Source organism: Melitaea cinxia, chromosome 21 (genome assembly GCF_905220565.1).
Source record: "Melitaea cinxia chromosome 21, ilMelCinx1.1, whole genome shotgun sequence".
Classification (NCBI taxonomy): Eukaryota; Metazoa; Arthropoda; class Insecta; order Lepidoptera; family Nymphalidae; genus Melitaea; species Melitaea cinxia.
In genome coordinates this window covers 12,690,261-12,762,349 of record NC_059414.1, presented here as the reverse complement: position 1 = coordinate 12,762,349, position 72,089 = coordinate 12,690,261, and the positions used below count along the sequence as shown (strand labels likewise).

The 72,089-nt window shown below is 36.4% G+C and overlaps 3 protein-coding genes across 3 annotated transcripts; all 3 read left to right on the top strand.

The window, feature by feature from the left end:
• The first annotated feature begins 17,136 nt into the window (after positions 1 to 17,136).
• LOC123663959 (acyl-CoA synthetase short-chain family member 3, mitochondrial) lies at positions 17,137 to 32,548 on the top strand. Its single transcript, XM_045598596.1, has 12 exons — positions 17,137 to 17,140; positions 22,677 to 22,827; positions 24,484 to 24,628; positions 25,552 to 25,696; positions 27,318 to 27,414; positions 27,763 to 27,962; positions 28,408 to 28,639; positions 28,778 to 28,937; positions 30,022 to 30,169; positions 30,408 to 30,553; positions 30,836 to 31,067; positions 31,698 to 32,548. The coding sequence occupies exons 1-12, from the start codon at positions 17,137 to 17,139 to the stop codon at positions 31,973 to 31,975; spliced, it is 1,938 nt and encodes a 645-aa protein (XP_045454552.1). The 3' UTR covers positions 31,976 to 32,548.
• Positions 32,549 to 33,703: 1,155 nt separating this feature from the next.
• LOC123664031 (src substrate cortactin) lies at positions 33,704 to 51,315 on the top strand. Its single transcript, XM_045598659.1, has 12 exons — positions 33,704 to 33,937; positions 35,112 to 35,251; positions 37,891 to 37,977; positions 39,170 to 39,279; positions 39,758 to 39,912; positions 41,115 to 41,280; positions 42,279 to 42,400; positions 42,617 to 42,790; positions 43,410 to 43,478; positions 43,649 to 43,921; positions 45,333 to 45,512; positions 51,137 to 51,315. The coding sequence occupies exons 2-12, from the start codon at positions 35,112 to 35,114 to the stop codon at positions 51,218 to 51,220; spliced, it is 1,560 nt and encodes a 519-aa protein (XP_045454615.1). The 5' UTR covers positions 33,704 to 33,937; the 3' UTR covers positions 51,221 to 51,315.
• Positions 51,316 to 58,957: 7,642 nt separating this feature from the next.
• LOC123663958 (chymotrypsinogen A-like) lies at positions 58,958 to 59,899 on the top strand. Its single transcript, XM_045598595.1, has one exon. The coding sequence runs from the start codon at positions 58,958 to 58,960 to the stop codon at positions 59,897 to 59,899; it is 942 nt and encodes a 313-aa protein (XP_045454551.1).
• Positions 59,900 to 72,089: the final 12,190 nt, after the last annotated feature.

Sequence of the window (72,089 nt, the reverse complement as noted above, 5' to 3'; positions counted from 1 at the left end):
GAAAATTGGACCCGCGTAATCGACACCGCATTTGAAAAATGGGTAAGTGGGACTAATACGTTCAGTAGGTAAGTTACCCATTTGAGGAGTAAGAGTTTTACCTCTTAGCCGTGTACAAATAACACATTCGTGCGTTATCTTACGCGCAAGATTCCTACCTCCTATTGGCCACCACTCTTCACGAATGTTATACAACAAAGCTTGAGGACCTGCATGTAATAATTTTATGTGTTCATAACGGAACAACAATTTGGTGAAGTGATGATTACTGCTTAATGAAATAGGGTGCCTTTTGTTATATGAGAACGTATTTGAATACGTCAATCGACCTCCAACGCGTAAAATACTGTCTTTATCAATAAAAATGTTAAGTTTACTCAGATTATGTTTAGACTGAAGTTTATGATTATTAAGTAGTAAATTATACTCATTTGGAAATGATTCTATTTGCGATATTTTGACTAATAATTTTTCCGACTCTCTTAACTCATTCACACTTATAACCTCGCCTCGCCCTTTATTTTTACTTTTATTGCGAACATTATGTATGAAACGCAACACGTACGACACGGCGCGTACTAAGCGCATTCGATTTGAAAATCTTTCAAAATCAATAAATTGATTGGATTGATTATTATCAGTGGTTACGAACGTCAGCTGACACCCTTTTGTTTCGGGCAAATCGTCAGCTGTTAGGGGAAGTGGCTGATATATGTTTGTAGTGTCAATATTTACATCGTGAAGAAACTCGGGCCCTGTCCACCATAGATTTGAGTTCACCAATTCTTCTAACGCCATACCACGTGACACTAGATCAGCCGGATTATGTTTCCCGCTGACATGACGCCATGGCAGTTCTCCTGTTAGTTCGTGTATCTCGGCCACTCTGTTTTGGACAAATGTTTGTAATAAATTAGGCGACATACGCAACCAACCTATTACTATCGTTGAATCCGTCCAAAAGTTAATAGAATCGAACCTACGATGAATAGATGAAACTACCTTATCGTATAGTCTCGCTCCTAATAGCGCGCCACACAGTTCTAAGCGCGGTATGCTTACCGAATTTAAAGGTGCTACCTTGCCCTTCGCGCAGAGCAATCGTACAGAAACATTCAAGTCGTCACTAACCGTGCGAACATAAATACAAGTGCCATAAGCTAATTGTGAAGCGTCTGTAAATATGTGCAATTCCGTGAGAGTATGCTTATGGTTTTCTCCTAGTACATAACGCGGCACACGGATAGTATTGAGAACATTAGCGAGGGACAATATAAACCGGTTCCACGTACGAGTGACGTCATCGGGCACTACATCGTTCCAGTCAATTTTAAGTAGCCATAGACGCTGTAATAAAATCTTCGCTTGCGTAATGCTGGGGCTAATTAGCCCGAGAGGATCGAATATTTGAAAAATATGAGATAAAATAATACGTTTAGTTATACATTTAGAATTATTATCATTAAAATCAATTTGTGTATTAAAATGAAGTTCGTCTGTCGTATTAAACCAGCCTATACCTAATGTTTTATTACTACTGTTATTGTTAAAAGATAATTCATTTAATGCGTTATAATTATTTGATGCGTGGAGATTTTCTTGTGAAAAATTAAAGGTCCACTTTCGAAGTGGAAAACAACCTGACATCAATGTTTTGGCAGTTTCATTGCATAAATACAATAATTTCGTCAGGTCGTCATCGCCAGTAATAAGATCGTCAACGAAAAAATCTTCTTTTATTATTCTCTGGACGTCAGGATCAGCACTTTCGGTGCCCAGCTGTTTTAAACAACGTATACTTAAAAAAGGAGCAGATGCTGTACCATAAGTGACGGTGTTTAGACGGTAAATACCGAGCGGCTGCGAAGGATCGTCTCGCCAGAGAATAAGCTGTAGATGACGCTGCTGCTCCTCAACCAGCACCTGCCGGTACATCTTCTCAACGTCAGCGCAGGCCACATACCGGTGTTGCCTGAAGCGTAAAAGGATAGCTAGTAAGTCACCTTGTATGGGCTCTCCTACACGCTGGATGTCGTTGAGAGATAAGCCTGAGCTGGAAGTGGCGCTGGCGTCAAATACTACACGCAACTTCGTAGTTACACTATGTTCACGCAAAACCCCATGATGAGGCATGAAATAGTGTGGGTTGCTATAAGATGTGATCTTAGTCATATGTCCCATATTTTCATATTCATGCATAAAATCGCTATAAAGTTTTTTGTACGTTTCTGAACGTTGTAATCGTCTTTCCAGCATCAAAAAGCGTCGTTCTGCTTGAGGAAACGTGTCTCCCAAGACCTCAGGTGACCGTTTAAACGGAATACAAACGCAGAACCTACCGTCACTGTTTCGCGTAGTGGTTGTGTCGAAATGATTCTCGCACGCTTGCTCCTCATCAGTCCGTGCGCCCTGATGCTTGGGTAGCTCTTCCAGTTCCCAGAACTGTCGTAACAATGTGTCTAATGTGCTTGAGTAGTTGCACTGGATATGGCCAAATTGGTTGCGTGAATTGTAATGTATGGGACCTGATATTACCCAGCCGAATAATGTATTATGTAAATAAGGTCCATTATGTAGCCTTATTTTACCGTTAGTAAGCAAGTCCCAAAATATGTCTGCGCCGATCAGAATGTCTATATTTTGAGACTGTAAAAACTGTGGATCCGCCAATTGAATGTTGTCTGGAATACAGAAATGTTTGTGTGAGAAATTATCAATAACTGGGACCTTACACGTAATTTCTGGTAGTACAAAACATTGAATGGTTGTAGTGTAGGTATTTATGCGCGATTTTATTGTCAGCTCGCATCTTTCACTACATTGCGTAACTGAATTACCTACACCTCTAATCTCGTGAGCGGACTGTATTAATTTTGCGTTTATTAAATCACAAAATGATTTTGTAACAAAACAGCGCTGACTACCACTGTCCAATAAAGCGCGTGCGGTGTATATACGATTGTTGCTTGCCACTTCGATGACTGCAGTCGACAGCAATACAGGAAGCAATGCATGTGAATGAGACGCAAGTGATTTTGTTTGTGGATCATTCGTATCGATAGGCTCGATCCCCATGTGTGCGTGATTTATAGAAAAGGATTGAGCGGCGAGTAGTGTCGCGCTGCAACGGCTCGGGTCTGTAGCTCTCAACTCATCAGTTTGCATTGACGACTGCATCGTTACGGAGGTTGAATGTAAATTGTCAGTATGAATAAGTGTATTATGTTTCTTATTACATCTTTTGCAGTGGCCGAATTTACACTGATCCACAGTATGCCCTGAACGCAAGCAATTTTTGCAAAGGTTATTATCGCGTATTAGTTTTAATTTAGTGTTTAAATTAGCTTCTATGAACTTAGTACAAGAATAAAGCGGGTGTGTAAGTTTGCACATTACACAAGGCCTGTAAAACTTATTAGTTGGTTGATCTTGTCCGTTATTGGTAGAAACGTTACAATGTGACCTGTGATGGTGATAATTAATATTTTGTTTTTTAACTTCAGTCGGATCTTTGCTATGTGATGCTTGCAAAGTTTCTAACATATCAGCTCGACTATTTAGAAATTGTATTAGGTGGTTTAGCGATAACTTTATATGACTATCGCTAGCGTAAAGATTGCCTTTGTGTTGTTCCCACTCGCGTTCAGTGATTTTATCTAGTTTAGACACCAAAATGTATATAATTAACGTATCCCAAGTGTCAGCCGGTTCGCCTAATAACTTCAAAGCTCTTAAATTCTTTAACGTGCAATCAATTAATGTTCTTATTAAAATATGTGATTCTTTTGCAAACGATTGAATATTGAAAATGGATTTAATATGATTTTGAATTAACAACCTATTATTGTTGTATCGATTTTGTAAAAGCTCCCATGCGATTATATAATTATCAGATGTTAATTCTAACGTATTTATTATTAGCAATGCGCTGTCTAACAAAGACGTTTTTAAATAATAAAATTTTTGTACTTCACTAAGTTCGTTTGAATTGTGAACAAGTGAAATAAACGTGTCTCTAAATTCGAGCCAATTTTCATACGAACCATCAAATTTAGGCATAGTTATAGTCGGTAATCTTATGGATTGTAAGGCGTTAGGATTATTGCTATGACCTTGTGAGCTAGTGAAAGTGACATTTGAACTTATCAACGACTCGGCAAGAGCCCGGGCACTGTAAAAACTATTTTCAAATTGTTCCCGATGCAGTAGTTGTTCCTCAAGATTGGACTCGGGAACAGTTTCCTCGATTTTACTTTGAATATCGTTGAATTCACGAAATAAGGATGTAGCCCCCTCGGTGCGCAACTTTAATTCGGTACTTAAATTTGTAGGCTGTTCAGATCGACAACTGGATAAATAAGTGGAGAACTTTGTAAGTCTCGCTTTGAGAATACCACGCTTTTTGGCAAGGTCACGAATTAAAACCACGACATTTTCATCATCGATGCCCTTATATGGAGATTTATCGCGCTTATTAATGCTATCCATACTCATTTTAGCAGTCCAAAGAAGGAAAGGATACTCACGTTTGTGCAAAATAAGATTATACCACCACAGCCTATGCTTGCTCCGGCACACAGCTGACTCCTGAGGTGACACACGGGAAATCCTTAGCGTTTAATATGATTACTCCGATGTCCTGGCCTCTTAATGCGTATTTGGTTGGTAGGTACAGTCCTGAAATCTGCATACACGCCTTCCAGATTGCGAACGTTCTCCGCCGATTCTTTTAAATCCGTCTCGAAGACCAAAATTATGTAGGGAATATAGCGTATTATCCCATACATGGATTTGCGAAATATTATAAAGAAAACTTGTAATCGTTTTGTCTTAGCGTTTTATTCCTCGTTCGTTAGTTAGTTAGTAGTTACAAAAATGTGAATGGTATTTTTAATTTAATTTATACAATCTGATTGGTTAGTGTTAAAATTTTATTCCGTCTTAAATAACGAGTAAAGCGCCACCGTCTGCCTCCTTAACTTGTCGGCAGATGGCACCGCGGATGCCCGAACAAACTTTTTTCGGATTTTATCGCGGTTTATTATTAACTTTTGATTCCCGACGTTTCGGATACTTTACAGCAACCATGTTCATGGTCATGGTTGCATGTTTTTAGAATAAAAAAGGACATGGGTTCAAGCCGCCAAAAACGATAAGTCAATTTTTACCATCTGTCAAGTGTCATATACCCTTACAAGATGCAGGAGTATACAAGCTTGATTGTGACTGTGGTCTCTCTTATATAGGACAAACAAAACGATCAATCAAAACTCGCGTTAAAGAACATATAGCTGACTTGAAACATCGTCGCTATACTAAGTCCGCAATCTGTGAACACAGTCTAGACACAGCTAGCCATTATATTAGACTAGCTGTGCCCGCGGCTTCGCCCGCGTTGAAATCAGTTTGTCACAAAGTTTTCCCGGCAAACCTCCAGTGTAACTCTTATCAAAATCGGCTTAGTCGTTCCGTAAACCTTCCTCTTGCCAATGGTGGAGCCCTCTCTTCAATGGTGAAAGCGCATGAAAATCCGTTCAGTGGATTTTGAGGGAATGGATCACATACACTTTTGGGGACTTTGTTTTATAATACATTAACTGTTGCCCGTGACTACGTCCGCGTGGTTATGAAGATATGCATTACTATTAAGATGCTTAACGCAAATCATTTTTTTATTTCAGTAACTTGAAATGCTTATCACTCTGAGTAACTTTTTCAAAGCCACAATTTAGTATAATTTAATAGTTATTTTTATATAATCTCTCTATACACCACATGTTTAGTTTTATTTTCAGCCTGCAGTATAAATAACCTATCAGGCGAACTTATAGCTGCTGTATATGTTTCATACAAACTGTCAACCCCAATTAAACCCCCTTAATGGTGGAATATCGCAAAATCCGTTTTTAGCCGACGTTTACTAACTATAATCTACCTCCCTGCCAAATTTCATGGATGGAATATCCAGCGATTTTCGAGTTCTCGTGATGAGTGAGTGAGTCAGTGACCTTTCTGTTTTATACATATAGATTACGATGTATTATTTGGACACTTCCTCACCATCTATAGAGCATACATTTTAAATTTCAACTCTCGTACTTTAAAAACATAGGACTTTCATACAAACTTCAAACCCCCGTTTTATCCCTTTAGGAGTCGAGTTTCGTAAAATCCGTTCTCAGTGGATGTGTACGCCCTATAAGAAACCTATTTGACAAATTTCAAGCTTGTAGGTGTTATAGTTTCGGAGATTTCGTGATGAGTGAGTCAACCTACCATCCCCCGTTTTAACCCCAAAAGGGAGTTGATTTCTAAAAATACATTATTTGGGCACTTTCTAACCATCTATAGAGCATACATTTTAAATTTTAAGTCTCTTACTTCAAAAACATAGGACTTTCAAAGAAACTTCCAACCCCCATTTTATCCCCTTAAGGGTCAAGTTTCATAAAATCCGTTTTGAGCAAATATCTGCGCCCTATAAAAAACGTACCTGTTAAATTTCAAGTTTGAAGCTGTTATAGTTTCGGAGATTTTGTGATGAGTAAGTCAACATAACATACCCCGTTTTAACCCCAAAAGGGAGTTGATTTCTAAATATACATTATTTAGACACCTTCTCACTATCTATAGAGCATACGTTTTATATTTCAAGTCTCTTACTTCAAAAACACGGGACTTTCATACAAACTTCCAACCCCCGTTTTACCCCCTTAAGGATCGAGTTTCGTAAAATCCGTTCTTAGCGGATGTCTATGTTCTATAAGGAACCTACCTGCCAAATTCCAAGTTTGTAGGTGTAATAGTTTCGGAGATTTCGTGATGAGTGAGTCAACCTACCATCCCCCGTTTTAACCCAAAAAGGGAGTTGATTTCTAAATATACATTATTTGAACACCTTCTCATCATTTATAGAGCGTACATTTTAAATATCAAGCATCTTACTTCAAAAACATAGAACTTTCAAACAAACTTCCAACCCCCGTTTTACCCCCTTAGGGGTCGAGTTTCGTAAAATCCGTTCTTAGCGGATGTCTACGCTCTATAAGGAACCTATCTGCCAAATTCCAAGTTTGTAGGTGTTACAGTTTCGGAGATTTCGTGATGAATGACCTTTCGCTTTTATATATATTAAAGATTCGATAAACCACAGATCCTCGTAAAAGAACACCGATTCCAACCAAGGATGATCCGTGAGGCTATTGAAATTAAAAAACATCCAAATTTCAATAGAGAAGATGGCTGGCAATTACCACCTGCTTGGGACCCCATTATTAATATAATTAAATCAAAAACCAAGCATAATTTACCACAGATTAAAGACTCAATTAGCACATTCTGCGTAGATACGAGTAGGACTAAATAAAATATTGATGTATGTCGAGTAGTTTCGAATAACTTTGTAACGTTAGGACGTCTGACACCTCAGTCCTCCCGTGACCATGGTTGCTGTAAAGTATCCGAAACGTCGGGAATGAAAAGTTAATAATAAACCGCGATAAAATCCGAAAAAAGTTATTTCATTAAAAAATGTTTTGTTTTATTACTATATTGTCTATTAAATATATATGTAATAATAATATGTAATGATAGTTGAGTATTATATGAAGAAACTTCAATCGATAATAAAGGTTACACCAGTCAGTCAGTCAGTTCAGCCTATTGCAGTCCACTGCTGGACATAGACTTCCCCGAATCCGCGCCAGACATCCCAGTTTTCCGCATTTCTCATCCAGCCTACACCGGCAATCTTACGTAGATCGTCGGTCCAACGGGCCGGAGGACGACCCACACTGCGTTTGCCAAGACGCGGTCTCCACTCCAGGACCCGTCTGCTCCAACGGCCATCGGTCCTGCGACACATATGATCAGCCAAGTGGCACTTTAACTTGCTAATTATGTGGACTATGTCGGTTACTTTTGTTCTCTCGCAGATAGTCTCATTTATAATCTTATCTTTGAGAGAAACCCCAAGCATAGCCCGTTCCATTGCACGTTGAGCGACTTTAAACTTGTGGACCAGTCCCTTCGTCAGTGTCCACGTCTCAGCTCCGAATGTTAACACAGGCAGGATGCGTTGAATATTACATACAATTAAATATTTTAAAAAATTTATACATTCTGTGCCTGCAATTTCGTCCGGGTTTTGGGTATTTACATGTTCAACGTGATTCCTTAAATGGGCATAATTTTTGACGTGACAACGGCTAATAAATCGATGAACGGCGGCTGCATGCACGAAAAGGGATGACTCATTGTCCCGTTATGCTCATTGTATCCTTGCGCCGCATCTATCTCTCTTCCACTCGATTGGCCTATGCGTCCGAGGAGATGATTTGCTATAACGTTGTCACGTTAAACTATCGTCCGTAAATCAATTTTACAGAAAACCAATTATTTGTTTTATTTATGAACCGATTGACTTGAAACAAACACAAAATGTTAAGTGAAGCTTACCATAATATATTAGTGAAAACCACATTCAAATCAGATAAGCCGTTTTTGAGATTAGCGTGCACAAACGCGCAGATAAACATACAAACAGACAAAAATTGTAACAATCATTGTTTTGGGTGCTATTTGCGTTGATAAAGATCCCAGTAATATTTTTTCTCATAATACGTCTTCCATGTACAGACAGCGTTCCGCTACATTCTTATTAAGTATAATGTTTTGTTGAGTGGACGTGTTTTATTTTATTTAGTGTTGCGCTAAAACACTTGCACTGTGCATCAGTCACTTATTTTCATAGTTGTAAAATAATCGTAGTTGTTTGATGTGATTTTGTACTTGGTTTTTAGTGTTTTTATAATATTAAAGTTAAAAAATTATATCGGGACAATTGTTAGTAAATTATTTTCTCGTTTTGTACTTTTGCAAAGTACAAAACGAGACGTACAAACGAGTTTTGTAAGTTTTGACAAATGTTACTATAGAGGTTGGACTTTGGAAAATAATATAAGCTATATTCGTTAAAAAATGAACCCAGAAGATGACGAAAAACTTTTTAAAAGTTTGTACAGATTACCTATTATTTTTGCTTGGTGATAATTTTTTTTTTAAATAATTTGTAAACGTGAAGCGATTAAGTGTTTTCAAGAGAAATATAAAATAAGTTAAATAATAATAATAATTTAAATTTACTTCTGCTGATAAAGATTCATCATTACAGCCTATACAGTCCACTCCTGGACATAGGCCTCCACAAGTTTACGTCAAAAATAACGTGAACTCATGTGTTTTGCCCATAGTCACCACGCTGGGCAGGCGGGTTGGTGACCGCAGTACTGGCTTTGTCGCACCAAAGACGCTGCTGCCCGTCTTCGGCCTGTTTATTTCAAAGCCAGCAGTTGGATGGTTATCCCGCCATCGGTCGGCTTCTTAAGTTCCAAGGTGGTTGTGGAACCTTGTTATCCCTTAGTCGCCTCTTACGACACCCACGGGAAGAGAGGGGGTGGCTAAATTCTTTAGTGCCGTAGCCACACAGCACACTGATAATGATTAAATAATGGCTGATAAAGATTAATGTAATGATAAAAAAAATGCTTAATTCAAACAGTAGGTAGTAGTACGTAGTAGATGTCGCGTAGAAAAGAGAAGAAACGAAGAAGATTGACATATGCAAATTTTCTTGTATATTTATATATGAGTATATGTGTATATGTGAATGTATGTAAGTGTGTAAGCATATGTATGTATGTATGTATAATTTTATAATCTATTGTGATGTATTCTAATTTCTATAACAATTATTTGTACACTTCCTAACCGCTTTTCTATGCGCTGTCCTATACCCAAAGGTTGTCTGGAAGAAATCGCTCTTTTAGCGATAAGACCGCCTTTGTACATCTTCCTCTAATTATACTACTTTAGTTTGTATCTTTTAATGGTGTGCAATAAAGAATATTATTATTATTATTTCACTGAATGTCACTCCGCCCGCTCAATACATAATAGATACATATATTATAATAACTACTTATATAAATAATATAGTAAATTTACTTATACTTACATATATAAATATAAGAGGGTGGAGGAATACGTCCCGGCAGGGAGATCAAACGGCCGGGGGTTAGGGCTGTAGGCTGAGAAACCGGCGGACAATCCTAGCCGAGTCAAGTAACACCGCCTTCTGCATCCTGGCTGCGAGCGAACCGTCCCGGATCCCGCCTCAGATGGTGAGCGAGGCTAACCGGGATCAAACCGTTGGCAGATATTACGATAAGAATATTATTATTATTAATATTATTATTATTATTATTATTGTTTCTATGTTGTATAATCTCGGCTAGTAACCATTAAGCCGGGTAGTCGATGACACGGGCCGAGGCCAAATGTACATCAACGGGTTAGCAAATAAAGGGTTATTAAATTTATATACATTATATTTCGTAATCGTTAGTGTGACAGTTTATATAAGTGTTAGTTAGTTAGTTAGTTAATTAGTTAGTTAGTTAGTCGGATGGGTTGGGCTCACTTTGGAGAAATTTTCTTACCAATCTGCATGTGTTTCGAATTGCTGCTTTTTGTAATAATTGGTAAGTGCTCGCTGGTAATTTTAGTGTTTGTAGAGACGTATGTAGTTGAGTAGGTATAACTCCTGTTGTGGAAAGTACTATTGGGACTATTGTAACTTTTTGTAAATGCCAAATTCGGGTTATTTCATTTTTTAATTCGGTATATTTAGATAGTTTTTCAGCTATTGTTGATTGTAAGTTATGTGTGTTAGGTACTGCTATGTCAATAAGAAAACCAGTCTTGCTTATTTTGTCAATTAGTGTTATATCGGGTCTATTAAAATGGATTGTGCGGTCTGTAAGGATGCCTCGGTCAAAGTACTTTCGGTTTAAGCGAACCGTGGCGCCGTCTATAGTGAGTTCTTAAAGTAAAAATCATCATATCAAAAATTTCGCTCTAGCGGGAACATCGTTCCATAGCTTAATTGGCTAGAGCGCCGACACGGTCAGTCGGAGACGCGGGTTCGAATCCCGCTGGAGCGGTCAATTTTTGATATGATATTCAAAAATGTTTAGAATTCCTAATGTGTGGGTAACACAAAAATAAAATCGTACATATTAAAAATAGCATGGTGTCGTCTCCTGTCAAAGATTTTCATTGTAATATGAAACTTTGAATAGTTACGGGTCTCTGTAAAGAACTCACTATAGACGGCGCCACGGTTCGCTTAAACCGAAAGTAAAAATCATCATATCAAAAATTTCGCTCTAGCGGGTACATCGTTCCATAGCTTAATTGGCTAGAGCGCCGACACGGTCAGTCGGAGACGCGGGTTCGAATCCCGCTGGAGCGGTCAATTTTTGATATGATATTCAAAAATGTTTAGAATTCCTAATGTGTGGGTAACACAAAAATAAAATCGTACATATTCCTTATGATGTATTTGTAAAGATTGGTCGTATCCTAAATATTTGTAGGTGTCTTCTTCATTTAATGGTTCTATTTTTTCTCCTGTTATCAGTTTATATTGATGTTGATAATTTTTTCCTGCCTTAATTGAGTTGATTCTACATTTATCAATCCCAAATTCCATTTTTATGTCTTTTGTGAACTGTTCTGTTATTTTAGTTATTTCGATTAGTTGATTTTCAGTACTAGAGTATAATTTAATATCGTCCATATACATGAGATGGTTTAAAATGTAATCTTCACTGTCTATGTCCGTGTGTTTATCAGTTTGCCGATCAGATAAGGAAATTCCTAATGAAGTAGAGTTTAGTATATTAGAGAGTGGGTTAAGAGCAAGACAAAACCACAAAGGACTCAGAGCATCTCCTTGAAATATACCTCGTTGTATTTTGATTTTTTCGGTCTCTACTAGTGATGTGGCTTGCGTTGTGAGTTGGAGTACGGTTGTCCAGTTTGACATTGTAATTTTTAAAAAATTAATTATAGTTGGATGTATTTTGTAAATTTTTAAGATTTTCATAAGCCACGAGTGAGGAACTGAATCAAAAGCTTTTTTGTAGTCTATGTACATACTGAATAAATCGGATTTGGTTTTTTGGACTTTTTTAAGGATTATGGAATCTATTATTAGTTGTTCTTTGCACCCTTGGCTATACTTTCGGCAACCTTTTTGTTGTTCGGTTAGAATATTGTTTAAGTCGGAATGCGAGTATATTAACTCGGATATGCAGATGATGTATATTTTGTACAAAGTTTGTAGGCATGTGATAGGTCTGTACTTGGCTGGGTTAGAGAGGTCGTTTTTGTCTTTTGGTATCAAAAATGTTATGCCTGCTGTTAAGTACAATGGAATGATTTCTGGATTTTGTATAAAGTTATTTAAGTGATGGTAAAGATATTTATGGATATTTGTGAGTTTTTTGTACCAGTAACTATGGATATAATCTGATCCTGGTGACTTCCAGTTATGTAAATTTCGTAAAACTTTTTCAAATGTTAGCAGGGGGATATGTTCAAATGTCATTGGTCGTATTATTTCGTCGTTGTTTGATATTTCGGTTTGTATCCAGTTAGCCTGATCATTGTGTTGAACAGGATCTTCCCACATCTTTGCCCAATATTGTCTCACTAAATCCGGATCAGGTGTTTTTGTTGTAATTTCATTTGATATGTTATCCTGCGTGTTGGTTGTAGTTTGTGTAATTTTTCGATAGAATTGTTTCTCGTTTTGAATGAATTGGATGTTTTGTTGTTTTCTTAAAGTACATGCTTTGTATCTTTGTAGTCTACCTGCAACGACGATAGTAGTTTTTGTTTTAGGGTATCTAGTGTATGTGTAACTTTTGTATTTTGTTCTTCGTGTATAGTATGAACTTTATATTGTTCTATTATTTTATTTACATGATTAATTACCTTTTTACTTCTATTGCCATTATTAAATTCTGTTAATCTACCTATTTTGCTTCGTAAGTCCTTAACTTTTCTTTCTAAGCGTTTCTGCCCATTCGGGTTATGTTCTGTTTTATTTTTAGAATGTTGTGTGTGAATTTGTAAATTTATTTTTGACCCATTAGCTTTAGCAGCGGTGAAAGCTGCACAGTATATTATAGTTTGTAGTGTTAAAAAGTCTGTATTTTCATTAACATTCTCAGGTATTGTTACTTCATTCAAGTAGTTGACTATATTTGCAAATTTTTTGGATGGTTTTTGTTTGGGTATGTAAGTTCTATTTTCTGGTTCAGTGTTTTTGTAAAATTCAAATGTTTGTTGAAAAATCTGGTCAATTTCCAAATGCCTATTTCCATTAATTATTTCACTTTGTGGTTCACCTGGGTCGTTTACGGTATCCATAATTAATGACTGATTATTAACTGAAGGTTGTTGTATAGTGTTTTTACTGTTATTTGTAAACTGAATGTTGGTGTTATCGCATACAGAATTTGTGACATCGATGCAGTTGCTTATCTTTCTACTATTTACTTGTAATTCTTTAGATACTTCTAGCTTTAACTCACTTAATCTATTACTATCGATATATTTATTATTTACAATTGCTCTCCTCTGGTCAGCTACTCGTTGCTCATTTAGGAATGTTAATGAAGGGAATCGGTTTATGAAATCATTGTACAGTTGTTTTCGATATGCACTGTTATTTAAGCCTAAGGATGTTATTCTATAGTATGATCGCATTATTGCTTCATTGTGTTCACGGGTCCATCTCATCCGGCGTTGTGTAGTGTTACTAACTATAGGAACTTCTGAGGGTAAACAATGTGTTTGTGACTTAACTGACTCAACTTCTAGAGCATGATGGTGTTTTGGTTTTTGGGTGTAATGTGACGAAATGCTGTTATTCATTTGGGTTAATTCTGTTTTTACTTCATCGTATATCTGGTCTATTATATTTTGTGGTAACAGTTTGTTTCGGACTATAGCTCTACGTTGATCTCCTATTCTTTGTCGACTCACTTGCATGTTTGGAAATTTCTCTGTAAATTTTGAGTGGAGTGGTTCAAGATAAGATCTTGTGTCTAAATTTAATTCAGTTAATTGAAGATAAGTACGCAGTATGAACGTATTCATTTCTCGTGTCCATCGCCTGCGCCGATTATGAGCACTCTCAATGGGTGCAAGCTCAGTGTCAATATTGACATCTTGCACAACACTTTCGAGTGAAGTGTTGGTGTTCAATGATTTTCTTGTCATATAAGAAAGGCAAGTAGAAGGAACAGATGTAAAAAGAGAATTGGTTTCATCGCCCGAAGAGTCGGCTGTAGCATCAACATCGGGAGTCCGCCTAATCAACTCTCGAGGTCCAGCTGTAGTCTTCTTGTCGATAGGAGCCCGCCTGTTCAACTCCACATCGCCGATGGTTCGCATACTGTGGCACCCAGCATCGGCTCTAGGTGCGCCCCGGCGACTTCCGGGCAGCGGCCGTAAATTATAAATTCGATTACTATTCTCCATGAAAAAAGGGATGTTTGGGAATCGTTAGTTGGGAAGAACCTAAAAATGCCTCAGGTGTAAGTGGCTATGATTACAGTATCTCCCTATTGGGGTGGTCTTCCCGTAAGCCCCCCCACCACACAAGGTGATTCCCCTGGGGGGGTTATTATTATTATTATTATTATTTTCTGAAGGTCACTCCGCCAGCCCAATACTTATTATTATTATTATGATTATTATTATTGTATACAGTATATATTTAAAAAAAAATTCAAATCAAATCAAATTCATTAAATAAAAAAATAAACGCCTCTGACTTAACGGTTACACTAGTATTTACTCCTGTGTCTGGAGTCCGGAAACACACTGGGGCTATAGAAAAACACCATAAACAAAAAATTATGATTAAATTATAATATATTATAATATGTGATGGGTCACGTATCTTTTATGTTACTGTCCTATTAACTTTTTTTTTTATATAAGTAACATACATCCACGGGCTTTTGAACCCATGTCCTTTTTTATTTCTAAAATATGCAATAACTTATAAACTATCTTTCCTATTAACTTTAATTTTGTTTTGTTTTTCAAGTTGTTTTAATATCGACTCTTAATACTGCCCTTTTGTAACAGCACTAAGATGTGTAGATAGGAAAACCTATTATTGATCTTATTATTGTTAGTATTATGTTAAATTTTCTATATATACGAATTGTAACGCTGTTGGTTTTCGAATAAAATAAATAAATAAATTAATTAAAAAATTAAAAAATCGATAATTTATATCTTCCGCTAAATCCTAGACACTGATCGACCCTACTAACGTGCATATAGCCAATCCAAGCTGGTAGGTAATAATTACAATAGTGTCTCAAAAGTTAAGTTTTACAGGAAAGTTAATAATAGAGTATGTTTTCTAGACTAATTTTAATTAAAATTTAAAATGTTTATTAGCCTAGCTTATTATTTAAATTTTGTTTTCCAGTTTTTATTGCGGGGGCCCTTTTTGTGGAAGCCCCGGGGGTTTTGCCCCGGTTGCCCTCCCCTAAATTCGGCCCTGCACAAGTATAATATAAAATAATTGTTCTCCAGGGTCTCTTATTTTAGCAACACCTTAATTAAAACTGTATGAACGAATCGAACAGTCCTTCGTTTTGTAAAAAAATGTGTAAATGAAATATATATCTATACAAATAAATTAAATTTGTTCATGTTTGTAATATTAAAATAACCGCTTTTTAGTAAATGCATATGGATGTATACACGGTGCATTTACCAAAATAACGTTTTTTACAATTTTGTCTGTCTGCCTGTTTGTTCCGGCTGATCTCTGAAACGACTGGACCGATCTTGACGAGACTTTCACTGGCAGATAGATGATGTAATAAGGAGTAACTTAGGCTACTTTTATGTGAGAAATTTATTTATTTTATAACTGCGAACTGAACAATAACTTTTTTGTTAAATTCCACGCGGACGAAGTCGCGGGAACAGGTAATTTATAATATAACTATGGATTACTTATAAGATTAAGGTGAAAATGATTACAAGCCAAGTATCGTCTATTATATAAACCATTTTACAGTTTATCAAATTATTACAGAAGAAAAACGTTTTGTTAGCATCACTCAGGTCAATAATTCACCCACTGTATTAATCATACCTTAGCTGGTAAATAAGTGTGTTTAGACAAAAAAAAACATAAGCTATATTTCATTTAAACAAACAGTGCAATCATTATATATATTAATACGCTAAGGTTAAGAGGTTTGCCTCCCTTTTTAGAAAAAGCCTCATAATTACTCCACATAAATTATATATCATTTTATAGATAATGACTTATTCTACCGGGATCAATAACTGAAAATTTTATTATTGCTTTTGTTTTCATACATTAATTAATTATTAAAATTATATATAAGTATATACATTGAGATACAATGCTGTCGTCTGACGACTTTATTTTTAAAACTACGTCAACATGAGTGACGGTCGGTAAATTTTTTGTTTAATTTTAAATCAACTCACGTAATACTTTTTTGTATTTTTATAAAGTGGTATATAATTATTATAGTTATTTAGTACGAATTATTCGTACGGCTATATTTAATATTCTTTATTGCACTTAAAACATATACAAAAATATTAGTACAATGGTAGTTGGCAAGGGCTAACTTATCTCTCAAAGAGATCTCAACAAGTTTACTCATGGGAGTGAATGATCTTCTTTCTCGCGGCTACGCCGGTGTACATTATCTGATTTTAGGCTCTTCCGTTTTCTTCCATTAAAATATAGCCTATGTTGCTTAGTGATAAGGTAGCACTAGTCATAGAATTTTTAAACAGGGGCTTATATTATATTTATTACAAATAAACCAAAAAAGTTCAGTTCAGTTTTTCTGTTTATAATATTAATTTATATCGCTTCAGCCTGTAATATCCCACTACTTGGCATAGGTCTCTTTCCCCATGTAGGAGAAGGATCAGAGCTTAATCCACCACGCTGCTCCAATGCGGGTTGGCGGATATATTCCCAACACAGTAAGTCGGAGGTGCAGGTTCGATCCCTGCTGGAACGGTCGAAATTTGATATGATATTAAAAATTGTTTAGGATTTCTTAATAGTGATATTTTTTCGATAAATATCTACGTAGCCTATCATAAGAACAATAAGCATAAAAATATAATAATGCTTAATTACTATCACTTGTTTACAAGAATTGAATGGCAAGAAATTTTATTCGATTAAAATTAACAATGGGTAATAATATATATGACCAATTAAAACATAAAAAAATAACCATCATGCCAAAGGGCAAAAGAGTTCTATTGTTCTATATTTAAAACAAAACATTTTTTTTTATTTATAACTTTGAAAATATGCTTCTATTCTGTGGGGATACGCTTTTATCATTTTAGTATGATAATTATGATCGTATGACGTATCAGTGGCTGTGTATAACTAGTAAGGGCCAGTTTCACAGGTTTTGGATAAATTCTGCCAATAACTTATGAATATACTTTAACAACAGGAGGTAGAATAGTCCATTAGGACTTGTCTCGCCTCAGTTAAGAAACTCCGGCTTTTACATCAATAATTACGAAGAGAATAATTGTGTTTGCTTACAACCAAAAGATACCCACTTTAATCACATCGACAAGTAATACAACATAGGCAGATGTTAAAATAGTCAAGTAAATACGCATTATTAGATATAACTCAAAAATAATTCATCACATCTCGGTCAAATTTAAATGAAATTACATGACAATCACCTTTGACTACAAAAGAATCATCAAAATCGGTTCTAGTTGCCAGATATCAATTAAAATTAAATGAGACCAGATAACAAGCGCCACTTTTCGATTAAAAAATGCACCATCGAAATCAGTACACCCAGTAAAAACTTTTTAGGTAACACATAAAAAATAAAGAAAATACAGTTGAATCGATAAGCTCTGCTTTTTTAAGTTAGTTAATTATACCATAATATAGTGGAGTCATATATATCGTTATTGAAACTTAAAATGTTCAAATTCTGGATGTTATTCATGTTGCAAGTAAGGCCTAGTCCAGGAGACTCAGCAAATAATATACCTCTAAATATTTATTTATTTATTTATACGGGACACAGGGTACACAGCACAGAAAAAATTATAAAACAAGCAAGAATGAAATATAATCAAAAAGGCCAATTATGACCCACCCAAAATTAACACGGTGAAAAAAAAAACATACTTATTTTCATAACTCTATATGGAAGGAAATATAAAATATATAATAATGATAATAATAATATGTACAATATTGTAAAATTTCGAAATAAATGTTCACATTTACTATTTCTGGCTCTCGATCTGTCAAACTTCGTACCGTTTCATATTTCTTTTTTTATTATCTTCAAACTTTTTTTTAATAACTTTGATATTCGAATAACGTTCAGTTATCAATCACCACTTTATAGATTTAATGTTTCAAGCCATTAGAAAAATGTGACAATATTCTAAACTTATCAGTAAATATATTTTTTATCTTCTATTTCTAAATAAAATAAAATAAAATCATGTTTAATATGCAAAGCTTAAAAATATTACACACATTTATTAAATAAATTACTATTACGTAAACGCAATAATATAAAATAATAATTTACGTAAAACATATTCATATATACATTTTACATACATACATTCATACATATATTCATACATATATTATTTAATATCTGATATATTATGGGTATACAATATATGAAAGAGAAACACAATGATAGCCTTATTAGTAAAAGCGAAACTGAGGTAGGGCCGTAGGGCCTGACTGGGTATATATATATATATATATATATATATATATATATATATATATATATATATATATATATATATACTATATTATATATAATTACTATATTTATGCGTTTTTTAAAAATAAAAATTTTAATCGTGTGATGAGAATTAAACACACGAACACATGAGTTCACGCATTTTTGGCGCGAACTTGTGGAGGCCTATGTCCAGCAGTGGACTGCAATAGGCTGAAATGATGATGATGATGATGATGATGATGATGATGATGATGAGAATTAAAAGAATGGTTGTTGTTATACACTCATTTTAATAACCGCGTAGGTATTCGTATGTTTTTGCGTAGGTAGTAGGTAGGTATTCATATGTTTTTGTTATGTTAACAAAAACCTTGAAACTACGAAAAATATTAAAATTTCCATTTACATAATAGGATTCCTACTAATATAAAATTTACATACCACGTGTTTGTATATAATAACCTGTAGACCTAAACTCGTTAATTGACCTAAAGTTAGTTTTCCAAATATTTTAACAATTTTAAAAAATATGGAGACTAACGTAAATGTCAGGTTTTTTAATGAATTTTAATTTTACAATTATTTTGTTAAAAAAAACTTCCTCACTTCAGCTTATCGCAGTCCACTGCTGGACATAGGCCTCCACAAGTTCCATGTGTTTTGCCCATAGTCACCACGCTGGGCAGCTTGTTGGTGAACGCGACCGGGCTGGTTTTGTCGCACCGAAGACGCTGCTGCCCGTCTTCGGCTTGTTTATTTCAAAGCCAGCAGTTGGATGGTTACCCCGCCATCGATCGGCTTTTTAAGTTCCAAGGTGCTTGTGGAACTCTGTTATCCCTTAGTCGCCTCTTACGACACCCACGGGAAGAGAGGGGGAGGCTATATTCTTTTCTACCGCAACCACACAGCAGAACTCAATTATGTTTAAATCTAGATCAATAAAAATAAAAATGTAGTATTATATAAAAAAATAAACACCTAGATCGGCAAACAAGCGTACACGGCTCACCTGATGTAAGCGTGTACAAAGTCTATAAAGTAAGAAAGTATTATTATTTAGCTGTGATCTTATGTAAGGTCGAGGTACTTCACCAGTCGGGCTGCTCCAGATTTTGAACAGGATTTTTTTTTGTTATTTCATAATCAATTCAACTTGTTGGGAAATGATATATTTGATGTAAAAGGGATTTAATTGATTGATGATAAGTTTGATGATAAGTTTTTTTATGTCCTAGTAAAAATATCCCATAAATAAATAAGTAAACATGATGTGAAAATGTGTTTTTTTAACCGAAGTTAAAGACAGCAATTAAAGAAAAAAATGGCGTAATTGATACAAAGAATAAAAATAATATCAGTACAATCAAATCACACTTATATTACAAGCTCCTAATAAATATCGATCTGTTAGAACTGTATATAAGTATCAGATCCCAAGCCCCCTCACACTTTTCTTATTTTCATCCATTTGAAAATACTTAAAGTTAGTATAACTTTCAACGAAGTCGGAATTAGACGCCGGGCACTGTAATGTAGTTTAGGAACAATGAATATGACGTATTATATTAATTTCATAATCATTATTTAAATGTGCGTGAGTTTAATTTGTATCCAATGTTGATTTAGTATTGTGTCAAGAAGGTTAAGTTCGTGCTAGCACTATAGCTTTTTTTTTTTGGGATGTACACGAAGGACCAATTCATGAGTGGTAAAAAATTTTTTCGTTAATTTTTTTAATTTATTTTTGTTTTACTTAAAAATTACAAAATTTATAGGTTTCTAATTTAAATTTGTTGATTATACTCTCTGTTCAAACATACAAAACTCACTTCTTTCCTTACACAGTTTTGTCTAAAAAATATATACCTATATATTTATAATATATTTTATTAATATATTATAAATATATAGATTTTTAAAGACGTGACGTAGCCGGTGTTATGTATGAGAAATTTTTGATTAATTTTGATCATGTACAACTAGATAAATACTGTTTCCATTTGTTTCTTGAAATATGTTGGTGGATACCAAATCAAAAATGCTTTGAAACAAATCTTTGTACTTTACTGAGTTTAAAAAGTTTTTTATACAATTATGCTTTATTTTTTGATTTTTCCAGCTAACCCTTTATTATTTAATTTATATCCATTGAACAGATGGGTGAAGATCATGTTTAGTTCGGATCTTAGACTATAAATATTTTCCAACACTACATTGTTATTTCATTATTCTTGTGGGAAACTTTGTTGTGAACTGCGTGCAAAACTGAGCAAGGAAAAAAAAATAATTTTCACAACAATTGTATAAAATAACCTAACCTTTTTTAATTCTAGGAAATAACGAGAAATACAATAATATATCAGAAAAAAATATAAGCTTGAATAAATAATTTCATATTAGTAGTAAATGACAGTAGTAGTATGACAAGTAAAGCCTTATTGCGAATCGTTAAAATTTATACGGCATTCTAAGCATTTAAGTCGAGACATTTTGAACTTTACTTGTAAGTCTCATTACTTTTATTCACAGTCGCATAAATTATGTTGTACTAGAAATAAACAAAATTTAAATGAATAAGAATTATACAGGTAACTTTTTAAGCGTTCACGACAATAATTGTTATTGTCATTCACTCATCTCAAGCTCCTCAGTTACCCGCGACCATAGAGCCTAACGTTGCCGAGGTATCGGGGGTGTTTGCTCGCAAACGAAAAAAAACCAACTTCAATTACATCGACAAGTAATACAACGTAGATCGACGAAAAAATAGTCAAGCAACTACGCGTTATCAAAGATTACTCAAAAATTAGTTATCAGATCTCGATAAAATTTATATGTGACCACATGATAAACATCAGCTTTCGATTAAATTAAAAATTATTAAAATCGGTACACCCAGTAAAAAGTTATTGCGGATTTTCGAGAGTTTCCCTCGATTTCTCTGGGATCCCATCCTCAGATCCTGGTTTTCTTATCACGGTACTAAACTAGGGATATCTTCTTTCCAACAAAAAAAGAATTATCTAAATCGGTACATCCAGTAGAAAGTTATGTGGTATAATACAACGTAGGTCGACGAAAAAAGCGTCAAGTAAAAACGCGTTATTAGATATACCTAACTCGAAAAGTAGTATTTAGATCTCAAATAAATTTAAATGGGATCAAATGACACACATCATCTTTCGATTAAAAGAAAATTTGTCGAAATCGCTCTACCCAGTCAAAAGTTCTGAAGTAACATACATAAAAAAAAAATACAGTCGAATTGAGAACCTCCTCCTTTTTTGGAAGTCGGTTAAAAATCAAAAGTGTAAATAAAAATGAATTGCCAATAGCGTTGCTAAGCATAAAAATCTGTAATGGCAAAACCAATTCGACTAAATATTTTCAAGTTTTCAAATACTTGAATGAAATCTCTCTCTCTCTATGAATGCGGAAAAAAATTAAGAGATTGCAAAGAAAAAATTTTCATTGAAAAAATTTAGAAGATTTAACGATTTATTTTTACTTCGTGCCATTGAATAAGACAGGACTCTCTTCCCGTGGGTGTCGTAGGAGGCGACTAAGGGATAACACAGTTCCACTACCGCTTTGGAACTTAAAAAGCCGACCGATGGCGGGATAACTATCAAACTGCTGGGTTTGAAATACACAAGACGGAGACGGGCAGCAGCGTCTTCGGTGCGATAAATCCATCCCTGCGGTCGCCAACCCGCCTGCCCAGCGTGGTGACTATGGGCAACACACATGAGTTCACGTCATTTTTTGCGCGAAATTGTGGAGGCCTATGTCCAGCAGTGGACTATATTAGGCTGAAGTGAAGACAGGACAGCGTTGGTCGGTGTCGCGTCAACTAGTTTAGAATCTTACTAAGAAAAATTAATTAAACTTTAAAAAATAATACAAGCACCTACATCTTATTATAGTAATAGCTTGCTTATTATTTTTAAAATGTGTATCTTTTTTAATTAGATGAAGGAGACGTCACGGAAGAATATCAAGCGGCATACAGAAGATCACTCGAAGATCCGGAAGGGTTCTGGGGTGAAGTTGGCAAAGAGTTGGAGTGGACGCGACCGTGGGACAAAGTGCTTGATAACAGCGACCCGCCTTTTACGAAATGGTTTGTAATATTGTGATGTACCATATTTATTTTAAATATGTATTTTAAGTATCTATACATATAATAAAATAGTAGGAAAGTCAAAACTGTACATTTAATTTTTTTTTTTAAAAGCATACTTGAGGTGTGATCTACAATCGATACCGAAGCCAAAAATATAGTTATTAGAATTTTTGTCTATTTGTCTATATGTATATCCGGGATAAATTGAAAAAGTACTGCATGGATTTACGTCAAGTTTGGCACGAATATTATTAATAAGTCGAGTCAACATATAGGCTACATATTATCACGCTATCACCTACGGGGAACGAGCAGTGAACCTTTATTTCTTAAACGCATTCTGTAACAACGTGTAATCTAACGACGCGACGCATATTTGAATGTTGTTGTTATTATGTTAATAATCATGCTATAAGCTAGCTTCACACTATAAATAAAGACATTCTGTAGTATATTTAGTATCAGCAATGCACCCGTGTGAAGCCGGGGCGGTTCGCTAGTATATAATAATTAAGGAAGTAACTCTACCTTAAAAGAAGACCACAACCAAATAATTCTGCTTTCAAGTAGGTAGTATTGTTTCCGTGGTGAGTAAGGTAGGCAAAGCTTTTGGAGAGGGTGGGGGTCTGAGTGGGCAACTCCCTTTTTTAACTGACTTCCAAAAAAGGAGGAGGTTCTCAATTCGACTGTATTCTTTTTTTTTTATGTATGTTACATCAGAACTTTTGACTGGGTCGAGCGATTTCGACAAATTTTCTTTTAATCGAAAGGTGGTGTGTGCCAATTGGTCCCATTTAAATTTATTTGAGATCTAACAACTACTTTTCGAGCTATATCTAATAATGCGTTTTTACTTGACGCTTTTTTCGTCGACCTACGTTGTATTATACTACATAACTTTCTACTGAATGTACCGATTTTGATAATTCTTTTTTTGTTGGAAAGGGGATATCCCTAGTTTGGTACCATGATAAGGAAATCAGAATCTGATGATGGAATCCCAGAGAAATCGAGGGAACTTCTTGAAAATCCGCAATAACTTTTTAGTGGGTGTACCGATTTTGATAATTCTTTTTTTGTTGGAAAGGGAATATCCCTAGTTTGGTACTGGGTGTACCGATTTTAATAATTTTTAATTTATTCGAAAGCTGATGTTTGTCATGTGGTCACATATAAATTTTATTGAGATCTGATAACTACTTTTTGAGTAATATTTGATAACGCGCAGTTACTTGACTATTTTTTCGTCGATCTACGTTGTACTACTCGTCGATGTAATTGAAGTCGGTTTTTTTTTCGTTTGCGAGCAAACACAATTATTATTATAAAAGTGTCATACAAGCGCACAATCCGTATGATGGCAAGTGGATACTGTAGTTTATGGACGCCAGCAACATCAGAAGCATTTCCAGCGCGTTGCTGACTTGTTACGCTTTTGGTATTGTAGACCTAAGTTATGGTAACTGCTTATCAGGTGAGCTGTATGCTTGTTTGCTACTCTTTTAGTATAAAAAAATATCGAAATCACACAAATCAAAGCTTACGAATAGAAGAGCCATACAAAGCGCTGCACACCAAAATAAACTGTTTTATATAACTTTTTTACAATAACATATAATCTTTGGCATATTTTCTAACTATAAATGATCTCAGGTGGGTGGGTGGAGAGTTGTCCGTCTGTTACAATGCCGTGGATCGCCACGTGGCCGCAGGCTTCGGTGACCAGGTCGCTTTGGTCTACGACTCGCCCTTGACCGACACCGTCAAGAGAATAACCTACTCTGAACTCCAAGATCAGGTGATATTTGTGAATCATTTTTATAATAAATTATTATGATATAAAATAGTAAATGGTAGTAGAAGTAATAGTAGTCGCACGGTTATCTCTTACAAGGTACACAAATTAATGTCTGTGTTTTAGGTAACAACTGACTAATATATTGTTTTAATAAATGTACATATATACGTACCTACATAATATTTACTTATATAAATAATACATAGACTAGGGGTGTAAACCGAATTTGAAACACGAACGCGAAAAGCATCGTTACACCGACACTTCTACGGGCCAGTTAAATATTGAAAGATAATATTCAAATTAAAAGAATGTGTTTTCGAAACCTACTAACTTAATTCCACTTGAAATTTTTTTTTGAATAGGTACGTCTCTTGCCTCGTGAAGCAGAACTATCTGAGTAAGCCGAAAACGCCTAGTTTTAGCACAAAATGTAGGTACACACTTGAGTTTAAGTCATTGCGTTGATGTAGTTTGCGTGAGATGCAATATGGCTTAACACGTATGGTATCAAACACACGATCAAGCTGTGCTATGTTAGATGTGACCTTTTTTATTATTATTATTTTTTATTTATTTATAAATTTTGATCCACGGGCTCAAAATGCCTGTGCCTTTTGTTTATCATGCATGCATTATAATACCACAGGAGATTTTTCTACTAATTATACTACAGATCAACAGTCGTGTGACTGCCTCGTAAAACTAGGACGTGGTCCGACGCTGACGGTTTTTTTTTCCCTACTAAATACTGTTTATGGAGAAGTATACACTTAATTGCTTTCTAATTTCTACCATTCTTATTTTTCTTATCTATGTCTATATTTACACTTATTTGCTAGTTATCATATGTACCTACACTTATTTCCTAGTTACCATATATGTAGATGTGACATTTAAAATTTTAAACTTTCTTTGGCTAGGTATCCAGACTGGCCGGTAAGCTGTCTGAACTAGGTGTGACGCGTGGCTCTCGCGTCGTCATCTACATGCCTCTCATACCAGAAGCAGTTATAGCTATGCTAGCTACAAACAGGATTGGAGCAATACATTCTGTTGTTTTTGGAGGTAATTTTTGTTATATTACACATTGGAATTTCAACCTACCTACCTAGCTATAATGTATATTTAATTGACTTAGGGTACAGCCAAAAATCACGCTCAAAATCTAGAGTACCTCAACCTTACAGAAGATAACAGCAAAATAATGTTAATCTCAAGTTAGTCAAGTAGCCAGAGCTCTTGGAAAGGGTCGTGGATAGGCTTGGCAGCACGCTTGCGATAAATATACATACATTTATATAATAATAAATAATAGACTTTTTAAGTACGTGAGAATGTCTTCTCGTTGTCATGAAAAAGTTTTAAGAATTCTAAAGTTATGGTAAAACTGAAAAAAAAAAAATGGTGAACTGTGAACGCCTCATACCTTTCGATCCTCTCTTCTCCCTTTGTCATGTATAATCATCCTTAGCAAAGACGAGGAGTCTTCCCCTCCTTTCCCCTTTATTTGCTAACGTATTTGACGGGAAGACACCTAATGGGAAAAATATACAATTATACCAACATGTAATTTTTTATCAATAGATTATTATAATACTTGAATACATTTGGTAATAAAAGAAAATTATTCCAAGAGACAGTTTCGATAAAATAAATAATAATAAACAGTTAAATAATGATACAGTAGTTTATTTCATATTTCATAATTGTTTTCCAAAATAGATCACAAATATGAATACTAAAGAAGGCATTCAGTAATACTTTAAAAACCAATAAAAACAAGTGCGCTTTAGACGATAGGACTGAAGTAAAACTTCTGCACAATAAACCTGCACTGTGCCTTAGATATATGAAACATAACTGGCCATAAGAGAAAGAGAGAAAGAAAATGTGTACTCGTCACACTTCTCTCTCTTGTTCCGTTCGCCTTGCCCGCTCACGCTTTTCGTAACGCTCTCATCACGCATTCACCAGCTTACTCCACAATTCAAGGGTTCGTAAAGAAGTTTTACTACAAAAACGGTCCTAAATTCTAAATTTAATCTGTCTTTTCCATACATTTTACGAGTGTAATAATTTCGATACCTTACTAGGTAACGATAGCAATTAACTATAATGGTATACGAGTAGATATGTAACGTTTAATGAGTATTAACTCATACTGGTAAAAATATGCTGGTATACCTATTGGCTTCAAAATAGCATTATTTAAGGTATCGTTATTCCATAAATAACATTATGTCTCATCATCATCATCACAGCAGTCTTTCACAGTCCACTACTGGACATAGGCGTCCACAAGTTCACGCCAAAAAAGGCGTGAACTCATGTGTTTTACACATAGTCACCACGCTGGACAGGCGGGTTGGTGACCGGGCTGGCTTTGTTGCACCGAAGACGCTGCTGCCTGTCGTCGGCCTGTGTATTTCAAAGTCAGCAGTTTGATGGTTATCCCGCCATCGGTCGGTTTTATAAGTTCCAAGGTGGTAGTGGAACTGTGTTATCCCTTAGTCGCCTCTTACGACACCCACGGGAAGAGTGGGGGTGGCTATATTCTTGGATGCCGTAACCACACAGCATTCTTCAGATTATGTCTGCCTAGACAAAATTAACGTTAACGAATTTTTGACGGTATTCCGAGCCCTGGTTTACACCGATAAGTTATGATTTTGTTTATTAATTAAAGGTTTTGCCGCGCGAGAATTAAGAATTAGGATTGAACACGCTGAGCCGACTGTCATAATTGCGGCCAGCTGTGGAGTAGAACCAAATAAAATAGTCAGGTATGTTTTATTATTGTATATCTTATTTATTTTATAGGCTTATTATTTTAAATTGTGGCACTCCCCATCGTGTCTCGGAGAGTACGTTAAGAGGCCTATGACGCTTACGCTTCAGCCTGTAATATCCGACTGCTGGGCATGGGTCTCTTTCGTTATGTAGGAGAAGGATCAGAGCTTAATCCACTACCCTGCTCCAATGCGGGTTGGCGGATATATTCGCTACTATGAGTAACGCGTTTATTGCGTTTCTTTATACTCATATTGCTGTATAAGTGTTATTATCATAAATTATTAGTATTAAATATGACATACTTCTATTGTGTTATGTTACTATTAATATTATTTCAGATACAAAGATATCCTCGACAAAGCTCTCTGCCAAAGTTCGCACCAGCCCAGTAATTGCATAATTTATCAACGAAGACGCGTTCTGGAATGTTCCTTACAAAAAGATAGAGATATATGTTGGGATGAAGCTATAAAGGCTGACCCGGTGCCGTGCGTATCGACAGAAGCTAATGAAGCTCTTTATATATTGTATACTTCTGGTAAGTTATATTGTTAACAAACTCGTACTATGTCTATAGTATACAAGGATTCATTCTTGTGTCGGGGCCCGGCAACATACACAATACACAAACGCTCCTACCACGACAACTGTATCGATAATTTAAATATATGTCATGTACGGCGATCGAACTGGCAACCGCCAGCGCAACAGTTATAAGCCAGTACTGTGACCATTGTGCTAAGGCGTCGTCAAATTACTAATTTAATAGTTTTTTAGTCCAACACAGGAAGAAGTAGTTTATGATATGTTGTAAAAGGCACTCACAATATATAGATATTTATTTGAGATATCTATGTATTCTAGTTCTAAGCTTTATTACACTCGAATATTCTCAAATTTCAATATTTGTTAGAACGTATGATTTTCTGGTATGATATTCTGGTATAATATAAGGGTGTTTTATAATTACATTTCGTTTTTAGGTACAACTGCCGATCCGAAGGGCGTTCAACGTCCTGTTGGTCACGCAGCGACACTGTGCTGGTCAATGCATGCAGTCTATGGTTTGAAGCGAGGAGTGTGGTGGGCTGCTTCAGACCTCGGTTGGGTTGTTGGACATTCCTACATATGCTACGGCCCTCTATTAGCTGGATTAACTTCTGTTTTATATGAAGGGAAACCTGACAGAACTCCCGATCCCGGACAGTATTTTAGGTAAAAGTGCTTATAACTAAAATTATAATGTTATCAAAACTAGTTACATGTTTAATTTATGATGTGTGATTGAAATTTGAATACAATCGCTATGTAAATTATATCGAAATATTAAAAATGTAATCGTTTCTTTCTTAGAATAATAGAACAGCATCGAGTAAATGCCCTTTTCACGATACCAACCGTGTTTCGCGTTTTGAAGAGAGCAGATCCAGCTGGAAAATATTCTAGAAGATATTGCAGCAAATCGTTGAAAACAATTTTTGTCGCCGGGGAACATTGTGATCAAGAAACCAGAGTAAGATGACATTTTTAGTACTTAGACAATTTAGTGTGACTCAAATCTTATAGTTAGTACCTATTGACTATAGATATTATTTTTTTTTATGATTCATAAGTAACTTAGAAAATAGGATTACCTAAATCGATCTGCATTCACGAATATACTCGTATCATAAAAGATTTTACTTGTTTTTAAAGACGGCTCGGCAAATAGCTCAAACACTGTACCGTTCGCTACTTACACTAATGCATCTAACCAAAACACTCACATAGCTACAACACAAGTTTCTCGAAACATTGCACAACCGGGGCAACAATCCGATTCCATTAGATATAGAGGAGCAATACCAATGGAGTACCAACAAACCCCGCAATATACCACGTTTGCAGAGCTACCCAGAGAAAATAGACGCGAAAGCGGAGCCAGGCTATCTTTATGAGAGACGGCACAGAAAAAAACAGGTATAGGCTTCTGTCACCCGGAGGACCCTGATCGATTAGAGTTCTCGTCAGGACTCGCACTGGTGATAAAAGGGAGTGCATCGAGAACGCGCATAAAGCGTAATAAAATCGACAAGCTCATCCTGCAGATGACGAGTAATTTAGTCTATCAAGGCTTACAAGTGATCACACTTTTCGAATGGGAAGATTCTTCTTTGATACGCAGGCGCGTTTGTGGGCGCGGTTGAAGTTACGGAGCGAGAAGCCATGCCACAAAAATGTTAACATATATGCGAGAGCCAATTATGGTGGTTCCTGGATGATAGGATACTTGCGATGGCCAAATCCATCTCGGGCAATCGTGGCGTCAATGCGGCAGTCGTAGGCTAAGTAGATAAATGGGGTTCAGGAAAGTGGGAGTTTTAGTAACGCTCACGTCGCGCATTCAGCAGCTTACTCTCCAAGTCAAGCATCCTTAAAGAAGTTTTATTTCAATAAATAAAAACACATATATGTCATATATGTCATTGCGTCATGTGTATTTACATACATGTACGAGTACTTTTAGGTACCTGTAGCTATGTGATATATGCATGTTCTTAAGTATGTTAAATATCGTATTCAAATGTTGATGAAATATATACTTTAATTCTGTACAGCACTGGGCTGAGAATATTTTCGGCGTTCCAGTACTAAACCACTGGTGGCAGACAGAAACTGGGTCGCCAATCACAGCCCCCTGTCTTGGATATGGTGTTAAAGGTGTTCGACCTCACTCGACAGGTTATCCTGTTCCAGGATATGATGGTAAGAATTGGTGTGCAGTCAATTTTAAAGTGAAATCAATGAAAAACTACCTAAATTCCTATAATATTTGGTTATAGTATTCATAGTAAATATTTAACGGAAATTTGTTAGTTTTCCATATCTATGTTCTGATTTGTTTTTCAGAATTAATTCAAAAATTTTCAAAGCGAAGACATATATCGCATTTGATTACGCATTTTAAATTGCTAAGCTCTGATTTTTTAAAATATGATTTTAGTGCGAGCCATAGCCGAAGACGGATCCGAATGTCATTCTGGGGAAGTAGGTCGCCTTGTTGTAAAATTACCTACGCCACCAGGCTTTGCTTCAACATTGTGGCGTTCCGATGAAAGATTTAAAAAAGTTTATTTCTCCAAAGTCCCGGTAAGACAATCTTTTTTCCAGAGAATTTTTAATTAAACACGAGATTTGATACCGTTGTCGATTTCAATGTAACCATGGAATAATTAAGTTCGAATGCTTAGACAACATACTGCGAAAACTTTTGTAATGCATCAAACTCAGAAATATAGAAACGTACAATCGTTTATTATGTATTATTTAAATATTAATATAAAAAATCTTAGTATCAATATGTAATTTAAACATGAGTGAAACAGCACAAGTCATTCATTATTTCACTAACGCGCTTTAATCTTTTTTCAGGGTTTTTATGATACACAAGATATGGGATGGATTAGTGCAGAAGGTGCAGTTTGGGTGGTAGCTAGAACAGATGACGTCATAAACGTAGCTGGTCACAGGCTCTCCACTGCTGCTATTGAAGATGTTGTTCTGAAACACGCAAGGGTTGCTGATGCGATTGTGGTTGGAGCTCCCGATCAAAGCAAAGGAGATGTTCCCTTATGCTTATATGTTATGAGACCACCACAGGATGGTGAGCTTTTAAGATTTGCTTGTTTTTGAAAACTCGAATCCTAAACTGATTTCTAATAGTTCTACTAATGCTACAAATGTGAAAGCTTTGGCAGATGTTTGTTGCTCGTTTGCATTAAAACTACGGAATTGATTGCAATAATACTTTAGCCGTTGTGGTTATGGCAGTTAAGAATATAGACCCCCCTCTCTTCCTGTGGGTGGCGACTAAGGCACAGTTCCACTACCACCTTGGAACTTAAAAAGCCGACTGATGGCGAGATATCCATCCAACTGCTGGCTTTGAAATACACAGGCTAAAGACGGGCAGCAGTGTCTTCGATGCAAAAAAGCTAGCTGCTGCGGTCACCAACTCGCCTGCCCAGCGTGGTGATTATGGGCAACACACTTGAGGTCATGCCATTTATGCCGTGAGCTTGTGGAGGTCTATGTCTAGCAGTGGACTGCGATAGGCTGATGTGATGATGATGATGATGAATACTTTGCGCTTCCACAAGATTCGAAGTTACAGTTATAATTTAAACGCAATTGTAACCACGATATGGAGCTAGTAATATAATTAAAAAAATTACAGTTAATAGACAGTTCGCTGCTGATATTTTTCAATATACAAATTTATAATTTGTTGCAGACGAGGAAATAGTACTTGAAAGCACAGTCTCACAAGAATTGATCGCCTTAGTGCGACACTTGATTGGTCCCATAGCAGCGTTCAGAAAAGCAGTGGCAGTGCCCGCGATACCTCGCAATCGGTCCGGTAAAGCGTTACGTGGCACCATCTCTAAACTCGCTCGGTCACAGCTTGTTAAACTACCCCCAACTGTAGAAGACCCAACTGTCTTTGCTGAAATAAAGGTCGCTTTGCAAAAGTTGGGTTACGCTATCGATGCCCCTGATCCAGAATATTAGTAATGAGTTTTTTATTGTATAATATATATAAGCAATATTTAAAAAATAATGTGATAAGTACATAAATGTATTTTATATTATATTCAAGTGTAACGTATAGTAACGTAGAATGGTTTCCGACTAATCATAAAATAAATAAAGAAAAAAAAATGTATGCAATTTCTACAAACTCATACCACTTCCAATTCTATTCAATCTATGATTTTCTATAAAATTAGTTAACAACAGTACAAAGTATACACAAATACCCTCTTTAAAAAAATATATTATTTTCTGTATGTTTTGCGATTGTTGCTTTGTTTCGCCGCACATCGCTATACGATTTTAGTTGTAAATTTAATTTAATGTTCTCATATAAGTGAATATTCTATTCCTTTTGAGAATAAAGTTTCTTTTACCCCCTCCCCACAAGGGTAAAGTGTAAACCTATAAATAACACTAATGATGAAATGTACTTGTAAGTTTCTAAAATATGTATATTAAATCTAAAATAATCTTGGACCGTTTTATAGGTTTTATGGATTGATAGGATCATATCAAATTGGTTTTAGAAATATATATAAGTGAAATGGTTCTGTTTCATTGTGTACTTTAGCGATATGATTAGCAAATGAAAGATTGCAAAAAGATCCATCCCGCATATTAATCTATAATAATACACACTAATGATACGATCCCAGTTTTGCATAAAAAAATGTATCATAAAAAGAAAAAAAGTGTAAAAAAAATTTAATAACTTAAAAAAAGGTCTTAAATTTTTTGTGTCAGCAAAAATATAGACTAAATAAAATATAAGCAAAATTAATTTAAACGAATATATAAAATAGCTAGGGAAATATATTATATAATAATTTTAATAATTACTGGGGTCTACTTTTTGTTAGTATTTTTAGGATTTGTATATAAAAGTTTAATAAATGCGTGTTAATTTTACTTATAGAATATGTTGATATAAACATGTTAGTTTCAATGTTTCTAAGAAGCTTACACATCCACATTACATATAGGATTAATAATAATAGTAAATTTTATTAATAGACAGGCATATTTTATGGTTTTTTATTTTTTACTTTTAATTGATTGATTGATTTTATGGCTTTCAGTTGTGCCAGTGGGGCACGGTTTATTCCGCAAATGTCGTGTAAAGTGGAGAATATACGAAGGAGATTGGGGACGATAGGATCACAGCGTTAAACGCCATGTACACTACTACACACGCACACACACACACACAGCCCTCTCCAGCAAGGAAAAGTTACCCCTGTTCTGTCGGCTCACACGCACCTAGGCGCATAGCGAACCGCCCGTAGCCCGTCTAAGCGCTCCGCAAAGCGCTTCCTCCACACCGACTTCGTCCTAATAATTTATTTATTTTTAAATTATGTTTGGAACCATTTGACTTATATAATTACTCAGAAAAGTTTGTAATTACAATTAGATACCGATCTGAGTAATTAATTGATCATTTAACTTCTTATATATTTATTAGGCCATGTTATAGAATTAAGCTTAGCAATATACCTTCTTATGTCGTGCATTTTAATATTTTTTAATACATATACAATATTTATAATTTATAGTGAATGTGCTATAATAAAAAAATATGAAATACTATTTGCATTTTTAATGTCTAAGATTTCTACTTAAACTGGAACTTCATAGACAATATAAGAATCTGCTTGCTATAAGTGTATAATCTATGATCTGCTTGTCAAAGTCGTTATCATTAATGTCATTATTTCACTCGTAGTAAGTGACGCATCGCAGATTTATTCATCAGTAAATTATTTTCCTTAATGTATACAAACCCAGTAGTTTTTTTGATTAATTATAAGTATATTAACTTAACTTGGGTTTGTTAAAGTTTTGCTTAATAGAAGATTTGATTTTTGTTGCTGTGTAAAATATCAACCTATTACATTTAGTTTCGATTTGACTTCTCATAACCGGCTTACGGATAAGGTAAGGCTTTTTTTCATGAAATAATCAGCGATTTCTGTTTTACACATCGTTAGAAATTTTTATCAAATATCCTGTACTTATAAAAATACTATATTTTACTATAGAAAGGAAATAAAATCGCAATGTTTCTGTTAAGAAACTATCATAAATTAGCTATTAGTAAATAATAGTTAGTTTACGTGTTACTAATCAGTCACAGTTTTACTTGTTTTATTATCTGGTTTTGTAAGATAACATTTGATAAGAGTACGATGTAAGTGACATCCAATTTTGGCAATAAAAATATGAAGTATCGAATAATAGAATAGAAATGTTCTACAAAAACAAATATTAAAAGTTCTGTTAAAACTGTATGTGACTTGTACAACGATAATTGAAATGTAAAAAAAGTGTTTAGTCAGCTCTAAATAAATATACATAATCATGGCATGTGTTAGCCAGATGTGGGTCTTCTAATACTTGATTATTGGAAGTATACAGATAAACATGAAATGTTATCATGGTAATCTCTTTTCCAATACACACTAAGCACTAGTACATTTTAAAAATGATAAAATTGAACTGATGCATTATAATAAAATTATACAATAAAAAGAAAAACACAGGATGAGGAATATATAGACATTAATAAAAAAAAAAAATAAAAATAAAAAAAAAAACTACAGGAAAGAAATAATAGTACTAAATAAAGATATATGAACTTTGTAGTTCTTTGTATTTAGTTTATTAAGTTTATAAGAATTTGAAGTTTATGTTTTATTTATATATTTTTGGTGGTCTTTTGTGACCATCATCAATGAAGGAAATCTTGAAATATTTATATAGAGGTGTAGTATTTTCAATTTTGTGAAATATTTTTTTTTGTATTTTCTAGACATTCTTAATTAAATTTGACTGTATCTTTCCTTACCTTACAAGTATCTATATAAGTTCTCTATTAGAATTTACAAATTACTAGCCGTGCGTTCCCTGCGTGCATTGCCTCACTTTTTTTATTTTTTTTATTTTTGATTTTACCAACTCAGAAGCCTTTGTGGGCTGATACACATCACTTTGCTGAAGATCATCACATGATCAAATGCCAAATGCTTAGTATACGACTCTATAAAAGACATACAGAATCATTAATTTTTTAAATTTATAAATTATTTTGTGTTACTTTCCAAATTTTTAGATGTGGAAAGCAGCGACAGATGTGACTGCTCCAGCTCTAGCGGAGGCTGATGATTGGGAAACTGATCCAGACTTCATCAACGATGTGACAGAACAGGAACAGAGATGGGGTCCTGGGGGGCGACATGTTGAGGCTATTGAGTGAGCGCTTATTATATATATGTATATATATATATATATATATAAATATATATATATATATTTAGTTTTTGAAGTGAAAACATCTTTTGGCACACCGCACACACATTTTTTCTTAGTTAGTAAGTTAGGCTAGTTACGCTCTGAAGTGAAAGACGCGATCGGGTGAACTCGGGACTTATTGCATTATTGCTTGATTGCAATTGCCAATGAAGTTTTCACTTCTGCCGTGCAGTCTTAAGTACATACTCTATTTTTTAAAGTTAATTATATCTTATACTTCTATAATAATAAACGAAAGAGTGTGTGTGTGTCAAATACATGGTAGTATGTGTAAAGTTTTATTTTAAATTGATTTAATGTATTTTTTATGCATAATTTCAAGAAAAAGGGGTACACATTTTTTGTTTCACTTATTAATGTAAAGATTGATATTCAGACCATTTAATACTTTAAATTTTTATTTTTATATTAGGGATGGTACACAGCTAAAATAAACTTCTAAAAGAAACAAGAATGAAATGGAATCATTAAGGCCAATTACAACAATCCATCCGCTTAAAATTAAATTAATAAACATGCAAATAAGAAAAAGAAAAACAAACAATACGATAAACCGAACCGATTAACTGAGTAGGGCACAGCAGGAATAGGGAAGTACCTCGATCTTAAAGAAGATCACAGCTAAATAATACTGCTTTCAAGCAGTGTTGTGTTCTTGTGGTAAGGTGACGCTCCTGGGCGAGAGTAGGGATAGGGTCGGAAACACGCTTGCGATGGTTCTGGCGTTGCAGACGTCTATAAGCTACGGTAATTGCTTACTATCATGTTTGCCCTATGCTTTTTTGCCGACCTAGTTGTATAATAAGCGAACAAAAAAAAATTATCAATTTATCGACTAGCCCGTTGGCGCAGTTTGTAGTGACCCTGCTTTCTGCTCCAAGGGTTGTGGGTTCGATTCCCACCCCGAGTCGGGGTAATATAAATATTTGTTTGTGTATTTATAATTATATGTATTATTTATAAGTAAGTTTATCGAAAACAAAATATATGTAACTATACCAGTCGGCTGTTACCTATAACACAAGCATTAAGTTGCTTACTTTAGGAACAGACGACCGTGTGCGTATTGTGTAGATATTTAAAATATATATAGAACTTATTTATTTTGTACTGAACAAACATTTTTTGATTGTTTGCGACATCTGCATGATCCACAAAGCGATCGCTACTCTGTCGTCTAGCGCTCAACATCCATGCCGCTACCTATGACCTATACCCTTAAAATATCTGTAATATATACGAGTACAATTGGACTTGCTACCGTCTTATTGTAAGTATGTACCGATACTGAATAATATAAAGCTGAAAAGTTTGTTTGTTTAAACGCGTAATTTCGAATCGATAAATTATCTTTTTTATTTAGTATAGCCTATTTACGGCGAAAGACTTTAGGCTATTTTTTTCCTCAAATTAACGCGGGTAAAATAGCTGGGCACAGCTAGTTATAAATTGTCTGTAAATGCAATGTAAACATTACACACACCACAATGATCGTATTCAATTGATGCGTCATGGAAAGTGCATTAAACCGACTTGCACTGAATTATAACCGTGAGGAAATTGCGTGGGTTTATCATTCACTTATCGACTTATTTGCAATTTGTGTTTTATGTTTACTTTCTATATTTATTTATAACTAGCGACCCGCCCCGGCTTCGCACGGATGCAATGCTGATACTAAATATACTACAGAATGTCTTTATTTATAGTATGAAGCTAGCTTTTGCATGGTTATTAACATAATAACAACAACATTCAAATATGCGTCGTTAGATTACACGTTGTTACAGAATGCGTTGAAGAAATAAAGGTTCACTGCTCGTTACTCGTAGGTGATAGCGTAATATGTAGCCTATATGTTGACACGACTTCTTAATAATATTCGTGCCAAATTTGAAGTAAATCCATGCGGTACTTTTTGAGTTTATCCCGGACATACATACAGACAAACAGACAAAAATTCTAAAAACTATATTTTTGGCTTCGGTATAGATTGTAGATCACGCCCCAAATATTCTTTTAAAAAAATATGTAATATACAGTTTTGACTTTCCTACCATTTTATTATATGTATACATCATAAAAGTTTATTTGATTTGCATATACATAAAACATGCAGCAATTTTTTCTATCGGACTTATTTTGAAAGTCATAAAATGATTTAATTTTTTAATTATGAAATAAATATAGCTAAAGCTTCTTATTCGATGTAGGATTAAATTAGTGATAAAGACGTGTGGATTGTGTGACGCTGTGTTTTATACTAGATTTTTTATTAAAACAGCTTTTTTAAAGGGTAACTGCGGAGTGACGTATTATTCTTTTTCGCCATCGAATTCAACTGTATTTTTTAAGATATTTCTGTTCTCAAAAAGGAATCTAAAAACTGTAGTTCATTAATTTAGGAAAAACAGGTCTTAATGTCTTATTCTATCTCCTACTGTTAAACTGGTAAAACACACCCTTACTGCGATAAAACTTGGCATCGATTGATATTCAGAGTATAAATTACTAATTAATTTATAGTTCAATAATAACAAAATATATAAGTATTAGATTTTTTTTTCTTGTCTTTATAGTATGGACAAGCTTCGAGAGGAGGTATTCGAAGCAGATAAAAAAGCAAAGCAAAAGCAGTACGAGGAAGGTCCGAAACCATCATTTGGGTAAGTTTTCATCCGTATTGAGTTTTTATAATTGTCAGTTTGGCTATTGTGAGTCGTGACGGTATGCTTTATTAATTGAATAACTAGACTAACTTATCACAAAAAGTCAAATAGTATTTATATACTTTGTAATGTTTTTTATAAGGCAGACATATTAACAATTGCGTCGCAATATATTTATAACAATACTAGACTCGGCAAACGTTGTCTTGCCGCTAAACGCTATTTAAAAATAGTGGTTGGTGGTAGAAGGGTGAAAATTTAGAATTGTATGTATTTTTCAACGCCAAATCATAATATAATAAAAAATAAAAACTTTATCTAAAAATTAAAAAAAAAAAAAAATTTTTAGAGGTGGACTACCCTTAACATTTAGGGGGATGAAAAATAGATGTTGTTCGATTCTCAGACCTACCAAATATGCAAACAAAATTTCATGAGAATCGGTCAAGCCGTTTCGGAGGAGTTTAACTACAAACACCGCGACACGAGAATTTTATATATTAGATTATGTATATTCACAAGAATATCAATTGTTTTGATATTAATAGTAATAATTACGAAAGAGAGTGTAAACACGAGAAGAAATAAGAAAATTGTAGTTCCAAGTTTCCGACTGTGCAAAATAAACGTCTCCTTATTGGGTTATGGTATTTACATGTATAATAAAATCTCTCAAACAATTTTTCTAATTGTCTCAATATAATTTTAGTGTTTATCTATTAAAAAGAAATTAATAGATAAAGCGTATTAGTCAGTGCAGGATTACATAGTTGATAAAGATGTGTGGATTTAGTGACGCTGTATTTTATTCAAGATATTACTAATTTTGTACTAAAACACAGTTTATATATTATTTATAAAAGAATAACTACGGAGTTTCTTGTCGGTTCACTTATAAACATAATTAAAATTTTAATTTGTAAAATGACGATTCAAAGGTGCTTTTGAAGTCGATTTGAATCAAGTTATTTTTGATTTTAATTTTATAACCACAGTCTAATAATATTACTACTGAACTGACTTACATTAAACTACCCTACGATTAATACCGTCAATTGTTTTTTTAATGACTGAGTTATATTTTGTACATTACTGTAAAACATTCAAAAACCCTTATAACACATAACACTTTATTTAATATGTATGTATTAATTGATTTTCATCACAAATAATATATTTTTATTTTAAGATATGGCGGTAAATTTGGCGTACAAGAAGACAGGATGGATAAATCAGCCGTCGGTCACGATTACGTTGGTAAAACAGAAAAACACGTGTCGCAAAAGGATTATGCGCAAGGTCTGTATAAAGTAGACAAATTGATTTTAAATTCGAATTTTTAAGAAGCGCTCACATGTGCGCGTTTATTCAGCGTATCATAGCGCAGGTGTGGGAAAAGCATAAGTACCGCCAGAAAGCGCGTCAGAAATTCTCATATCTGGTTTATGAGTAACGATAATTATTATTAATAAATGTGTTTGTTATAAAATAACCAAAACCGACTTCCGTTTAGGTACATTGTCAAGTATGGTATGATTATATGACTACTAGTAGGGTAGTTTTCGAATAAAAAAAAAAATCATCAAAATCGGGAACACTCAGTAAAAAATTATGAGGTTAATATACATAAATAAATACATTCGAATTGAGAACCTCCTCTTTTATTGAAGTCGGTAAAAAGAAGGAGTGACTCTATTCTATTTTAGGAAACTACATGGAAATTTTATATTTTCTTGTCCTATATTATTATTTATATCACATTTATATATATTTTTAGGTTTCGGGGGTAAATTCGGCGTGCAGACAGACAGAATGGACGCCAGTGCCGTGGGTCACGATTACGTAGGCAAAGTCGAGAAGCACGCCTCACAGTCTGACTATGCTAAAGGATTTGGAGGGAAATACGGCGTTCAGACAGATAGGGTTGATAAAGTATGTATACATTTCTATTGCATTATGCGTCTATGAATCTTTGCTTTATCTTTACGGACAACGAATCTTGCACATACGGTTGTTAAATAAGTTTTTATCTCTTACGGCATTATCTTATATGCCCCTTTTGTTTAACCGGCTTCAAAAAAGGAGGAGGTTACTCAATTCAACCGTATTATATATATATATATAGGAAGAAAGGAGGTATCTCTAGTGTAGTGCCATGATAAGGAAACCAGGATCGGATGATGGAATCCCAGAGAAATCGAGGGGAATCCTCTAAAATCGTAGTAACGACTAGTGCGTTTGTTAATTTTTTTCGTCTACTTACGTTGTATTACTTGTCGATGGAATTGAAGTTGGTTTTTTTTCGTTTGCGAGCAGACACAATTATTTTAGCAACGGCTTTAGTGTAGTAGAGCGTGTAGTGGCAAAAAATACCAACAAATTGCGCGTTCGATTCCCGCTCCAGTCAGATCCTTTGTCTTACATAGAGCAGTCGTGGTTTCCGTCTTGTTTTTGCTTTTAGCTTCCGAACACAGACGCTTATGATAAGGCTTTGATTGTACCGAGAAATGTCGATTTTTTTTTCGGAATATGTATTAAATGAATCGGTACTAGTTTCACTTGAACCGTTATTAATTAATAAAATTTAACGAAAAACGAATAAAATTTGAATTTTTAAAATGATGATTCAACGGTGCCTTTGAAGTCAATTTAAACAAGTAATTTTTGATTTAGACACCGATCCGCTACCTAAAGTTGCATGGAAGAGATCGCCGTTTTAGTGATAGGTTTAACTAAGGTTTTAATTAAGGTGTACGATAAAGATTATAAATAAATAATCATCATTACAGCCTGTACAGTCCACTGCTGGACATAGGCCTCCACAAGTTTACGTCAAAAATAACGTGAACTCATGTGTTTTGCCCATAGTCACCACGCTGGGCAGGCGGGTTGGTGACCGCAGTACTGGCTTTGTCGCACCAAAGACGCTGCTGCCCGTCTTCGGCCTGTGTATTTCAAAGCCAGCAGTTGGATGGTTATCCCGCCATCGGTCGGCTCCTTAAGTTCCAAGATGGTTGTGGAACCTTGTTATCCCTTAGTCGCCTCTTACGACACCCACGGGAAGAGAGGGGGTGGCTAAATTATTTAGTGCCGTAGCCACACAGCACATAAATAATATACTGTGATAACTGTAGAGTGCAGCGGGCTGGGAACACCGCGAGCAAGTCGAGAAGCATCCCTCACAGAAGGACTACTCGGTGGGCTTCGGAGGGAAGTTCGGTGTCCAGGCGGACCGGCAGGACGCCAGCGCGGCGGGCTGGGACCACCTGGAGCGGGCGCCGGCGCACCGCTCGCAGAAGGGTGACTGCGCTGTTGTCGTCCAGCCTGTACCCTGCACTGTGCCGCCTTAGCCAGTACCCTGCACTGTGTGCCGCCTTAGCCTGTACCCTGCACTGTGTATCGACTTAGCCTGTACCGTGCACTGTGTCGCCTTAGCCTGTACCCTGCACTGTGTGCCGCCCTAGCCTGTACCCTGCACTGTGTGCCGCCTTAGCCTGTACCCTGCACTGTGTGCCGCCTTAGCCTGTACCCTGCACTGTGTGCCGCCTTAGCCTGTACCCCGCACTGTGTGCCGCCTTAGCCTGTACCCTGCACTGTGTGCCGCCTTAGCCTGTACCCTGCACTGTGTGTCGACTTAGCCTGTACCCCGCACTGTGTGCCGCCTTAGCCTGTACCCTGCACCCCGCACTGTGTGCCGCCTTAGCCTGTACCCTGCACTCTGTGCCGCCATAGCCTGTACCCTGCTCTGTGTGTCGCCTTAGCCTGTACCCTATTTTTTCCCTTTATCCCGTATCCTACCTTTTTTCCTTAACTGGTACTCTTTCCATTCTCATTTACTCTGTACTCTTTCCATTCTCCTTTACTCTGTACTCTGTCTGTTCTTGTTAGCCTGTACCCTATCTTTCTTCCTTAGCTTGTATCCAGTCTTTTCTCTTTGACTTTATCTTTTCTCTTTAATCTGTACCATATATGTTCCATATATGTACCTATAAACTTTGCTTCATAGCTCACATCCTGTCTTCATCTTTTTCATTAGTCTGCGGAATTGTAATTCTGTCCTTAGTTTTGGCTCTGCATACACAAAACAAAAATACCTTTTGTCAATTTAATACCATCAAAATGAATCATTCCATTTTTTGATACGGCATTCATTTCCTGCTTGTTTTAGTAAAAACAAATACGATAAGATATACCGTTTAAATTAATAATTTAATTTTTGCCGTTAAAACTAATTTTCGTAACATTATTATAGATATACAAAACAATTATTTTAATCTTATTGTTTTTATATTTTCTAGATTACGCAGTGGGTTTCGGGGGTAAATTTGGCGTACAGACGGACAGACAGGACGCGTGCGCGGTGGGCTGGGACCATAAAGAAGCGACACCGGCGCATGCCAGCCAAGTCGACCATAAGAAGGTAAGAGTTTGAGGGTAGTGGGGGGCTTCTCATTACCTTTATATTTTGTGCTTACTACGTACGCGTACGTGATTTATTACTAGAAGCGTTGAATGTGAGGCCATAAAAAAAAAAATAAAAAATAATATATATATATATATATATATACATCAACAAATGAATATCAGCCAATAATATGTTGCAAAATTCGAAAATGACACTAAAGTTTTTATTCAGGGTTTCGGAGGCAAATTCGGTGTTGAAACGGACAGAGTGGACAAATGTGCTCATAGATTTGACGAAGTGGAAAAAGTTGGCACCAACTATACCAAGCAACGACCAGATATTGGCGGAGCGAAACCCTCGTCTATCAGGGCCAAGTTTGAGAATATGGCCAAGGAGAAAGAACAGGTATTTTGCATTAAATAATGAGGCCAAACTGGGTTAAAAGTTTGCACCAACTTTGGTAGTAAATGTGAAAGTTTGAGAACATGTCTTTGGAGAAAGAATGGTTACTTCCTGTAACATATTTATATGTATATATGTTACAGGAAATAACCATTCTAAACTAACCTAAAGATTAAATTGGGGAACATTGGCACCAACTTTAGCTAGAAATAACCAATTGTTGGAAACCACGGAACTGGGACTGTGGAGTAAAGGCGCTATCTGTCAGCTAAAAATATGATCAAGTAGAGAGAATCAGTACGAAGTATTACTATTTTGGTTTACTTGTTTAAAATTAGTGCTAAGTGCACTTAAAAACAACCTAATAGTGGATTAAAACTATGCATCTTCCAAGCCAAGTTTTATTTGTCTTAACTAAATCGTATATTTTCATTTTCATATGATTAATTCATACTTATGTATGTTATCGTGAACTTAAAGTAAGGGTTGCTAATAATGGAAGCTTTGTTAAAAATCAACGTCTTGAATAAATATAATTCGGTAAAACGGTTTATAAGTTTCTAAAGTTAGCGTTGTCTTTTGGTTTGAGTTGAGTAGTTCTTAAACGAAATAAAATTTACAGGAGGCGCTACAATCAGTGCAGCGGATAAGGCAAGAAAGACAACAGTTAGACAAGAGTCTGTCAGAAAAGGTATCATTTAAGTAGAATTTTTGGGTCACTCTGTTTTTAAATAGTGACTTCTTTATTGAAATCATATTTATGCGATTATTTTTGAAAGGACTGCAAAAAAAAGAACAAATGTTTGTATAAACCGTTGTAATTTTCTTGAAGTTTAAGCTTACCAAAACGATTTTTTAAAGGAAAAAGAACGTCTCGCAAAAGAAAAAGCCGAACAGCCAAAAGAATCGCAACAACAGACAAATGCTCCAGCCCCAGCAACAAACGACACAAGCACAACGAACACAACAAACACGACAAACACAGCAAACAAGGCGGTCAAGACTGAAGTACAAGTGGATATCATACCGTCCACACCAGAAGTAACAACTGAACCGGCTGAAGTCAAACAGACCAATTTACCTGACGTCACATTGGTTGGGGAACCTAATGTTGAAAATAAGGAAAAAGAGGAAGTAAGTTGTTTATTAATCCTACCATGTAGTCCATGTTTTATTTGTATTTTAAGTCTATAGTTTTTTTTATAAACAAAGTATATTTTTCAAGTAATCTATAAACTTATAGTTGGCTAATATCTCCTCAAAATGAGTGATTTGTAAGTGTTTTAAGGGAATATAAGTAAAAGTATAAGTTAATCGGATTTCAAATTATCAATTTATCGACTCGCCCGTTGGCGCAGTTTGTAGTGGGCCTGTCTGTAGTGATTTCTGTGTCGCGGGTTCGATTCCCGCCTGAGTCTGGGTGTAATATTTGTATTTATATATAAATTATTTCTATGTATATTCATATATATATATATATATATATATATATATATATATAAAGTTACAACAGTCGGCTGTTACCTGTAACAAGCATTAAGTTGCTTACCATAGGAACAGACGACCGTGTGTGTATGTTATAAGATATTTATTTAATAATTTATCGGATTTAGGTATTCATGTAATTTGTCTACCAGGCTGCCTCTTTTAGCTCAGAATGAATTAATTGAACCGCAATTTCCGTTTCTAGAGAGGGTTTCAGAGACGAAACTCATATCTCTTCGACTCTCCGTCATCTTCCGCAGCTCTCATCGTTATATCCAATATTTCCTCATTATATCCAATTTTTTCGGATATCAGCTACATAACTAGGGTCAAATCTTTTGGTGGTATCACTTCTACTTTATTTTGTGCGACCTTTGGTATTTGTTTGCTTATGTTCTTCAATTCTTGAGGAGGTTTTCATGTCCTCCAGATCCGACGCCACTTCAGTGTGCTTTATCATGAGCTCTGCTGTACTCCTCAGTTACAGTTTTTTTAAAAGGAAACTGCGGAGTTTTTTTCCCGATTCTCCTCTGCAGAAATTACATTCTGAATCGGCAGTAGCTATATTATTGACGATAGTTGAAATTTAATTTGTAAAATGATTCAAGTCTGCTTTTGAAGCTTATTTGAGTGAAGTTATCTTTGATTTGATTAAAATTGCGCGACGCTTGCTACGTGTTAAAAGAAATTGCTTGTTGGGCCAGAGAGTCACCCACAATTCCTAACACGAGACTACAAGAGAGAGGGTAAACAAACAATAAACTGCACCCAGACCCTAAGTCGGCGAGAGAATCCAACCCAAAAAAGGCCGCAAACACTCGTCCTGAGGCTTATATACAGCAAACCCAGCGCGTCGCGACACAACCACCCCCTAAGGTGAACCGCGACGTAATACAATACGAGGGTATTCCAAAAATTAAATCAGTCGCCTAGAAAAAGTAAATAGCAACGCTAATGCATAACTGTGCTATTATACATCAGCAGGAATGAAACCACGTGCTATTAAAAATATATGCTACACGCTATGCACGCTAAAGTGGAGTGTGGTGGTTGTCCCCAGGGCCGCCAGCCCACCATCGTGGTGTCGCCGGTAGGCTGGGCGGGCGCGGAGGGCGAGGAGGGCGAGGACGCGGCGGACGACGAGGACGGCTACACGGCGCGCGCGCTCTACGACTACCAGGCCGCCGCGCCCGACGAGATCTCCTTCGACCCCGACGACCTCATCACCAACATCGTCATGGTGAGTGATCGGTTCGGGCTGTAACATCCCACTGCGGGGTATAAGGCTCTTTTTAAACGGTTTTATTTAGCTCACCCCGTTTGTTTTATTTATTATTCTTGGGTCAAATTTAGTAATTCAAATTTCACCCTCTTCCTGTCAACCGATTAATCTGAAATTTTGTATACACTTTGGATTTTGGTGACAATACAATTATGTTTATTCATTATCATTATAAATTCAAGATGGCCGCCGCTACAAAATGGCGGATAATTTATGTTTTATTAATCCCATTAATATGGGTATCAAATGAAAGGGCTCAACAAGCAGAATACAATATACTATAAAAAATTGAAATCCAAGATGGCGGCCGCTACAAAATGGCGGATAACGTAGGTTTTATCAATCCCATCAATATGGGTATCAAATGAAAGGGCTCAACAAGCAGAATACAATATACTATAAAAAATTGAAATACAAGATGGCGGCCGCTACAAAATGGCGGATAACGTAGGTTTTATCGATCCCATCAATATGGGTATCAAATGAAAGTGCTCAACCAGTACAATCAATGTACTATATAAAATTAAAATCCAAGATGGCGGCCTCTACAAAATGGCGGATAACTTAGGTTTTATCAATCCCATCAACATGGGTATCAAATGAAAGGTCTCAACAAGTAGAATACAATTTACTATGCAAAATTGAAATCTAAGCTGGCCGCCGCTACCAAATGTCTGATAACAATTTTTTATCAATCCCACCAATATGGGTATCAAATAAAAGGGCTTGACAAGAAGAATACAGTGCACTATACAACCTCAATATTTAAGATGGGCCTTGCAATAATGAAGCACTAAATGAATTAAACAGAATGCGAAATAAAAACTAAAAACTAGAAAATAAAAATAGGTAAAAAAACTTTTTAAGTTAAACGGTTTTATGTTAAACATACATTGCAATGTTTAAGATAAATGTACTAAAAACCAAAAAATAATAAAATAGATACAGTCGTGGGAATTATAAACATATGCATAGACTAGACTAAAATAAAATCGTGGGGCACGTCAATTGTCTACAAATTATCGACTTAATATGCGATAGAAGAATCGTTTAATTCGTCGTTAAAATAGGCAGTTGGGCCCGCAGACGGTGAGGAAATTACTTACTATTTTCTTGCTCATGGAAATTCCAATAGTTATACACTCCATGTAAATAAAAGAGATGTTTCAACTAGTTTATCGTTGGACATTCACACTGCTGGCTGGCGAGGAATCGTTTCACTGCTCGTAGTTTGTCTTTAATCGACAAAACATATGATAAAAGTACTACTCGCTCACCACTATGAAACCCTAAAACTCGCTTATAATCGAGCTTGCTAGCTTGTTTCCACATTCTAGCCCTACTTATCACACGTCCATCGTTGTCGGTTGAACAACTGCCTAATTATAGTGTAACATTACAAAACAAACATTTTAATCAACGATTGTAGACAATTGACGTGCCCCACGGTTTTATTTTAGTCTAGTCTATGCATATGTTTATAATTCCCACGACTGTATCTATTTTATTATTTTTTGGTTTTTAGTACATTTATCTTAAACATTGCAATGTATGTTTAACATAAAACCGTTTAACTTAAAAAGTTTTTTTACCTATTTTTATACCATGTTGGAGTTTAATCCACCACGACTTCTACTGTGGTTTGACGTATATTGCTATGAATAACGATCAGTTGTTTATTTTATTTTATTTTATTTGGATAGCTTACAGCTTATTATAACTACAACTTTTTTTTTTTTTTTTTTTTGTTATCGCAGGGTAACCCATTTACGGGTGATATCCAGGATGCCCGGGTAGGCATTCCTAGACCTTATGTCGGCTTAGCACTTGGGGGTGCACTACCGACCAAAACCCCTGCGGGAGCCTTCAGCCGCTTTAATTGGAGGGTCCCGGAACTGCAGGCAACAGGATCCCTCCAGCGACAGGCTGGCCTCGGCGAAAAGACCAGACTTCTCCTCCATGGGACTGTCCGGCTCACCTCTGAACAATCCCGACGACGCCATGTCTAGCAGGACCGGGTTCCCATCCCGGCCCGACATGGGCACAGGGGCGTTACTGGAGACGCATTAAGTAGCGCCTTCTACGCACCCCCGTTCGTCGCCTGCGGACGGAGGCCTCGTCGGCGGCCCCCTCTCTCATCCGCTCGTCGTTCTCCTTCTGGGACATTACTGTCTCGCAGAAGGAGACCATCGCCTTCCAGGACTCGTCGTCACCGAGCATCGCGGTGATAACGCTCGGCAGTGACAAGTCCCCTCCGAGGACTATCGTCAGATCGCGACGTAGCGCCGCCCATCTCGGGCACACCTCGAGGGTGTGCTGGGTAGAGTCCACCGCCGCGCCACAATCGTGACATTCAGTCGTCGGCTCCCTTTGGGCCGTCCGACACAAGTATTCACCAAAGCAGCCGTGCCCGGTGAGAACCTGCGTCAGACGGAAGGTGAGGGGTTTGCGCTTACGGCGCATCCACCGCTCAAGGACCGGGCGCAAGGCAGCCGTTACGCGTGTGCCATACGGCTGCTCCACCAGGTCCTCCCCCCACCTCCGCATTAATGCTTCTTGCCCCATCCGGCGCACCCGTAGGATCCCGTCCAACGTGAGGTTCTCACCGAGAGCCCTCCTACCCGAGACGTATGAGTAGGTCTCGGCAAGGACCTCCGCCACGAGCTCCCACGGGGGGTCGCCAGCTAGAGCAGTAGCTGCAGCCCACGATACCGTACGATACCCCCGAATCACCCTCACCACGATGATCTTCTGCGCCGACCGCAGTGCGGCCTTATTCTTCGCAGTGAGGCGATCCGCCCAAACCGGGGCACCGTACGTCGCCATACTCCGGCAGACTCCAGAATATAGCTGCCTGCAGGCGGCGCTGGGTCCTCCGAGGTTCGGGAGGAGTCTGCCCAGTGCACTCGCCACCTTCACGACCTTCGGTCCCACGGTTCAAGTGTGGACCGAAGGTCCACCCTCCGTCAAGGATGAGCCCCAAATATTTCATTTGGGAGCTCATCCGGACCCTCCCCTCTCCGATCTGCAGGGTAGCCCCTGGTGGGGGTCCCTTGCGTCCGGTCCCGCGAAAGAGGAGGGCTTCGGTCTTTTCAATTCTGACACGAAGCCCCAAACTCTTTATGCGGCTGATCACGAGGTCGAGTCCGACCTCAGCCAGCCGCGCCGCCTCCTTATAGTCTCGTCCCCGGGAGTAAACGAGAGTGTCATCCGCGTAGCAAATGACACCCATCCCGGGGAGGAGACGGCCTCGCAGGACCCAGTCGTATCCGATGTCCCACAGGATCGGGCCCAGCACCGTCCCTGTGGGACACCGCAGCCGACCCGCCGCCACTCCACGGACCCCGACCGATTTTCGAGGCCTACTTTGCGATCGGAGAGGTACGCCTCCAGCAGCCTCCCTAGATACGGGGGTACTCCGAAGAATTTGAGTGCCTCCCGAATCACTGCATGCGGGAGGCTGTTGAAGGCGTTCGCGATGTCCAACGACACCGCGAGCACCACCTCCCTCTTGTGTTCCGCTTCACCCGTCACCGCCCGTAGGCGTTTGAGGGCGTCGATGGTCGACCGGCGCGCTCGAAACCCGAATTGGGATTCCGAGAGTCCGGGTCCCGAGCCCTCCTCCAGGTGCTGAACGAGCCGGGAAGCCACTATTCTCTCCAAGAGTTTCCCAGCTTCGATCAGCAACACCACCGGTCGCATCGACGAAGCCGAGTCCGGGGTCCGCCCTGCCTTAGGAAGTAGGCAAAGCCGACCCTCCTTCCAGGCCCCCGGGAACTGGCCAGACCGCAGGCAGCGGTCAAACAGTTCCCGGAGGCTATCGCCGAGGTGCCCGAGAGCGATCCCAAGTACTCTCCCGTGCACCCCGTCTGGACCCGGCGCCCTCTTCTTACTCTGAAGGCGGGACAGAGCTGCCTCCATTTCAGCCTCTGTGACGGGTGGCGGAACACTCTCCTCCTCGTCCGGCGTCTGCCGAGCCATCCTGGGGGGCACGAAACCCTCGGGTTCGTCGGGAAAGAGTTCCCCGACGATCCTTCCCAGTTGCTCCGGCTGGAGCGTTTCGCTGATGGGGGCCGACTGGGCGCGGAACAAGCTCCGGTCCTCTTATACGGTCGGCCCCAGGGGTCTCTCTCTAGACCCCCAACTAACTCCAGCCAGGCCTCCTCCTTGGCTCGGCATATGGCCTGCTGCAGGATCTTCCTTTTCTCCACGTAGATCCTGCGCAGCCTGTCGTCCCTGTCCACGTCCTGGGGGCGTCTCCGCCTGCTCCGAGTATATTGCCTCCTGGCCCCGTTGCAGGCGGCCCGGAGACTGGCTATCTCAGCCGACCACCAGTAGAGCGCCCGCCGTTGGGGTAGACGCTTCGCGCGCGGCATGGCCGCTCTGCAGACAGCGGTAAATGTGTCGCAGAGCCGGTTAGCCGCCTCATCCACCCCAAACTCCAGCAATGGCGGGAGACTCCAGTGGCTGACGATTGCGGCCTCCTCTGCCAGTTCCCGGTTGAGCTTGGAGAGTGCCCAACGTGGAAACTGGCTACACCCCCTGAACAATGTTGACGACGACGATGACGCCGGACGGACGGGAGCTGGAGACACCTCGAACCTTATGTATCGATGGTCCGAGAGAGTCTCCACCTCCGTTTCCACCCTCCACCCCTCCACTCTGCGTGCGATAGCTGGCGTGGCAAACGTGACGTCTACCACGGAACCTCCCGACCAACGCACGCACGTCTGGACTGCCCCCACATTGAGCAGGGATAGTCCGGCAGCAAGCGCCCACTCCTCCACCTCCCTCCCTTTTGGGTTCGTAACCGGATTTCCCCAAGCCGTGGACTTGGCATTGAGGTCGCCGGCTACGAAAACCTGAAGGGGAGCTAGCTGCCCCACCAGCGGCCCCAGAACATCGAGAAACCGTTCCAGGGCCGCCAGGTCACGATTCGGGGAGAAGTAGACTCCGACGAAAGCCACCTCCCCCCGAACCGCAGCCACATACCCATGTCCCCTCGCCTTGATGACAAGGGGGGGTCCAGCTCCAGGCCTCACCACGATCGCCACCAAGCCCTCGGTGTCTCCCGCCCAGTGTGGGTAAGAAGGCACGGCATATGGATTATAACTATAACTAATACAGAATATGAATAAAAAAAAGCTAATAACAAGCTACCACATATAGAAACTAAAAAAATCTATATGCTAAATAAGAATAGTTAGTTACCAGTGTGCACAGATTCCATCATAGATTTAACAATCGCCATTTTTATGGTACTGATACTCCCATGGAATAAGTCGATATCAACATTAATATTATTATGATAACAACTGTGGCTGATAGCTAACGTGCTCTTCGAGGCACGGTGAGGAGACTGACAAAGACAGATATCCAAACCGGAATCGAATGTTTGTAATTTGTAATGATGTAAATAATTCGAATATCCATACCGAGAGTGTAGACACGCAAACCACTACACCAGAGTAGTCGTCGAGAGGGTATGTTAAAAAAAAAATATATTGAAAATTTTTTAACCGACTTCAAAAAAAGGAAGAGGTTACTCAATTCGACCGTATATATATTTTTTTTTTCTTCAGATCGACGAAGGCTGGTGGCAGGGCTTATGCAAGGGCGCATACGGATTGTTTCCAGCGAATTACGTACAACTACAGGACAAATAACTTAGTCATACACATTCCATACACACATTCTTTTACACGTATTTATAGTATATCCTTACATTTGTGTCTTAATAAGATAATTATTTTTTAAACAATTTATCGTTTAAATGAAAATTTTATTATTAATATTAATAATTAATTTTAATTTATTATAGTTTTGAACGGTAATAATTACTCCATTGAAGTAAAATGAGAGATATTAAAAAGTATACAATGACAAAGAGGTTTCAAAGAATTAAAGAAAAATGTATATCATCTATCGCTATATCGCTACTTTATTTATTCTAAAGTTACGCTAAAATATTGTTTTCAAAATGGGATATAGTCAATTTATAAAAGTACTTAAAAACTCGCAATATTCTGAATGGCATTAAAATATTTTTGACTGGTCTTGAATTTCCCTAGAATGACAATAAACTAAGTACTTTAGATCCCCATATTTAGGGCAACATTAAAATCATATTATTTCAACATCGAAGCCATTTCTTTTCATTCTGTTTATGTATTTGTTTGATGATACAGTTAGGATGTCATTATTCGTTTGCCAAAGACACTAAAAGATTATATGCCTAGCCCAAAACTCGCCTCTTTGTACCAGAGAGTTTGTATATCGTCATTATTTCCCTAGGGTAACAATAAAATTGTAGGAGTAGGGAATTATTAAAATCACGGGCTTAGAGAAATATTAAAATTGTATGCTCTACTTAAAAAACGATGAACTCAAAGCTATCACAATGTAGTATTTTTATTTGAATTAATAATAATTGGAAAAGTAATTGAATCTTAAAATTATTTAGCGACCTATTTCGGTAAGGTATAAAAGAATAGAAAAGCTACGCATCTTATGACAGGCATAGTCTTACTCAGTATATATGTTACGCTCAAAGATCGAAAACGCTCATTGAGCGGAAAAATAGCTCACAACGCGATGTGGTCACAGTAAAACATCCACATAGCGAAATTCGTGTTATGGCTCTAATGAAAACGCGCACGACGCGTTGTGGCAATCAAAGAAAGACCAAATAGCGAAATTCGTGTCGTGGCTTACATAATATTCAATCTCAACGCGTTGTGGCAATGAAGAAAAAGCCATGACGCGTATGGAATACTATTTGATTACAACGCACACTACTTTCCGATATAGATCCTACTAGGCCTAGGCTGGAAACGTTTTGGTAGATGTCCTTAAGAAATATTTTTCATTTTATAAAATCACGGCATAACATGTTTCTCATTATCAAATATATTAAGTATATAATTATATAAATTAAAATGAAACGATATTTATTATTTATTGAGATTACTTTATATTTAAAAAAATCAATGTATTAAGTAATAAATCACTGAACACAAAATATTCATATCATTTGTAAAATACTCATAATTCACATAAAATGATAAGGGTTTTAATTTTTTCATGACAATTAAAATTCTTTCAAGAAATAAAAATATTTAACAAAAATGTTTATTGATCACCAATAAACAACAACAATGTACCTATATTAGAAATAACTATAATTGTGAAAAATAAGTATTTGATTGCTATTTATTTTTACATTAACTATTACTGTGGCATTTTGAGTTGCATTTTATATTCTTGGAGCGACACTTGCACTTTTTATCAATACAGTATCTTTTGCAGTGGCACATTATAAACCCTTGCTTACTTCCAGACGATAACATAGATGCCGAGCGAAGTGTTAACTATGAAGTTGAGGGCACATCACAAATGTTAATAAGGTTGGTTTCAGAAAGTGTAAATTCATTACGTGCATAAAGTCTATCGAGTGTACCTTCCTTGTTTCCTAACTGGTAGATACCTGATGGATTAATGCTCATAACAACACACATAACATTCCTGGGTGCTGCACGTCCTCTATCAACTTCAGGAACTCTAACTAAAACGTTAGTACCAATTTCAACACAGGAAAATTTCCTTTTTTATTCGTCATAATTAGCGCTGACATTAAAATTCACTCTCATAAACAGAAAAGAAATGAATAAAACTGATGTTTCAATGCGTCTTTGCACCCGAGTCGACATCGACAAGTTACAACCTGTCCGTCGTGATATGGTTAACACAATGAATGCTCAGAACGCGTCATGGCTTTTCTTCATTGCCACAACGCGTTGAGATCGAATAGCATGTAAGCTACGACACGAATTTCGCTATTTGGTCTTTCTTTGATTGCCACAACGCGTCGTGCGCGTTTTCATTAGAGCCATAACACGAATTTCGCTATGTGGATGTTTTACTGTGACCACATCGCGTTGTGAGCTATTTTTCCGCTCAATGAGCGTTTTCGATCTTTGAGCGTAACATATACATTTTGACAATATAAAAACAAAATAATGGTAATAAAAACTTAATTAATTAATATTAATGGAAAAAAATCAATAAAAATATAGAAATACATACAATTGTAAATATGACAATATGTTAAGATTTTATATTGCTTTTTATATAGATTAAGATAGTTTTGTAGTGTGAAACAGAATTTTTAGATGCTCTGAACATCCATTTATAGGGTTATCCATGAAATAGGTACATAAAAAGTTATTCTTTGTGGTAATTATTAGTACTTAAAGTTATAGTATCTCGAGTACTATAGTATCGTGATTAACAATTGTTACAGAGCAAAACTAAGTACTAGAAGTAGGACCTCAAATACTATTGGGTATTCGATAAGTAACTATACATTTTATGACACTACAAGACGACCCTGTATATTTAATCTCTAAACAACCAGTAAATATCGCGTGTTTAATAATTACTACAGAGCAATAATGGTACTACAATACTCGAGGTAATGGTACTTTGAATACTACGCATAATAATTACCACAAATTACTAAATGACTAAAGTATGAAAGTAATAGTACCTCAAATACTTTAGTATTAACCGTTATAATTACTAAAGATTAATCAAAATGGAGATAGATGTAGTTGGAATGAGTGGATTTTTTTGAAGTTAAACTTCTTAACGCACGCTTGACTTGGGGAGTAAGCTGGTGAATGCGTGACGGGAGCGTTACAAAAAGTGTGGTGGGGTGAGGCGAACGGAAGTAGAGATACAAGTTAGATTAAGTTAAAGGAGTTTTACTTCAGTCGTGTGGTCTAAAGCACATTCGTTTTTTTTTTTGTTTTTTATGGATAGCTCCTAGATGATTAATTATTTTTGTATATCCATTTTAATGTTGAATATACTACAAGAAATATTGATTGTAATCATAATATGATTATTGCCTTTCATTCTTCATTAGTATCATAAATTAGGAGTCTTACATTTAGTAACTATTTATATGTAACTTTTTTTAATACATTCATGCATACATTCAGCCTGTAATATGCCACTGTTGGGCATAGGGATTTCGGAGAAGGCTTTTTTATATTTTCATTTATTAATTCTTATTTAAAGTAAGTTGAGCATAAAAAAATCTTTAACCTGCAGTTTGTGAGATTTTTGATTTGCTCAAAAAAGTATGCAATTAATATAACTAAGGGATTCGATTTTTTTTTTTGAGATTTATATTGAAAAATTAAGCGTATCCTTCTTTAGGATGCTTTAGTAAATTTTATAAGACAAACATAGTGACGTAGCTGTATGAAAGGTAGCAGTTTCTGGAGAAGGTAAGGGGGAAAAGGGATGCCCTTTATTAACAGCGATCGTAGGGTCGGCAACGCGCTTGCGATGCTTCTGGTGTTGCAGACGTCTATAAGCTACGGTAATCGCTTACCGTAATACTTATAATAAATAAATAAATAATGTGGGCCGTATGCTTGTTTGCTAGAGCAAAAATAATAATGTAAAATTTAGTTCCATGTGGGCGAATGAACTAAAATGTATAACTCATTTCATTCATTCATTTAGGTACATTTCTCATGCGCTATTTAATTAAAAAAAAATTAAGTGTTGTGAATATACTGCCTATATATTAATATAGCATGCGTTTACAGGAACTGATATCTAATCTATGCTAACAAATAAGTTTACATTCAAAGAGGTTTTAATGTGCTTCGATTTCGATCTAAAAAAAGTATATATATCTTATTGTCTTGATAATAATAGAAATTTAGGAATTGTAACTTTTATATTATAGTAAATCATGATTTATTAAAATAAAATATGACTAATAAGACGTTTTTAAATAGATTTATTTTGCGATATTCATTGTGTAAAAATGACAACATTATTAGCCAGTTTCGACGGTTGCTGATATCTTACAGGTATCTGTCATAAAACGGTATCCAATAGATAAATGTTTGATATATTTTTCTTAAAGTTCATAAAGGTTTGTGTTACCTTCTACTAGTAAAGTCTGTCTGTGACTTATGTGCGAGATAAGTTTTATCAGCAACAAGTAAACAGGCTCTAAGTATATATAATATAAGTTACATTGTGTAGTTAAAAATGATTGAACTATAACTTAAGTATCCGACGTTGACACTTATTAGAAAAAGTTGCTAAATTTGTACAAGTCAAAATTGAGAATATATTTTTTTTTCAATTAAGACATTTTGTATTTTATTCTGTATTATTTTTAATAGCTTTATTTCAATGCTTATTGATGCATCTTTTGTATATTAGTTTTTTTTTTAAATACTTTAATAAATAAAATATAATAAAAGTAAAATGTAATAAAGGTAACGACACATATGACACGTGACCTCAGTACGGAATTAACGATCGTATTGCCTAATTGTAAGAATATTATAATTAAAAAAAAGAATGATTTTATTGTGAAAGTTAATAATGTTTTAAACATTTTATATAATATAAATTAATTAATAAAATGTTAAAAATGTTTACGTTTGTTTTATTAGTATTTTTTTGGAAGTTATTTTGTATTAGGTAGGTGCTGTGGTAGGGCACTACAAGAGATATCCTGCTCAAAACCTGGAGCAGCCCTAACTAGGGAAGTAACTCGACCTTACAGAAGATTACAGCTAAATAATATTGCTTTCAAGTAGTGTCGTATTTTTGTGATGAGTAAGGTGACCAGAGCTCCTGGGGGGGGGGGGATTGGTGGTAGAGTCGGCAATACGCTCGCAATGCTTCTGCTGTTGTGTAGACGCCTGCTTATGGGCTACGGTAATAGCTTACCATCAGGTGACCTCTACGCTTGTTTGCCGACCGAGTTGTACAAAAAAAATCATTTCCTTATTCCTTACTCTGTAATGTAGATACGTTAAAATAGACTAAAATAAAAAAATACAAATAAGTAAAGCTGCAAATAATAAAGATACAACAACCTAATTAATTCTCGTACGATTTTACAAAGCGGAAGAATTTGTTTTCTTGAACGCACCAATCTTGGTTCTTGCGCGGATAATCTTGGTTTTAGGCCCATTTAAAAAAATTGTATTTCCGCGTTATGAACTCTTGTTCATTAAGGAAGGTTAATTATGTGACATATTCTTGTGGTGGTCGTTTCTGCGTGGGGTACTATTATAATAAAAAAAACTTATTACCTTTTACATTTTTTTTTATCCTACTAATAAATGCCGTCTATAATTATTTTTTGATAAACTTAAACAATATTGAGTTAAAAAGCCTTCATAATTGTTAAAAAGTAGTAAGTAGATTTCTTAAGAGTGTATGCTACCTCAAATTGCTTATTTTACACTCGGCAGGATGTCCATATCTTCCAAACTACTAAATATTTAAGTTTGAAATTTATGAATAATAAAGTTCAGGACATAAACTATCTTTCATATGTTTCGAAAACACGATTCCATAAAATTTTCTCGTTACAAAAAAATCGTAAAGTTACCTCTATTTTTGTATTAAAACCTTAATATCTCAGTAAATATAGAAGTTATGGACTTGAGATTAAGCATGGTAATTGAAATAAGTATGAAGAACATTTTATATGTTGCGTTTTTTAAAAAATAACTATTGATAATGTTTGTGGGGAGAAAATACATATAATTCGCGCGATAAACAACCAAGCGCTCTCAATTCTAATGTGTATTTAGCATGGGTGAAATCTGAATTCGAGCTGAGGTAGTGTAGCCCCTTAATGATTTGATGAATGAAGAGGTTTAACGAGAAGCCTCCGTGAAGATCACCGTCTGTCTTCAAGTCGCAGAAATGTCGGAAATTTCCGAATTTCAAACTGGTAGTGGTTGTAAAATATTAAAAATTTGTATACAAAGAAAATTTGGACTCTTCGTCTGCCAAGTGAAAACACCCAAAACCAAGGTAATGGCTCGTCCGCTACTTTTGTTACGCATGTAGATACTCATTTGCGAACAAATCTCATATGATTATAAACCGACGTATCTCAAAACCGTAACAGTATTTTTAACATTATGTTAGACACATTTGTCACACCTAAAATACGACTTCAAAACTACGTAGGAAGGTACCTGTTCAGAATTCGCGGTAAATAATTCCATTCCCACAGAGTTCAAAGTACTAACTGACGACACATTAGCGCAGCGATCACAGTAACTGACTGATTCTCTAGCGGTTATGGGTGCGCAACTCGTCTATGACAAGTATTCGAGTAGCCCAGGAAGGTGTGTTATGGATGCATGTTAAGACGTACCCACTTATTACAATTAATTAAGTGATCAAGTAATTACACATCTATATATCAATAGGCACAACTGAAAGTCATAAAACCAAATTATCAATATAATTTTTGGATTGATTCAAAAAGTCAGATTTACTTTGTTATAGGAAATTATCGGTTTCAATGTTAATGTTTCTCTCCTTTAGTTGCGCTGTCTAGAAGAAATGGCTAATTAGTTATAAATCCGCCCATTGTAACTACACAATTTGCAACTATCTTACAAAAACTTAATGGGTATTATGTAGGTATTGTAGCATATAATATAAATAAATAAATAAATATAACACACACACACACACGGTCGTCTGTTTCTATGATAAGCAACCTAATGCTCATGTTACAGGTAGCATGCGACTGTTAGAACTATTTATTTTTAATATACATACAAATAATACATATATAAATACAAATATTATACCCAGACTTAGGCGGGAATCGAACCCACAACCCGCGGAACAGAAAGCAGGGCCACTACAAACTTTGCCAACGGGCTAGTCAAGAATATAAATAAAACATAATCAATAAAATATAGGTACACAGGAACAAATATTGCTCGGATGACTGCTAAAAACTATTACACCAGAATACACAGTTTATTGACTAGCTCGGGCAAAAGCGTACGTGATTCAAATACATAATTATGAAGATTGTTTCACATTGATTGTTTAAAATATTACCAAAAGTACAATCTTATCGAGTACAAACGTACAATTTATCAATATATAAAATCAATATATAAAAGTACAATTTTATCTTAGGTCGAATGTACATTTGTGTGAAATTATTATTTTCACGTGATCATTTTACTAGCTGTACTCTGCGTTCGTTGCTACGGTTTTTTTTCAATTTTTTTTTGGTCGTACCAACTCTGAAACCTTTAAGGGCTCATGCACAACACTGCTGAAGATTATGACACGATCAAATGCATATATATATATAGTTTACGATATATAGATTATATCGTAATATAGATTGAGCGTATTCAATATGTCAACGGTTAAAAAGTTTAATTTAATAAATTCTTTGTCATAAGTCTAAGTTCGTAATACAGATGATAATATAATGCTATCATTGACATGGCTTTTTTAAAGTTACAAATGTCAAGTATCCTTCAAACGCGTAACCCTTTACAATGACTTTATAAACGATTTTCTCAATGATTTCTAAATTAATTGTTATCGGTTTAACAATTATTATACATTCAACATGCGAGCCAGATCGGAGAGTGATAACAACGCTGAAATATTCCAAATTTTATGTTATACCTACCGTCGTGAACGGAGAACCGGCGGTTAGAGGACGAGTCCCGTTTTTAGTATCCATCAAAGAACCAGTGCGAAAAATCGGGGAGAAAAGGATCGTTTGGAAAAATTTATGCGGGGGAAGTATTATAAGCGAATACAAAGTCCTCACTGCGGCCCATTGCTTTGAAGGTCACAACTTTTACTATGCAAAACATCCATACCTCCTACGCGTTGTCGCCGGCAGCCTACGCACCGGTTTAACTCACTCGGGCGATACAGAAACCAATATTATTAGCCAGTGGAGGAAAATAGGGAAGGTCATATTACACGAGCAATTCTATTTTCCGAAACACGACATTGCCCTCGTATTTGTCAGCGAAGCTTGGAAATTCACGAGTAACGTGGATTACGTAACAACTGCTGTGAAAAATACAGATTATGAAGCAACCTGCATTTCTGCTGGCTACGGCAGAACGGGATACGGTCTACAGGATGCCATTTCTCCATTTTTGCTGGTGGCGCAAATCAACATTTTACCAAAATGGAGATGTTCTATGATTTGGGAAATGAACATGAGTACCTACATTTGCTCAGATTCGGCGATGACTGATGTTTCGAGGGGAGATTCGGGGGGACCTTTAGCTTGTAAAGGAACGTTAGACCCTGCTGAAATACAGCATAAGGATTTGTTGGTAGGCGTTGTCAGTGGGAAGAACTTCGACAAGACGACATTATTCACTAGAGTGTCTGCGTATCACGGTTGGATTCAAAGGAATAGAAGTTCGAAAGTGCGCAACGAATTCTCATATTTTATATTAAATACAGTCTTATTTTTAATATATCTGTTGTTTTGATGAAAAGTAAAATCTTCGAGTTACGTTTGATTGTTCATAAAACTTTAAAATAGAAACCGCTAGATACTCGCATCTGGCTATTATATATATTTTTTTAATTTATAAAACTAGGTCGCATGCAAGCGTACGGACCCTATAGATGCCTGCAACACCAGAGGCATCGCGAGCACGTTGCCGACCCTACTCTCCCTACTCTCTCTACCCCCCTACCTTAGGAGCTCTGGTCACCTTACTCCTTACAGAACACAACACAGCTTGAAAGTAATAATAATAATAATAATAATAATAATAAATTTATTTGTGAAACACACTGCATCAGCTTAAAATGATATAAAAGAAAACACATTGTACATAATTTGCAACAAGGACTAAAAACAAAGAGGATGCAAAAGTAAAACAAAACAAAAAAAAGATATACAATATAAACTTATCGATTAAAAGTATTTAACTAAGACATTACTTATATAAGTTCGCAGCATGCCTCACAAAAAGGTGTGACCTCAGATTAAGTTAGGACTGTTAGTCCTAACACTGGTTTTCAGGACCACCCTAAGTTTTGTTATTAATTTTTATTTTGGCGGCATTCTGATATAAATACAAATACACATAGATACATACATAAACATAGAAATCTATGGATTATATAAAATATTGCAAAACAATACATACTAATAAAGGAAAAGAATGCGATATGGACAACACAAAAAAGTACACTGGATAATACGTTTATTCGATCTATTACATAATTATATTGAATAAATTGAAATATAAATATATACTCATAAACCTACTTGCTTATTATATAAACACATAATTATAAATGGATACATATACGATTTATTAGGTTATATAGAAATACTGGTACCACAAGGAAAACGCTTCCAGAATAAAATACTTATTAAAGAAATGAGATAGATACTTAAATAAACAGTATACTCGCATAAACATTAAAAAAAAGTGAGAAGAAAAAAAAAATAAAAATAAAAATTGACAGCGACAGAAAAAAAAAACTGTACTGTAAAAAAAAAAGTACTGTTATTATCTCCTGGGGGGATTGGGGATTGGGTCGGCAACGCGCTTGCGATGCTTCTGGTGTTGCAGGTGTCTATAAGCTACGGCAATCGCTTACCATCAGGTGAGCCGTACGCTTGTTTGCCGACCTAGTGACATAAAAAAAAAAAAAAAAAATTAAGCTGTGATCTTCTGTAACGTCGAGGTACTTCCCCTGTTAGGCTGCTCGAAATTTTAGTAAGATATTTTCTAAACTAATTCGTCTGTCACTGTAAATTTTCTAAAAATCAATCGAATAGATTTAAATAAATATTTGTATACACACTAAAAGTTCCAAACACATGGATAACTAATTTTTTTTTTCATTTGATGGCAAGTTGCACAGCATACAGTTTTACGACTATTATCTCTACCACCTTCACCTTACCACTTTCATCAGTTGTAGATAACGCTATTTGACGAAACGCTATAAATACAACTGACTTTGATGGCGGGAGAAACATGCCATAAATATATTGGAATTTGATGGTGAAAAGTAGGTATTAATCTTTTTACCATCATAAGCTTTTATCTGTTGGATATCGTCCTCTGTTGAATAGCGGAGGAGTATGGTAACTAACATTGCGACACGAGAATTTTATATATAGGACTAGCTGACTCGGCAAACGTTGTCTTGCCACTAAACGCTATTTAAAAATAGGGGTCGATCGTAAAGGGTTGAAAATGTTGGGTTGTATGTATTTTTAATGTTGTATCATATAAAAATAAATACTAAATAATTTATTTATTTATTTAACACTTTATTGTACACCAAATAAATAAAATAAGCAAGCAACACTAACAATAGTTTGTTGAAAAAAAATTTACAAAAGGCGGCCTTATTGCTTAAGAGCAATCTCTTCCAGGCAACCTTAGGGCAAAGGAGATGATATATTGACGGTGTAAGTGTAGAGTATAATTTTATAAAAAAACTAGCTGTGCCCGCGGCTTCGCCCGCGTTGAAATCAGTTTGTCACAAAGTTTTCCCGGCAAACCTCCAGTGTAACTCTTATCAAAATCGGCTTAGTCGTTCCGTAAACCTTCCTCTTGCCAATGGTGGAGCCCTCTCTTCAATGGTGAAAGCGCATGAAAATCCGTTCAGTGGATTTTGAGGGAATGGATCACATACACTTTTGGGGACTTTGTTTTATAATACATTAACTGTTGCCCGTGACTACGTCCGCGTGGTTATGAAGATATGCATTACTATTAAGATGCTTAACGCAAATCATTTTTTTATTTCAGTAACTTGAAATGCTTATCACTCTGAGTAACTTTTTCAAAGCCACAATTTAGTATAATTTAATAGTTATTTTTATATAATCTCTCTATACACCACATGTTTAGTTTTATTTTCAGCCTGCAGTATAAATAACCTATCAGGCGAACTTATAGCTGCTGTATATGTTTCATACAAACTGTCAACCCCAAATTAAACCCCCTTAATGGTGGAATATCGCAAAATCCGTTTTTAGCCGACGTTTACTAACTATAATCTACCTCCCTGCCAAATTTCATGGATGGAATATCCAGCGATTTTTGAGTTCTCGTGATGAGTGAGTGAGTCAGTGATCTTTCTGTTTTATACATATAGATTACGATGTATTATTTGGACACTTCCTCACCATCTATAGAGCATACATTTTAAATTTCAACTCTCGTACTTTAAAAACATAGGACTTTCATACAAACTTCAAACCCCCGTTTTATCCCTTTAGGAGTCGAGTTTCGTAAAATCCGTTCTCAGTGGATGTGTACGCCCTATAAGAAACCTATTTGACAAATTTCAAGCTTGTAGGTGTTATAGTTTCGGAGATTTCGTGATGAGTGAGTCAACCTACCATCCCCCGTTTTAACCCCAAAAGGGAGTTGATTTCTAAAAATACATTATTTGGGCACTTTCTAACCATCTATAGAGCATACATTTTAAATTTTAAGTCTCTTACTTCAAAAACATAGGACTTTCAAAGAAACTTCCAACCCCCATTTTATCCCCTTAAGGGTCAAGTTTCATAAAATCCGTTTTGAGCAAATATCTGCGCCCTATAAAAAACGTACCTGTTAAATTTCAAGTTTGAAGCTGTTATAGTTTCGGAGATTTTGTGATGAGTAAGTCAACATAACATACCCCGTTTTAACCCCAAAAGGGAGTTGATTTCTAAATATACATTATTTAGACACCTTCTCACTATCTATAGAGCATACGTTTTATATTTCAAGTCTCTTACTTCAAAAACACGGGACTTTCATACAAACTTCCAACCCCCGTTTTACCCCCTAAAGGATCGAGTTTCGTAAAATCCGTTCTTAGCGGATGTCTATGTTCTATAAGGAACCTACCTGCCAAATTCCAAGTTTGAAGCTGTTATAGTTTCGGAGATTTTGTGATGAGTAAGTCAACATAACATACCCCGTTTTAACCCCAAAAGGGAGTTGATTTCTAAATATACATTATTTAGACACCTTCTCACTATCTATAGAGCATACGTTTTATATTTCAAGTCTCTTACTTCAAAAACACGGGACTTTCATACAAACTTCCAACCCCCGTTTTACCCCCTAAAGGATCGAGTTTCGTAAAATCCGTTCTTAGCGGATGTCTACGCTCTATAAGGAACCTATCTGCCAAATTCCAAGTTTGTAGGTGTTACAGTTTCGGAGATTTCGTGATGAATGACCTTTCGCTTTTATATATATTAAAGATTATCTAAAGATTAAAAAAAAATTGGTGTGGACTACCCTTCAAATTTTTGGGGATTAAAAATAGATGTTGTTCAATTCTCAGACCTACCCAATATGCACACAAAATTTCATGAGAATCGGTCAAGCTGTTTTGGAGGAGTTTAACTACAAACACCGCGACACGAGAATTTTATATATTAGATTATATTATTTTTTAATTTTTATACGTTTTTAGAATTCTACGGTATAAATTTTAATAACTTTATGAATATAAGTAAGAGCCGTTATCTCGTTTCAAATACGTTTTGCATTTGAAAGACGTAATATGAATATTAATTTGACGACTATCAAAGGTTTAGTAGTCACCTTAACACCACCGGTCGTGAATTCGATTCCTGCTTAGGTAAGCTTCAGCCTGTAATTTCCTACTGCTGGGCAGAGGCCACTGGGCAGTGGCCACTTTTAACTGAGGTAGGGCATAGCAGGAATTCCCTGCTCAAAATATGGAGCAGCCCGACTGGGGTAGTACCTCGACTTTAAAGAAGATCACAGCTAAATAATACTGTTTTCAAGCAGTATTGTGTTCCTGTTGGTGAGTAAGGTGACCAGAGTTCCTGGGGGGGTTGGGGACGCGCTTGCGATGCTTCTGGTGTTGCAGGCGTCTATAAGCTACGGTAATTGCTTACCATCAGGTGAGCCGTACGCTTGTTTGCCGACCTAGTGATATATAAAAAAAGGCCTTATGAGTAACGATCGCTATCAGGTGTACATGATAACAACCGGGACCGACGGCTTAACGTGATGTTAAAGTAGATCAAACGACATATTAAGGAAAGGAGATTGTTAAGGTCTCGTTTTATGTCTCAATACACTTATTAAATGCATTGCTTATATGACCTAATAATTTCATAAACACCATTTCAATCAATCGCTTTAGTTATTATTTACTAACTACAAAGTACAGTAGTTATTTATATATATTTGATTCAATTGCGTGGTGTGTAGTTCAACAAGCGTATCCTTTATTTCTTAACTATTTTTTGTATTATTTCCATTTAATTTCATTCACGTTCCCGAAGCATTGTGTTGAATAATTACTTTTAAGCGTTCTGTTCCTGAAGGGGAAGTTTTAATTTTGTTTCTGTCTTTTTAACCGATGTCTTAGGAGTCGTTACGGTGTTTTTTATCATTTTTTATTTTAAATTTTAATTATGTAAAGTCGATGTGACTGGCCCGTTGGCGCGGTTTGTAGTGGCCCTGCTTTCTGCTCCACGGGCTGCGCGATTCCCGCCTGAATGTATTTATAAACTTTGTATTTATGTTGTTCATTATTTCCATGTATATATTTATAAAAAAAAATATATATTTACCTATAACTGTATGCTGTTATCTTCTCAATTATTAAGTTGCGTGTCGTAGGAACAGACGAACGTGTGTGTATGTTATAAGATATTTATTGATTTACTAGCTACCCGAACAGGTTTTGTTCTGTCAAAAGTTAATAGTAAAAATTAAATAAAGCAATTTTTGTTTTTAATTTTTTTATATAGTATAACCTTCCGTGGGTCGTAAGGAACATACAAAAAAAAAATAGATAGATAAGAAAAGTGTATTTTGGAATTACAAGTTTTGATTCATTTGATTTGTGGAATTTTAATCAAAATAGCGCATCTGAAGACCGAAACGTTAAGAGAGCACATTTAGGGTGTTGTAATTAATATATTGTATGATAAATAACAAGCACTGAAAATAAATTATGTACAAATGACATAATTATAGAAAAAGTAGGTATAAGTATTAAGACAAAGTATGAAGACTTTATCTTCTTCTTTCTATTCATATATATTTCATTCTTTAATTCACTAGGTGTGCCCCGCGGTTACACACTCGTTAATGTGAGGAAAAAATTAGCCTATAGCCTTCTTCGATAAATGGGCTATCGAACACAAAAGAATTTTACAATCCGAACAGTAGTTCTTGTAATTAGTGCGTTTGTACAAACAAACAAACTTTACAGCTTTATAATATTAATATAGACTAGCTATACCCGTGCGAATAATTCTCACTATAATAAATAAGTGAAAAATTTACCGACCGTCAGCCATGTTGATGTTGTTTCAAAATTAAAGACGCTATATATATAATTTTAGTAATTAAATAATTTACAAAAACAAAGCAATAATAAATTTTTAGTTGTGATGCCGGTAGAGCAAGTAATTATCTATAAAATGATAACTATATAATTTATGTGGAGTAATTGTAAGGTTTTTTTTTCTAAAAATGGAGCAAACATCTTAACCTTAGCGTATTAATATATATGATATCGTTTATATTGAAATAATAAACTCGATAGTCATATTTCCATAAAAGTACTGAATATAAATAACAAATGATTACATGAACATAATGTATTGAATATTTTTGTATAATGATGAATCTTTAGTATAAAGTAATGTGGAGACGAGTCATGTGTTAAGAATTGTATGAATTGTAATACATGAATATATGTTTATTAAAAATATAAATCAGGACAAGTAAGAACCTTAAGATGTTTCGTACTATTGATGAAATGTTAACATTTTTTTTAAACGTATCTCTAGAGTAAAAAAAACGAGCGAGCTTTAAACCCCACACTGAAGTAAAATTTCCTTAGCTCGTTTAACTTATCACTCTAACTATCTTTATTATATATAACACTTTTCGTAACGCTCTCGTCACGCAGTCACCAGCTTACTCCCTAAGTCAAGCGGGCGTAAAGAAGTTTTACTTCAATAACTGTGTTTACAAACGAAAAAAAAACCGACTTCAATTACATCAACGAGTAATACAACGTAGATCGACGAAAAAAATAGTCAAGTAACTACGCGTTATCAAAGATTACTCAAAAAAGTAGTTACCAGATCTCGATAAAATTTATATGTGACCACATGATAAACATCAGCTTTCGATTAAATTAAAAATTATCAAAATCGAAACACCCAGTAAAAAGTTATTGCGGATTTTCGAGGTTTTCCCTCGATTTCTCTAGGATTTCATCATCCGATCCTGGTTTTCTTATCATGGTATCAAACTAGGGATATCTCCTTTCCCACAAAAAAAGAATTATCAAAATCGTTACATCCAGTAGAAAGTTATGCGGTATAATATAACGTAGGTCGACGAAAAAAGCGTCAAGTAAAAACGCATTATTAGATATAGCTCGAAAAGTAGTTGTTAGATCTCAAATAAATTTAAATGGGACCAATTGGCACACACCACCTTTCGATTGAAAGAAAATTTGTCGAAATCGCTCCACCCACTCAAAAGTTCTGAAGTAACATACATAAAAAAAATACAGTCGAATTGAGAACCTCCTCCTTTTTTGGAAGTCGGTTAAAAACCGTGTAGTAATGGACATAGCTACTTTTAAAAATGTTTTATTGCTAAACAAAGCCCTATTTACTGTAAAGGAACGATATACATAATGTAATTTGTCTTTATAAAATTTATACCCAGCAAATTATAGTGTATTGTGTGTTATAGTTTCAAATTTCTTCTGATATATGTACTTAACAATCATTCTTTGCTATAATGGCGTCAAATAGTGCCAAGACATGTACTTTATACGACTAGTGATTTGAATGTATTATTGTCTCAACGTCAAATTATATTAATTGTCGTTCTTGGAAAAATCATAATCTTTGAAAAATCATATCAATTGAATTTAAGAAAAATAAAATTTGTCACGATTGATTGATGATTTAAATACTTTGTTCATAACTAGATGACCCGGTAAACTTCGTCAACTCAGTCTATTGCAGTCCACTGTTGGAAATATGCCTCCCCAAGTTCGCGCCAGATATCCCGGTTTTCCACAAACCTCATCCAGCCTATACCGGCAATCTTACGTAGATCGTCAGTCCAACGGGTCGGAGGACGACCCACACTGCGTTTGCCAAGACGCGGTCTCCACTCCAGGACCCGTTTGCTCCAACGGCCATCGGTCCTGCGACAAAGATAACCAGCCCACTGCCACTTCAACTTGCTAATTCTGTGGGCTATGTCGGTTACTTTGTACCGAACGAACCGGTGAACTTCGTATCACATACGAGTTTGTGAAAAATACGGTCAAAACAGACAACATTTCTAACTCCATTAACACCTATAAATATTTGACAACTAAGTGACAGTTTTTTATTTACTTACAAAAGACATCAAATGTTTCACAGCTAGGAACATTTTGTGTTGTAAAATTAAATGGCCGTTTTCAGTATTTTCCGTTACTTATTGTTTATGTTTCTCACCGTTTAAACCTTCATGGAACTTCCACAAATATTTCAAGATCAAAATTAGCCAAATTGCACTCAACACGCATTACACCAGAGCGGTCGTCCCTCACCTCACCTATACTCATTCTAACATATCTTTTTATAGTGTAATATTAACAAAATATTTTGAATTAGATGCATTTTCATACGAAGCCGAGGAGTAACATATGATTTCACGTTATTGCAAATAGCTCATATTACATATTTTGATGTTTGAAATGTGTATTAATATATAAAGTATTAAATATTTCAATTCTATTTTTATACTTTCTATAATAATATATATAAAAGCGAAAGGTCACTCACTCACAAACTGTAACACCTACAAACTTGAAATTTGGCAGGTAGGCTCCTTATAGGACGTAGACATCCGCTAAGAACGGATTTTACGAAACTCGACCCCTAAAGGGGGTAAAACGGGGGTTGGTAGTTTGTATGAAAGTCCTATGTTTTTGAAGTAAGAGACTTGAAATTTAAAATTTATGCTCTATAGATGGTGAGAAGGTGTTTAAATAGTAAAGCTTTAGAAATCAACTCTCTTTTGGGGTTAAAACGGAGGATGGTAGGTTGAGTCAATCATCACGAAATCTCCGCACCTATAACAGCCACAAACTTGAAATTTGGCAGGTAGGTTAAGAAACCTATAAGAATAGGGCGTAAACATCCGCTGAGAACGGATTTTATGAAACTCGACCCCTTAGGGGGTAAAACGGGGGCTAGAAGTTTGTATGAAAGGCCTATGTTTTTGAAGTAAGAGACTTGAAATTTATAATGTATGCCCTATATGTGGTGAGAAGGTGTTCAAATAATGTATCTTTAGAAATCAACTCCCTTTTGAGGTTATAACGGGGGATGGCAGGTTGACTAACTCATCACGAAATCTCCGAAACTTTAACAGCTACAAACTTAAAATTTGGCAGGTAGGTTTCTTATAGGGCGTAGACATCGGCTAAGAACGGATTTTATGAAACTCGACCCCTAAGGGGATAAAACGGGGGTTGGAAGGTTATATGAAAGGCCTATGATTTTGAAGTATGAGACTTAAAATTTAAAATGTATGCTCAATAGATGGTGAGGAGATGTCCAAATAATGCATCGTAATATATATATACTAGCTGTGCCCGCAACTTCGCCCGCGTTGAAATCAGTGTGTCACAAAGTTTTCCCGGCAAACTTCCAGTGAAACTCTCATCAAAATCGGCTTAGCCGTTCCGTAAACCTTCCTCTTGAAGCTCTCTCTCCATTGGTGAAACCGCATGAAAATCCGTCTAGTAGATTTTGAGGGAATCGATCACATACATTTTTGGGGACTTTGTTTTATAATACACTAACTGTTGCCCGCGACTACGTGGGTCCGCGTGGTTATGAAGATATGTATTGCTATTAAGATGCTTAATGATTTTTTTTATTATTTCAGTCACTTGAAATGCTTATCACACTGAATACTGTGATATTGTTAATCGTTGTAGCGTAATATTGGCGTGTTGGCATATTGGCGTGTTGGCGTGTAGGCATGTTGGCGTATTGGCGTATTGGCGTATTGGCGTGTTGGCGTGTTGACGTGTTGGCGCATTGGCGTATTGGCGTGTTGGTGTGTTGGCGTATTGGCGTATTGGCGTGTTGGCGTGTTGGCGTGTTGGCGTGTTGGAGTGTTGGCGTGTTGGCGCATTGGCGTGTTGGCATGTTCGCGTTTTGACGTGTTGGCATGTTGGCGTATTGGCGTGTTGGCGTATTGGCGTGTTGGAGTGTTGGCGCATTGGCGTGTTGGCGTGTTGGCGTATTGGCGTGTTGGCGTGTTGGCATATTGGTGTGTTGGCGTGTTGGCATGTTGGCGTATTGGCGTGTTGGCGCATTGGCGTATTGGCGTGTTGGCGTGTTGGCGTGTTGGCGTGTTGGCGTAATGGCGTGTTGGCGTGTTGGCGTATTGGCGTGTTGGCGTATTGGCGTGTTGGTGTGTTGGCATGTTGGCGTATTGGCGTGTTGGCGTATTGGCGTATTGGCGTGTTGGCGTATTGGCGTGTTGGCGTGTTGGCATGTTGGCGTATTGGCGTGTTGGCATATTGGCGTGTTGGAGTGTTGGTACATTGGCGTGTTGGCGTGTTGGCGTTTTGACGTGTTGGCATGTTAGCGTATTGATGTGTTGGCGTGTTGGCGTGTTGGCGTGTTGGAGTGTTGGCGTGTTGGCGCATTGGCGTGTTGGCATGTTCGCGTTTTGACGTGTTGGCATGTTGGCGTATTGGCGTGTTGGCGTATTGGCGTGTTAGAGTGTTGGCGCATTGGCGTGTTGGCGTGTTGGCGTATTGGCGTGTTGGCGTGTTGGCATATTGGCGTGTTGGCGTGTTGGCGTGTTGGCGTATTGGCGTGTTGGCGTATTGGCGTATTGGCGTGTTGGCGTGTTGGCGCATTGGCGTGTTGGCGTGTTGGCATATTGGCGTGTTGGCGTGTTGGCATGTTGGCGTATTGGCGTGTTGGCGTATTGGCGTGTTGGCGTGTTGGCGCATTGGCGTATTGGCGTGTTGGCGTGTTGGCCGGTTGGCGTGTTGGCGTAATGGCGTGTTGGCGTATTGGCGTGTTGGCGTGTTGGCGTATTGGCGTGTTGGCGTGTTGGCGTATTGGCGTGTTGGCGTGTTGGCATGTTGGCGTATTGGCGTGTTGGCATATTGGCGTGTTGGAGTGTTGGCACATTGGCGTGTTAGCGTGTTGGCGTTTTGACGTGTTGGCATGTTAGCGTATTGATGTGTTGGCGTGTTGGCGTGTTAGCGTATTGGCGTGTTGGCGTATTGGCGTGTTGGCGTGTTGGCGTGTTGGCGTGTTGGCGTGTTGGCGTGTTGGCGTATTGGCGTATTGGCACATTGGCGTGTTGGCGTGTTGGCGCATTGACATATTGGCGTGTTGGCGTGTTGGAGTTTTGGCATGTTGGCCTGTTGGCGTATTGGCGTGTTTAAGTTAAGCGGACAATAAAAAAAAGTCTATGTTTCCGATTTTAATAATTTTCCAATATGCAATGAAACAAAACTAATGAATGAAAACTATTGCTAACGGGCGTCAGATGTAGTCCGGACGACGACCACTGACTACTGCGCCGTAGTGTATTATAACAATAAGTCCCCAAAAGTGTATGTGATCGATTCCCTCAAAATTTACTGAACGGCTTTTCATGCGGTTTTACCAATGGAGAGAGGGCTTCAAGAGGAAGGTTTACGGAACGACTAAGCCGATTTTGATGAGATTTCGAGTTTCACTGGAAATTTGCCGGTAAAACTTTGTGACACACTGATTTAAACGCAAGCGAAACCGCGGGCACAGCTAGTATTAATATAGTTTTATGATAACAAAAAAAAAAAAATTAAGGTATTTTCTGCTGAAAAAATTGGAACAGTTTTTAATTCTATAAATTACTTTTTTGTAAATTAAAATACTTATTAACTTTTAAAATTTATAATGTAACTGTGTGAGAATATATAACTTAACAATCTCATTGGTTTCCAATACGTGGTAGCGTTCTAACCGACTCCAAATAAGGAGGAGGTTCACAATTCGACTGAATTTTTAATGTGTGTTACCTCATAACTTTTTACTGGGAATGATTTCCAAAATTCTTTTATATCGAAAGCTGACTCGTGTCGTGTTGTTTCATTTAAATTTAATCGAGACTTTTTGATTTGTTTCTAATAATACGTATAACGTAACTTGACTATTTTGTTGTCGACCTACATTGTATTTTACCTCATAACTTTCTTCTGGGTACTGATTTTGTACCTTATTTAAATTTGATTAAGATCTGACAAGTATTTTTCGAGTTATATATAATAATGCGTATTTACTTGATGCGTTATTACTGATCGATTTTATTGAAGTCATTTTTTTTTCGTTTGCGAGCAAACATAAAATTATTAGTTTTCTATTCAGTACAAGGTGTTATTATAAGGTGTAAGCTATTGAAATAAAATACAATAAAAATAATAAATATAATATACCTGTATACATAATATAGATGTGATAGAATGACTACGCGTTGGCGCAACGGTCACAGCACTGGTTTGTGGCTGTTGCGCTGGCGGTTGCGGGTTCGATCCCCGCACACGACGAAATTTGTATTGGTCATACAGTTGACATAATCCTACTGGGGGCCGTTGAGTTTGAAGCGTTTT

Bases quoted from the DNA above. Each gene is read 5' to 3' on its own strand.
- LOC123663959 (XM_045598596.1), top strand. The intron at 30,170-30,407 runs GTAAGAATTGGT...ATATGATTTTAG, and splicing joins TCCTGTTCCAGGATATGATG to TGCGAGCCATAGCCGAAGAC. The intron at 30,554-30,835 runs GTAAGACAATCT...ATCTTTTTTCAG, and splicing joins TTTATTTCTCCAAAGTCCCG to GGTTTTTATGATACACAAGA.
- LOC123664031 (XM_045598659.1), top strand. From the start codon at position 35,112: ATGTGGAAAGCAGCGACAGATGTGACTGCTCCAGCTCTAGCGGAGGCT. The intron at 41,281-42,278 runs GTGACTGCGCTG...TATATTTTCTAG, and splicing joins GGCGCACCGCTCGCAGAAGG to ATTACGCAGTGGGTTTCGGG. The intron at 43,479-43,648 runs GTATCATTTAAG...GATTTTTTAAAG, and splicing joins ACAAGAGTCTGTCAGAAAAG to GAAAAAGAACGTCTCGCAAA.
- LOC123663958 (XM_045598595.1), top strand. From the start codon at position 58,958: ATGATTTCTAAATTAATTGTTATCGGTTTAACAATTATTATACATTCA.